Source organism: Lactuca serriola, chromosome 3 (assembly GCF_051521515.1).
Source record: "Lactuca serriola cultivar US96UC23 chromosome 3, Lser_US96UC23_V15, whole genome shotgun sequence".
NCBI lineage: Eukaryota > Viridiplantae > Streptophyta > Magnoliopsida > Asterales > Asteraceae > Lactuca > Lactuca serriola.
The window spans coordinates 5171866-5243023 of record NC_136410.1 but is presented as its reverse complement, the minus strand read 5'-3'; the positions used below and the strand labels follow the sequence as shown (position 1 = coordinate 5243023).

General features: G+C 37.8%; 6 protein-coding genes and 1 pseudogene across 28 annotated transcripts in view; 4 read left to right on the top strand and 3 right to left on the bottom strand.

Annotated features, from left to right (window-relative positions):
* Nucleotides 1–3668, top strand: part of LOC145094976 (telomerase reverse transcriptase-like) — a 4204-nt pseudogene extending 536 nt beyond the window's left edge. The window contains exons 2-9 of the transcript XR_013703674.1: nucleotides 179–262; nucleotides 423–488; nucleotides 641–1038; nucleotides 1087–1205; nucleotides 1293–1425; nucleotides 1529–2582; nucleotides 2648–3159; nucleotides 3246–3668. The product of XR_013703674.1 is annotated as a telomerase reverse transcriptase-like (transcript). The remainder of the gene's footprint in view (nucleotides 1–178; nucleotides 263–422; nucleotides 489–640; nucleotides 1039–1086; nucleotides 1206–1292; nucleotides 1426–1528; nucleotides 2583–2647; nucleotides 3160–3245) is intronic.
* An 8503-nt stretch (nucleotides 3669–12171) lies between these two features.
* LOC145094975 (uncharacterized) lies at nucleotides 12172–13817 on the bottom strand. The gene is made up of 2 exons (XM_079032927.1): nucleotides 13221–13817; nucleotides 12172–12534 (listed from the first exon to the last, which is right to left on the bottom strand). Exons 1-2 carry the CDS (start codon nucleotides 13815–13817, stop codon nucleotides 12172–12174), a joined length of 960 nt encoding a protein of 319 aa, XP_078889053.1.
* Nucleotides 13818–18781: 4964 nt separating this feature from the next.
* On the bottom strand, nucleotides 18782–21527 carry LOC145094973 (uncharacterized). The gene is made up of 4 exons (XM_079032925.1): nucleotides 21410–21527; nucleotides 20263–21138; nucleotides 19193–20025; nucleotides 18782–18916 (listed from the first exon to the last, which is right to left on the bottom strand). The coding sequence occupies exons 1-4, from the start codon at nucleotides 21525–21527 to the stop codon at nucleotides 18782–18784; spliced, it is 1962 nt and encodes a 653-aa protein (XP_078889051.1).
* An 800-nt stretch (nucleotides 21528–22327) lies between these two features.
* On the top strand, nucleotides 22328–35585 carry LOC145091353 (uncharacterized). 22 transcript variants are annotated; one of them, XM_079029051.1, is made up of 10 exons: nucleotides 22344–22918; nucleotides 23660–23778; nucleotides 23881–23940; nucleotides 24440–24603; nucleotides 24784–24871; nucleotides 25007–25156; nucleotides 25250–25370; nucleotides 34184–34252; nucleotides 35102–35224; nucleotides 35323–35585. In XM_079029051.1, the coding sequence occupies exons 1-4, from the start codon at nucleotides 22767–22769 to the stop codon at nucleotides 24493–24495; spliced, it is 387 nt and encodes a 128-aa protein (XP_078885177.1). In that variant the 5' UTR covers nucleotides 22344–22766; the 3' UTR covers nucleotides 24496–24603; nucleotides 24784–24871; nucleotides 25007–25156; nucleotides 25250–25370; nucleotides 34184–34252; nucleotides 35102–35224; nucleotides 35323–35585. The 22 variants fall into 22 exon arrangements, 5 of the variants coding, with proteins under 5 accessions (XP_078885179.1, XP_078885177.1, XP_078885176.1 ...); XR_013702130.1 differs by lacking the exons at nucleotides 34184–34252; nucleotides 35102–35224; nucleotides 35323–35585 and adding exons at nucleotides 23071–23180; nucleotides 23252–23308; nucleotides 33389–33566 and having other exon boundaries at nucleotides 22331–22918; nucleotides 23881–24603; nucleotides 25250–32796; XR_013702132.1 differs by lacking the exons at nucleotides 23881–23940; nucleotides 34184–34252; nucleotides 35102–35224; nucleotides 35323–35585 and adding exons at nucleotides 23071–23180; nucleotides 23252–23368; nucleotides 33389–33566 and having other exon boundaries at nucleotides 22331–22918; nucleotides 25250–32796.
* Nucleotides 35586–40855: 5270 nt separating this feature from the next.
* On the top strand, nucleotides 40856–41815 carry LOC145094971 (uncharacterized). Its single transcript, XM_079032924.1, has one exon. It carries the CDS (start codon nucleotides 40856–40858, stop codon nucleotides 41813–41815), a length of 960 nt encoding a protein of 319 aa, XP_078889050.1.
* Nucleotides 41816–46432: 4617 nt separating this feature from the next.
* On the top strand, nucleotides 46433–47020 carry LOC145094970 (uncharacterized). Its single transcript, XM_079032923.1, has one exon. The coding sequence runs from the start codon at nucleotides 46433–46435 to the stop codon at nucleotides 47018–47020; it is 588 nt and encodes a 195-aa protein (XP_078889049.1).
* A 1044-nt stretch (nucleotides 47021–48064) lies between these two features.
* Nucleotides 48065–49947, bottom strand: LOC145091352 (flavonoid 3'-monooxygenase CYP75B137-like). The gene is made up of 2 exons (XM_079029048.1): nucleotides 48895–49947; nucleotides 48065–48820 (listed from the first exon to the last, which is right to left on the bottom strand). The coding sequence occupies exons 1-2, from the start codon at nucleotides 49840–49842 to the stop codon at nucleotides 48200–48202; spliced, it is 1569 nt and encodes a 522-aa protein (XP_078885174.1). The 5' UTR covers nucleotides 49843–49947; the 3' UTR covers nucleotides 48065–48199.
* Nucleotides 49948–71158: the final 21211 nt, after the last annotated feature.

Here is a 71158-nt window from a genome sequence, read left to right as displayed (position 1 = left end):
GAGATTATTGTCGATTTATGAAATGAAATATGTATTCGATTACTTGAAAAAGAAAACTCAGAGTTGTACATGAAGTGGTCACTACTCCATCTACTTGAATCAACGAATTCCATTACCATTGAATGCAATCTTCTTCTAACTCATAGTCTCATATAATCGCATTGATGGCTATGTGTAGATTGTTACAAGGACCATTGAAATGATGTTATGTGAGAAAACATCCACATCCACAGAGAATATGATATGGGCAGGTTATAACAATGTAAGCTACTTTTTTTTGTGGTTAGCTGAACTTGTAAGCTGTACCCTTTTGTTGTCTTCATGACCTTTACTTTCTTTTTCTCTTCCAACAAAAATGCTACTTCTGTATCCACAACAAAACCTATATATTTATTAGTGCCAATCACTTGATATATTGACAGCTTAATCGTTCAAGCATCATTGTAGAAGCTCTTACATCAGCTTCATGGTGTCTGCTTTTAAAGAGGGTAATCCGTATTTCAAGATAGAAGAATCTTTGTGAAACAAGTAAACAGGAAATCAATTAAAGCATACGTTGAAAAGATGAAATTGAAATATTTTAATTAGGGATTGTGTTGTTGTAATGTGGTTATTAGGGTTATAAAATCTCCATACACAGGTAGGAGATGGGCTAATGGTGTATCTACTGAAGAATTTTTCAATATTCATTCAAGTGGATCAAAACAAGCACCATCAGGTAGCAGGAACTCCCATTAATGACATGTGCTGGAAACTCTTGAAATATACATCCAATTCCATAAGTTGTATCACTTGTTATGGATGCAATGTGAAGGCTTCTGTAACCCAATGTGGACTTCACATGAAACACTGCTCCAACTGCAACACCACTTCTACTTCTAATGAGGATTCCATAGTACTTTCTGAAAATGGAGCTGGGAGGAAGCGAGCAAGAGCACATGCATGGTTACACAGACATAAACGAAGGAAGTTGTTATCCCAAAATCACAAGATGTGTGATCATGCAAACCCTACTTCACCTCACAAGGTAATTAATTAGTTTTCAAGTGTATATGATATGGTAGATGTGTTGTTCACAAGGTAAGTCCCATGCTCTTGCTGTTATATTTGGCAAACACTTGAGAAAGTTCCCAGACGTGTTGAGATTAGTAAGCAATCCGTGTTGTATAAACTGGAGCGCACATCATCCATTCTTCCAGGAAAGCGTATCCTGTTTATATTATTCAATATTATTTTTTATATTTATGAGGATTAATGAAGTTTTGATTGATGACCTTAATTATGAATGTTAGACATTATAAATTCTTTAAAGCCAAATGTTGCTGGTGGAAATGCTCTCTTCAAAGAAATATTTGGATCAAGTGATGATCAGTTAACCTTATGCTCACACAGCAAAGACATTTGTGGAATTGGAACAACATGCTTGTGAGTGTCATGATCACATAATTCACATTTAATATATACATATATATTTTTTTTAAATACATTTAATTTAATTTTTTCACTCCCTTTGTTAATCTTGCTACAGATATCATTCCCTCCATAAGCATCTCAAGCTTCTTATTGGAAGAGCCAAACGCTGCCCACGTTCAAAGATATTGAAAAAACATATACTGGATAAAAAAGATTTATATTGCTCAAAAGGGCAAGTGGTGTCATTTATATGGGCAGCTTCTAGAAGCATTGTTCCGGAAGAGCTACTAGGAAATTTGAGACCCCTCAGAAAGAACATTTCCAAGTTTATCAAATTAAGGTTATACGAGAAGTTTTCCTTACATGAATGTATGCATAAACTCAAAATATCAGATTTCTCCTTCCTATCAAATAAACACTCTCTTTGTGACTTCAAGTTTGGGGAAATCAGAGGAATAGTTTTGGAAAGATGGATGTATTGGTTCTTCACACACCTGATAGTGCCATTAATTCAAGCCAACTTTTATGTCACTGAGAGTGAACATGGAAAACCGGATGTTTTCTATTATGAGAAATCAGTTTGGGAGAATCTTATGAAAAGTTCAGTGTCAATCTTGAAAGACAAGTGCTACACTTTATTAGATGTGAATGATGTCAAAAAGATTATAAGTAAGAGAAGATTTGGTTTCTCAAGGGTAAGATTTCGTCCAAAACAAAATGGGATGATGAGACCATTAGCCAATCTTAAATCATCATCAACACTTCCCAACACCAATAGGACCTGGACAGCTGTAAATGTTGTTCTTAGAGATCTGCATGCTGCCCTAAAAGACCTTCAACTTGAAAAAGCAGAAAAGTTAGGTTCATCAGTTTTCAGCTACAATGATGTCCACAGAAAGCTGCGTGATTTCTTGACAGGTGTCAAGAGTGGATTGGGTGGTGGTGTATATATGGTTGTTGCTGATGTCCAGAAAGCTTATGATTCCATTGATCAGGATAAACTTGTTGATGTGATGAAAGATGTTATCACTGATGATCATCTTTTACATCATACACAAACGATCAGCATTTCATCAAAGAGAAAACTTCAAATCTCTCTATACATCAATTCATCTACACAATTCCGGTCTTACCCTTCATCTCACACCCACAGCATTCTTGTTGATACGGTATATATCTGTTTTTATTTATAATATGTGAATTGGAAATTATTGTATGATATTTTTGATTTTAGGGAAGAAAAAGAAAAGCAAGGAAAGACGAATTGCTTTTTAATCTGCAACAGCATGTGAAGTACAATGTGTTAAAAATAGACAAAAACTTTTACCTCCAAAATTGTGGTATACCTCAAGGAAGTATTTTGTCTGCATTGTTGTGTTCATTCTATTATGGGCACATGGAAAATAGTAAAATTGTTCCGTTTTAAGATAAGGTTGGTATGTCGGATGGAGGGCATTATTGTCAGAAATTGTTGATGAGGTTTATTGATGATTTTCTTTTCATCTCAACATCAAAGAAACATGTTGTTGCGTTCTTGTCAAGGTTAGGAAGAGGATTCATGGAGTATAATTGTGAAATGAACAAAGAGAAATTTGGTGTAAGCTTTGATTGTGACATGATTATGGAAGAATCAAACTCAAAATCAAATAGGGTTTGCTTTGATGAAGATGGTAATAAAAAGTTTCTCAAGTGGAGTGGTTTGTTAATTAACTGCAATACTCTCGAAGTTCAAGCAGACTACACCAGGTTTTTTATTTAATTTATTTTTTACTTCAAATCATCTTATGCTATGTTTTTTTATCTTAATAGTTTTTATGATGGGTTTTGATAAGGTACTTGGATGGGGATATAAGTTCCAAGTCTTACAGTGAGTTGGAAAGGGAGTCCAGTTGTTAATTTGAGGGAAAAATTATACAACTATTTGCAACCAAAATGTCATGCCATTTTCTATGATTCAAAGATAAATTCAGAAGGTGTTGTGAGATTAAATATCTATCAAGCGTTTCTGATATGCGGGATGAAGTTCCATGCTTATGTCTCTCATGTATCTCACATGTGTAAGCTTGATGCGGGATCCTATATGAACATCATCCGCAACTCTGATACCAGTTTTGGTGTGTGGTGTGTGTACGGAATATTTATAACAAAGAAGGGATTAAATATAAAAATTATAAAAAGAAGACTCTAGTATCAATAAATGTAATGTTGTAATGTAGTGGGTGTTATACTTACATAGATAGAAACTATTCAAGCCAGCCTGTGTCCTTCTTTGGTCTGTGTGGTTGCTTTCCCTGTTGGCATCGTGCCTGCAGTACTGTTAATCATCGTCGACCTGACACTCTATCACTTATAAGTTTCATGACACTAATTTGCATAAACACTCAAAAATAACAAAACAAAGATTTATTGATAAAAGAGTTCCCAAAAAGGGAAAACTCTTACAATATTTTACATTTTTTCCGTTCTAAGGGAGGAATTACTCACTAGACATTGAACTGAAAATTTACTAGATAGAGAGTGTTTTTTCATGCACTCGTTATTGTGATGCCCCTAAACAAAACATAACTCTCAATTTATAGATACATTGAGAGGGTCTGATCCCCTCCTATTATGCCAGACATGACGTTTTTATCCACTAAAGATTACATTATTGTGGACAACTGGAAAGCTTTTAATAATGAAGAAAGACATTATTATTTTGAGTGGCGGGGGCCATTTAACACGTGAAGCATCTTTCTTTAAGATGATGAGGATTTGTCATCTTCAGAGGAGGGCCCTTCCTTTGTCTCCGAATCTTTGCTTTCGCAAAAGTGACAAAGATGTTCTTTGAAAAATTGTTTTGCATCTCGGCAGAAGTGTTGGCATGTAGCATTGGATACTTCCATGCTATTGTTCATGAATTTTTCGCCAAACTTGGAGGCTTGACGAAGATCTTCTTGGCTGGTGTTGTAACTCCAGCTTGTAATTATACAATGCGAGTCGGTATAATTAATCTTCTTTTTTGAACCAGAGATAATCTCAATGATTTTGTCTGAGATTCTTCTTAAACCATTGATGTGATTGGGATGAAGAATTTCTGTGAAAGGTAGATCTTTATCTTCCATTAGTTGAGATTGCTCAATTTCTCTATTGGCTTTAGAAAGACCAATTTCCAGAAAGTGATATGGAGAAAGAGTTGATTCTTGAATCCATTCTAGGAGTGAAGAGATGCATCTGATGTAGATCGGATTATCTTTTGCTTTAAGTACTTTCTTTCGAAAGTTCTTAATGGATTCTACTATGCTGCCTGGGAAGAATTTGAGTTCTTGAAGGTTGCAACTTGGGTAGATATTGTCGATTAGTCCAACTTGAAAGGCTTGGTAGACTAATTTTGCATCTGCTCCTTCGAGGAAGTTGAAAAAACTTTTTGTCTGGAAGATGTCCGATCACCGTGTCTTGATCGAGGTCGTTGATGAAGGTTTTGGTGACGACAACATGCATGTATGGCATTTCCAGTGGAGCTTCGTTTATCATGTTTTGCCTTGTTTGGTTGATGCGGGTGAATGTGTTTTGGACCATGGCGAGTGCTTCCTACATTGTGTGAAGTTGGTTTTGCAGTTTCTCCATGATGGTCTCCATCTTCTATGTTTCGTGTTTGGTAGAAGGGTGATCTATCTGGGGTGGTATTTTATAGGGGAGGATTATGGTTGTTGGACTACATTTATTGGAAGTAATTAATTCATGTTCTGATTTGTTATAGATGTAGGGTGGCGGCTACCATTTTTTTCTTTTATTAAATGGATGTGATTGTTTGGCACCGGTATGGTATTAAATTTGTGATATCTGGGGAGATCTTTGACTGCACAGGATATTCTTGTTTTGGAAAACGGGAAAATATGGTATTTGGAATTACTATATATGCTTTCTTCAAGAAGGTTTTTATTATGTTTATGTTTTTCAATATAGAATCATTCCGAGTAAGTTATTCATGTATATAGATTCATGCAATTTTTGTCTGTTCTGATATGATATTAAATTTGCATATGTCATTGTATCCATAGTATTAGATATTGTCGGGTGCATGTTTGGAAGCCTATTATATATTTAAATAAGTATATATGGTTATTTGTTTTGTGAAATTCAGGTAGAGTGCAAGCATGCAAATGGTGTTTGTTTATTATTGCTTATATTACATAGGATAGTTGTTAATGTTGTTTGCTACAAAGGGAAAATTAGTATCCGAATCAAAAGTTGGACCTGACGGTCCTGTTCGCTGTTACTCGTTACTTTGTGGTTCGCTTCAGAAATGTTGTTGTTGGTGGGCCTGTGATAGAAGAATTTAGAAAGTATTAGTATTGGTTTTCGTAATTTGGTGTTTACTTTTGACATTATTACATTTTCTTTTACCTGGTGGAGTAAAGGTCAGGGTGCGTACGACAGGGCGTGTAGATTCGCTTGCCTCAGGTGTTTCGTTATCCGATCGGATTCTTTTCGTCCGGGTGTTGTTGGGACGGGTGTCTCTGGTGGTGTGGTTGATTGTTGGATGTCAATTATTATGAAACGGATATTGTCAGGAGTTGATGCCCTTAGCATTTATATACACATGGTTTTGGTTTGTTCTTTTTGATCCGTCATGATTGAAGGCAAGGTGTTCCTGTTTGTCACCGGGTTGTCGGATATGAATTTTTCAAGTGATGATTTTAACAGCTTACGACATGATGTTTTGGACACTATTGCAGGTATGGTGTCCGTTGTGTCGGCAATGGTAACAGTAAGTTTGTATCTATACATATGAAGAATCTGTAAATAGTATGATGACCGAATAGTGGTTTATTTGTGTGCTTTGGAGAATGCTTACATGGAGTCTGGCTTTTCAATTAGTCCATGTGCACTGCAATGCCACTGGGGGCCTCTTCTGAAAATCGGATCTTTGCAGATTGGACATGTTGTTTGGTACCAAGTGTTTTGGAAGTGAAATTCCTTGATTGAGGCTTCTACTATGAAAGTTTTATCCTATACATAGAAAGCAAACGAATGTGAGAATGTCAAACGGACTGTATTAGTAAATACTAATAGCATTGTTGTCTTCTTACCGGTAGATCATATCTGGTTTTCAGTTTCATTTCGTATAAGGTTGTGGGCGTTCCCGATAACGCAGGTATTGGCCTTGAGGGTCCTGTGAATCTATAACGTCGTTGCTGTTGGTATACAATTTCATTGATATATATCGTAAAAAAGTTCGGTAATTTATGTGACTTACAGATCTATGAGTGTTGTTGTCTCCGGTATATCAGGGTTGACATAGATATGTGTGACACGCGACGATCTGTGTCGTAATTCTCCTACACCGATGATATTTCGTGGTTAAGGGTATCAGGAGATGTGATGTGATAGCGATGATGCACACACACACACACACACATATATATATATATATATATATATATATAGGTTTGTAGAAGACGGTACTGTTAATTGGTAATTTTCCCGTATCATTCCAATGATTTACAATTCATATTTATACAATATCCTATCGCTATCTATAATGAAGAGTTTATCAACTATAACAATACTTCCTCAATATGAGGAAAGATATCTTCGGCTAATAGACCCCCGCAGTCGAATCGGGAGGATGACGAACGTTGAGACTGTGCTTGAAATCGTCAAAGAGAAGGAAAGGTAGACCCTTTGTGAAGATATCCGCAATCTGATAGCGAGAGGGAATGTGGAATACACGGACTTGACCCTGAGCGACCTTTTCCCGAACGAAATGAATGTCCAGCTCGATGTGTTTGGTACGTTGGTGTTGAACCGGGTTGCATGATAAGTAAACGGCGCTGACATTGTCACAATAGACTAGTGTGGCTGTAGTTGGAGGGACATGAAGCTCCAACAACAAATTTCGGATCCAACATGTTTCGGAAACGACATTTGCAACTCCCCGGTATTCTGCTTCTGCACTAGATCGGGAGAGTGTTAGTTGACGCTTGGAGGACTAGGATATTAGGTTATCGCCCAAGTAGACACAGTAACCAGAAGTTGAGCGTCTCGTGTCCGGGCAACCTGCCCAATCGGCATCGGTATAGGCAATAAGTTTCCTAGAAGGTGATTTGTGAAGATGCAACCCGTGAGCAAGAGTACCTTTAATATACCTCAAAATTCGTTTAAGAGCATTAAAATATGATGTTCGGGGTGCATGCATGTGCATGCAAACTTGTTGAACTGCGTAGCTTATGTCTGGCCGTGTGAAGGTCAAATATTGGAGAGCCCCTGCCAGCTGGCGATATTGTATTCCCCCGTCAGGCAAAAGAGTTCCATCGGTGCTGCTTAATTTGGCCTTACTGTCAACTGGTGTGGAAGTTGGGTGACATGAGGTCATGCCTGCTTGTTCCAAAATTTCAGTGGCGTACTTTTGTTGTGACAAAAAAATTGAATCTTTATAACGAGACACCGAAATTCCAAGAAAGTAGCTTAGGGGTCCAAGATCTTTCATGGCAAACTCTTTTGCTAATAAAACCATAAACTTATGATGTAATCCGGGTGAGGAGGTGATGAGTAAGATGTCGTCTACATATAGAAGGAGGAAGGCCGTATGGGTTCCCTTTTTGTATACGAATAGTGAATGGTCACATTTGCTATGTTTGAACCCCATAGTGAATACGTAGTCAGCAAATCTTTGGTACCAAGCTCGTGGTGCTTGTTTAAGTCCGTAGAGAGACTTTTTAAGCAGGCATACATGATTTGGATACAAATGATTACGAAAGCCGGGGGGTTGATGCATGTAAACCGTTTCATGTAGATGTCCGTGTAGAAACGCGTTTTTCACGTCGAGTTGGTGAATTTGCCACTCATTAGAAAGAGCTAGGGACAAAACAGTCCGAATTGTCGCCGGCTTTACCACGGGGCTGAAAGTGTCACCACAGTCGATACCTGCTTTTTGAGACCTGCCATCACAAACCAAACGAGCTTTGTATCGCTCTAAAGAACCATCAGACTTAGTTTTATGACGATAAATCCACATACTACGCACTATATTCATATTGTTATGTTTCGGGACTAACACCCACGTTTTATTATCAATAAGGGCCTGAAACTCGTCTGTCATCGCTTTATTCCAATCCGGGTTTTTAAGTGCTTCTATTGGGTTTCGAGGGATAGGGGAGATAGAGGTAGAAGTATGGAGGTTGTAGTGTTGTTTGGGTTTCGAAATGCCAGACATACTTCTGGTGTGGATGGTACGAGTAGGAGGAACAAAAGGTGTTTGTGAGGTGATTGGTAGGGGGTTCGAACCAGAAGGGGTTGTTGTTGTGGAAGGCGGTTGTTGAAGGGTAGGCCTTGTACGGCGTGAATAAGTGATTAGGGGAGGTGATGGGGTGGTTGCCGGAGCATTGTTGACAACCAATGGGGGAGGCGTAGCTGCGTTGGGGGTTGGTTGAATGGAGTCGGACCACATTAATGGGTGTGGGTCTGATGGTAGTTGGGTTGTAGGGGTCGGTGATGATAGGTTAAGATAGGGAAAAATAGTTTCATCGAATATTACATGGCGGGATATAATAATGGTTTTATTTTGCATGTCAAAACATTTGTACCCTCGGTGATTGATGGGGTGGCCTAAGAAAATGCAGGGTCGGGAACGTTTTTGGAGTTTGTGGATGGTGGGAGATGGAGTAAGTGGGTAACATAGACAACCGAAGGTACGAAGGTGTGAATATGAGGGTTGAAGATTATATAGAAGATGTGTAGGGGTTAGATTGGCAATAAGTTTGCTGGGAAGAATGTTTAACAGGTACGTAGCATGTTGAAGTGCATGGTGCCAAAAATGCATGGGTACGTTTGAGTGGGTGAGAAGAGTGCGAAGGATATTATTAATGGATCGTATTTTACGTTCAGCTTTTCCATTTTGAGGAGATGTGTGTGGACAAGAAAAGCGGAATTGAAGGCCATTTTGAGAGCAAAAATTGTGAAATTGATGGTTATCAAACTCACGACCATTATCACATTGTATGGTTTTAATAGTGTAATGGAATTGTGTTTTGACCATAGCAAAGAATTGGATGAAGATGGAAAAAACTTGGGACTTATTGGCTAGAGGATAAGTCCATAAATAATTGGTTTTGTCATCCAAAAATAAAATATAGTAGCGGTGACCACTAGAGCTTAACACAGGGGAGGTCCATAGATCCGTATGAAGAATGTCAAAAGGTAAATGAGTTATTGACTGAGAAGTAATAAAAGGAAGTTTTATTTGTTTACCCAACACACAAGAACGACAAACAGAAGAAAAAGGTTTTGATCTAGGAAAATTTAAAGTAGAACGTAAAGAAGATAAAACATCCGCGCCCGGGTGGCCAAGGCGATGATGCCATAGGTCTCTTGTAATTGCAGCAAAAGTAGAAGGTTGTGTAACTTGGGAATTTGACTGGAGCTTGAAAGGGTAGAGAGCACCGGTACTATTGCAACGGAGGATTGGAGTCCGCGTCTGGAAGTCCTTCACATCAAAACCAAACTGGTCAAATTCTACGGAAACATTGTTGTCAATAGTAAAGCGACGAATGGATAAAAGATTTTTAATGACATTTGGAGTGTGAAGAACATTTTTTAGAATAAAAGGAGGAAGAGGGTAAGGAAGTGTTTGATTACCGATGCCTTGAATTGGAATAGTGGAACCATTACCGACAATAACATTCTGAGAAAGACCATTATTGATATAAGACGTGAAGTTACCTGTGTTGGGAGTCATGTGTGACGTTGCTCCGGTATCAGCATACCAAGTCTGATCAGGTGGGTGTAATGCCATTGTGTGAAAAGCTTGCTCAAGATCGGTTGGTGTGTGGCTGATTTCTGATACCGGATAGGCCTGCTGAGGTCGATTGCCTAGAATCCCGGTGGAAACTGATGGAGGTCTGGAGGATCCATATTGCTGAGTCGGATATGGGCAAGGGGGTAAGCCCATGGTGTATAGTTGGGAAAAGCCCATGGTGGCGGTGTAGTCCATGGCTGATAGGGACGGGACCCCCGATTGTATGTCTGTTGGGTTTGGTTATTGTTGGTACCGCGTCCACGCCCGTTGGAAGATCGTCCACGACCGCGTCCTCCTCGACCCCGTCCGCGTTCACGAGAGGTAAAGGGATCTGCCTGTTGTTGGTTAAGGCGGCTGCTATCTCCAAAATTTGGATGAGTCATTGGTGCTGAAGCAGTCAAGGCAGTAGCGGAGGTGCCTCCGGTTAGGGATACAGCAGTGGCAGCAGCCTGATGAGCTTTTCGTGCTTCTTCCATGATGAGTTTGGAGCGAACTTCATAGAAATCAGGTAAGGGTGTTGTTTGCTGGATGATCATCGCGACCCTTTCATAGCTTTCATTGAGACCAGCAATTAGTTGAAGAACAAGACGTTGGTTGGAAACCCGGTTTCCCACATTTGCTAGTTGATCAACAAGCATCTTCATGGCTTGGCAATAGGAGGAGATGTTAGGGTGTTGGTCAAGTCTTGTAGAGACGAATTTGCTGTCAAGATAGACAGCTTTAGTGCTCTGGTTATCTTGAAAAATGTTTTCAAGGGCAGTCCATGCCTGACACGCAGTGGTGTTTGCTTTCAAAATTGTGTGCATTAGATCATTAGAAATTGTGCTGTAGATCCATTGGAGAACAATAGCATCGAGTCGTGACCATGCTACAAACTCCGATGCTTTAGTTTTGTCGGCTTCAGTGGAGGTTTTATCAACTTCTGTTGAGGTTGAGGAAGAAGAAGAAGAAGAAGGTGGTTTTGAAGGAGGGATGATGGTAGAATCAATGTGATCTGCAACCTGAAAAGCCCTGCAATGGATGCGAAATAATTCTGCCCATGAGGTGTACTGTCCGCTCTCCATCTCCAGTATAAACGGAATGAAGTTCCGTATGTTTGTGACTGTGATGGCTGGGTGAGATTTTGGGTCCATTGAAGAAGAAGAAATAAAAATGGCGTACAGGGAAGAACAAGAGGCGAAGTAGGGTTAATGATATTTGTGCTCTGATACCATGTTAATTGGTAATTTTCCCGTATCATTCCAATGATTTACAATTCATATTTATACAATATCCTATCGCTATCTATAATGAAGAGTTTATCAACTATAACAATACTTCCTCAATATGAGGAAAGATATCTTCGGCTAATAGGTACCATAGGATTTTGATGGTTTTAGGTTCGTTACTGCAACAACAGTTGTTGCATATGGGTCATTTAAGGAGGCACGGTTGAATTTGTGCGTATTTGTTATACATTCCTTCCATAGATTTATTGCAAGTTCACTGCCACTAATGGAATATGATTTTGTATGTGGTTAGTTAGGGATGATGAGATTTATGTGTGTGTTTTGGTGGTTAGTATATATACCTTTCGTCGCTTAGTATAAGCAACACAAATGGTTCTCGATTTGCTTTTGTGCAATTCCTTATCTTCGAAAGAACGCCAATGAAGTCTGTTTGTAACTAAGTGCATAAGCTGTTGTCAGGGTTAACAACTATGACAATCTAAGAAATCAAAGGAAGAAAGGCTACTAAGTAATTTTTTTAAAGATGGAAGTGGTTTTTTATGGGGTAATTTTTTTTTTCAGTTTTTCATTTGGTTTTTTAATTTAAAAATGTGACTAATGTACCCCTGTACATGTTTTGGGCTTAACAGAAAATAAAACGATAAGCAAAACTGGGAACGATGAGTAATAACTGTCGGAAAGTTATAATGTATTATTTTTAAAAGCAGTAGCCGAGATATTCAGCCAAATAACAAAAAATGACAGAAGTTGTTAATTTAGTAGTAAAAAGAAGTTCAATATTCTATACAAACGATGTGTAATGCATATTTCTATTTTGGTTATATGGATAACACAGTGAATACCTGGATAGTATGGTGGTGCTTCTCCGAGTTCAGTCAGCTTTGACTTTGATACGAATCGAAACCAGGTTTTTGGAATTGTGATTGTGTCTGGAATTCGTTGTATGGTGGACTTCAGACCAACATCAATATAGAAATCGTTTTCTAGAACCTTTTGATACTTGTCTAATTCAGGACGGCTATAATCCGATATAATGTAACATTCTGAAACGTTGAAAACAGATTCAATGTAGCTCTGGTTTGTTCGTTGTCCAAGAATTTGGATTGCATCTGCCTGTAGAAAGATATTATCTTCACATTAGATTCAATGGTATTACTTGTATTTTTGTTCTTGTATAATTGCATGATCCATTGATAACACATGTTTATTTGGGCAAGAAAGCAATTGGTTTTTGTAAATACTGATAAGTGATTATTAAGGGTCCGCTTTCTACAAATTTAAATTTCTTGTAAATGGTAAACTGGAAAGCTAGTTTAGTTGAACGTTCATAAATTAGTATGGTATTTTTTTTGTAAAAATTTATGTTTAATTAAAGAACATATTGGTTGTTTATGTGAATATAATATACTAATAACTAAAAATGTAGTTGGTACATGTTTCATCTGACGGATAATTAAAATTTGATACCTGTTTTTGTGATGATGTATTCTCGTGTGAACTTACGTATTTGTCGACAGCCAGGTACCAGGTTTCGTATTGTCGGATATCGTGTTTCCATTTGCGTAGTATTCTAACCTGTAAGGGGCCTCCAATACCCTCAGCTTTGAGCTCGCAAAATTGTCGTCATTTGTTGTTTGCGTTCTCTAATATAAATAAATGTATACAGGTAAGCTCTATATTTGAATGTGAATATAAAATTATAAAAATAAGTAGGAATTCTGTAAATAATAAATTGTATATGAATAAAATGAAAAATAGTAGTGATGTTCAAAAGCTGGACAGGGAGTGATACTGTAGACCTTAGTTGAAGTAACTTTCTGTAGTAAATCTTTGTAAACGACATTTTTTGTTTCGTTGTTTTTACATGTATCAGTGTTGTTTAGCAGTATTCTTATCGAATCCGGTGATGTTGCTCGGGAGAGGGCTACGTAAAGTTGTCCATGCGCAAAAACGGGCTGTGACAAATAGATTCCAATCTTACGTAGCGATTGACCTTGACTCTTATTGATAGTCATTGCGTAACAAACTTTAACTGGAAACTGTTTACGTGAGAATACGAATGGTAAATCTGATGACTTGTGTATGAACTTTATGCGTGGTATATACACACGTTTTCCGATCGAGGTGCCCATTATGATCGTTGCTTCAATAACGGTTGGTAACAATTGTGAAACAATCAACCTGGTACCGTTGCATAAACCTTCCTTCTGATTTATGTTTCTTAAAAGCATTATTGGGCAGTCCACCTTAAGTAGAAGCTCATGGGGTGGTATTCCTGGAAAAGTTAGTTGGTTTAGATATTCGATTGGATAGAGGTCTACCAAATCTGATGTGTGTTTTCCATTTGGCTGCATGGTGTCAGTACTATTGTATACCCTGGCAGCTGTTGCGACCATTTTGAGAACTTGACGGTTTATCTCGTCCGCTGACTCGTTTGTAGAACAAACTATTGCTCTTACTGAAAGTTGTGACGCAGTTGATGGAATAATTCAGAAATAGTTTTTTTTTAATTGTTTTATGTCATGTTTTTATGTGCTGAATAATTCAAGCCATGTTGGCTGTTGAAAGTCCGAGTCTTAAGCTAGTAGGGGTAGTTGCAGAAATTTTAGCACTATTTCATGTTTAAATAGATAGCTACTGGTAACGTTGTATTTATCACTTTTCCTTTTTGAGCTTAGTAAAAAGAAAGGCTCCAGAAAGCTGCAAGCTTTAAGCACCTGTGTGCTCTGTCTTTTTTTTCCTTTTTTGCCCCTATACCTGTTCCATTGATTGCAGGCTTGTAAAAAGGCCAACAAGTGGTATCAGAGCATACCTGGTACATGCCCAAGTATCAACCTAGAGAAGAAGAGATGGCAGGAAGTGGCAGCAATGGGAATGGTGACAAAGACGGGCAAATCACCCTGCACTACCCGATGTTGACAAGGAGCAATTACAGTGCATGGGCAATCAAAATGAGGGTCTTTATGTTGGCCCAGGGTGTTTGGGATGCAGTAGAACCCAGAACTGCTAACACCCTCGTTGAAGCAAAGAAGGACAATATGGCTTTGGCTGCCATTTATCAGGGGATACCTGAGGATTTACTGATGACTTTGGTGGAGAAGAAGACTGCTAAAGAAGCCTGGGAAGCCTTAAAAATCATGTTTGTAGGGGCAGATAGAGTGAAGGTTGCAAGGATCCAAACACTCAAAGCTGAGTTTGAAGCCATGAGCATGAAAGAAACGGAGAGTGTTGATGATTTCACCGGAAAAATCATCAACACAGTCAGTACATTAAGAACCTTGGGGGACAAGGTAGAAGAATCTCAAGTTGTGAAGAAACTATTGAGGGCAGTTTCGTCCAAATTTCTTCAGATTGCCTCGACACTCGAGCAATTTGGAGACTTGGAATCGATGTCCGTTGAGGAAGTAATCGGGAGGCTTAAGGCGTATGAAGAACGTATGAAGAGCTCATGTGAAAGCGATGATCGGAAACTCTTGTTAACTCACAAAGAGTGGTCCGATAGAAAAAAAAGAAACAAGTGGGTGATCCAAAGCAAAAGTCAAGCCGGGGTGGATTCGGAGGTTCTCGTGGAGGTAGTGGTAGAGGCAGAGGAAGAAACGGCGGTGGCCGTGGTGTTCGTGGAAGGGGAAATTCACACCATCAGAAAGAGGGAAGCCAAAATATGTCGAGTAATCGAGACAAAAGCGAGATTCAGTGCTATAATTGCCAGGAATTTGGGCATTATGCCGCCGAATGTAAAAATCCAAAGAAAGAACGAAATTACGAAAGTAATCTAATTCGGGAAGATGAAGATGACGAACCTGCTCTGTTACTCGCAACATATGAAGATGGAAACAAGGTATTTCTGAATGAAGAAAACATCAGTCCTCGGCTACGAACTCATGGTAATTCTCAGAACTCGTCTCGTATTTGGTATCTTGATACGGGGGCAAGCAATCATATGACAGGAGACGAGTCCAAGTTTACAGACCTGAACAAGACCATACAAGGTTTTGTAAAGTTTGGCAATGAATCCAAAGTACAGATTGAAGGGAAAGGCTCAATCGTATTTAGATGCAAAGATGGTGGGAGACGAAAACTGAATGAAGTTTACTATATTCCTGATTTGTGTAGTAATATCATTAGTTTGGGACAGTTAGCAGAAGGAGGTGATGAAATAAGGATTAAAGATCCTTTTCTATGGGTTCGCAACCCATCTGGAAGATTGTTGATGAAGGTCCGTAGATCAAATAACCGACTCTACAAAATAGAATTAGAGGAATTCGGGGCGGTATGTCTCAAAGTCGAAGTTGATGATTCAATGTGGTTGTGGCACAAACGAATGGGGCACATCAATTTCAATTCCATGAAACAAATGGTGGAAAAAGGAATGATCAATGGAATACCAAAATTCTCAGTACCATCGACACCTTGTGAAGGCTGCCTGGTGGGTAAGCAAACGAGAAACCCATTCCCAGCACATACAAAGTTTAGAGCAAAGAAAAGACTCGAACTGGTCCATGGTGATCTGTGTGGGCCAGTCACACCTCCTACACCCTCCGGGAATCGATACTTTATGCTGATTGTTGATGATTTCAGCAGAGTAATGTGGATACATCTGATGAAAACAAAGGATGAGGCACTACAAGTGTTCAAGAACTTTAGAAACAAAGTTGAGACTGAAACAGGGGAGAAGCTGAAGGTATTACGAACCGATAGGGGAGGTGAGTTCTTGTCAAATGAATTCACAAGGTACTGTGATGAAACAGGGATGCAGAGACACTATACGTCTCCTTACTCTCCACAGCAAAACGGAGTAGTAGAGAGACGGAATAGAACAGTACTTGAAATGGCGAGATGCAACCTTAAGACAATGGAAATGCCTGATGTATTATGGGGGGAGGCTGTAACCCACTCTGTTTATATCTTAAACAGGGCACATACAAAGGCTTTGAAGAATGCAACTCCATATGAGATATGGACCGGGAGAAAGCCACAGGTGAATCATTTGCGCGTATTTGGTTGTGTAGCTCATATGAAGGTTATGAAAGGTCACCTAAAGAAGCTGGAAGATAGAAGCATTAAGCTAGTTCATCTTGGAGTTGAAAAAGGCTCAAAAGCCTATAGGCTATTGGACCCAGATACCGGAAGAATGTACGTGAGCCGTGATGTGGTATTTGAAGAAAAACGAGCCTGGAATTGGGAAGATAGCATGAAGATCAAAGCTATGCCAGGAATGAGCTTCACTGTTGAAGGCTTTGATCTTGAAAGTGAATTCTTTGATGATGAAGAAGAATGGGGAGAATGGGTGCAGGACACACCAGATCAAATCGCGTCGCAGCAGTCAAACAATTTTGACCAGACAAATGAATCGGGTCACCCGAACCCGGTAACCCCAAATACCCCGGTAAATTCCCCAATCACACCCAATTCCCCCATTTCTCAGTTCCCCCAAAACTCTTCGATAAATTCTACCACCACTTCGAGCTCCACCGGCGGTGGTGCTCCCAAACGCTATCGAACGCTCACAGAGCTGTATGATAACACTGACGAGATTTTTCTACCCCCTGAAGAACTACTCTTGACTCACAGCGATGAGGAACCGGCATCGTATCTCGAAGCAAGCAAAAAGAAAGAATGGCGAGAGGCGATGGAGGCTGAAATAGCCTCGATCGAAAAGAATAACACCTGGTGCTTGGTGAATCTTCCAAATAATCGAAAGGCCATCGGGTTAAAATGGGTGTTTAAGCTGAAAAAAGATCCAGAAGGAAAGATTGTCAAGCACAAAGCTCGGCTTGTGGCGAAAGGGTATGTACAGAAGCATGGAGTCGATTTTGAAGAGGTGTTCGCACCTGTGGCAAGGATAGAGACAATTCGTCTCATTCTTGCTTTGGCTGGGTCAAGCGGATGGAAGGTACACCATTTAGATGTCAAATCAGCATTTCTAAATGGCAATTTGGAGGAGGAAGTTTTCGTCTCGCAACCTGAAGGATTTCAGAAGAAAGGAGAAGCTCAAAAGGTTTTAAAATTGTCGAAAGCCCTGTACGGCCTCAAACAGGCTCCTAGAGCTTGGAATGCTTGTCTGGATCAACATCTGAAGGCTCTCGGATTCAAGAGATGTGCCTATGAGTACTCAGTCTACACAAAGAAGGAAAAGGGGAATGTTCTAATTGTAGGTGTGTATGTAGACGACCTAATAGTGACAGGAAACTGCTCAAGGAATGTAGAGATGTTCAAACACGACATGAATATCAAGTTTGAGATGAGTGATCTCGGACTGTTGACATACTATCTTGGCATAGAGGTGAAACAATATAAAGGGGGGATTACACTCAAGCAAGAAGCTTATGCCAAAAACCTGTTATCAAAGACAAAGATGAAGGATTGCAATCCCACAAGAGCCCCAATGGAGCACAAGCTCAAGCTGAGAAAGAATGGAGAAGGAGATTGGGTCAACCCCACTGAGTATCGCAACATTGTTGGAGCATTAAGGTACCTAACTCACACTAGACCAGATATCACCTTTGCAGTGGGAATTGTGAGCCGTTATATGGAGAAGCCAACAAGTCAACATTTACAAGCTGTAAAACATATACTCAGGTATATAAAAGGTACGTTGGACTTTGGCTTAAGGTACACAAAAGGGGAAGAAAATGTAAGTCTCACTGGTTACACAGACAGTGATCTTGCTAATGATCTAGATAATAGACGAAGTACAGGAGGCATGACATATTATGTGAACAATAGCCTGATCACATGGGCATCTCAGAAGCAAAGGTGTGTAGCCCTTTCATCTTGTGAAGCTGAGTTCATGGCTGCTACTCTAGCAGCTTGTCAGGGGATATGGCTAAGAAGACTTCTGAGAGAGATAACAGGTCAAAATGTTCCCCCAGTTGAAATAAACGTGGATAACAGGTCCTCCCTTGACCTGATGAAAAATCCTGTTTTCCATGGAAGGAGTAAGCACATAGATATTCGGTTTCATTTCATCCGAGAATGTGTAGAAAATGGGGAAATTTCTGTGAAATTTGTGCCAAGTGAAGAATAGAAAGCAGACATTTTGACAAAGCCACTTGGAAGACTGAAATTCGAAGTGATGCGTGATCTACTTGGGGTAATGAAGGTATGACTTCTGAATTAGGGAGGAGAATGATGGAATAATTCAGAAATAGTTTTTTTTAATTGTTTTATGTCATGTTTTTATGTGCTGAATAATTCAAGCCATGTTGGCTGTTGAAAGTCCGAGTCTTAAGCTAGTAGGGGTAGTTGCAGAAATTTTAGCACTATTTCATGTTTAAATAGATAGCTACTGGTAACGTTGTATTTATCACTTTTCCTTTTTGAGCTTAGTAAAAAGAAAGGCTCCAGAAAGCTGCAAGCTTTAAGCACCTGTGTGCTCTGTCTTTTTTTCCTTTTTTTGCCCCTGTACCTGTTCCATTGATTGCAGGCTTGTAAAAAGGCCAACAGCAGTCGACTGATTAAGTGTATCATCCCCATACACGAAATCTATTAAGGCCTGTAATGAATTAGGGGAAGGTGATATTAGGAGTGAAGATGGGATTTCTATCCAGCTTGAGTCTCATGGGTCATCTTTGTCAGGCACACCTATATGCCCATCACCAATAGCTAAGAGCCATGTGGCAAAGTCAGATAAAGTCATTAAGGAGTGGGGTATTGTATTAGAGGGTTCAAGTCTCATGTTCGTATGCAGAAAGTGAATTTTAAAATATGGCTATAAATACGAACTCAGTAGACTTAGCCCTATAATTTCTGAACGTATGCTCCTTGGTACAACAGGTAGAGTCTGACGGAAATCACCACCAAGAAGGACCGATATTCCTCCAAATGGTTTTTTGTCACAGTCTAACACATCTCTACACGAGCAGTCCAAATATTCGAAGCATCTTCTATCACTCATTGGTGCTTCGCCCCATAGTATGAGTGTTGTTCGTTGTAAAAGATCGCCAAGGAAGGTACGCTTTTTTATATCACATGATTTTTTGTTGTTTAAATCGATAGGTAATTTGAACCTTGAGTGTGCGGTTGTCCCGAACGGTAACAAAAGCGATGCGATTCCGAATGCAGCAACAGCCAAAGCGATTTTCCCCATGGATCTCAAATAGGAAAGAATGGTTGTCCATAAGAATGTTTTACCAGTGCCACCGTGGCCATAAACAAATATTAGTACTTGTTTGTTGTTCTCAATGGAAGAGATGACATTGTTGTACACTAATCGTTGGTGGCGATTTAGCTTTGGTAGAAGGTCACTGTGCTGTTTCCGTAGCCGTTCTTTATCATAACTCATTTCTTCCAATAGCAGGCGATTTCGTAGAACACCAGTGACATCGACTGATGGAACAGGAAGTCCAAAGTCTCTCATTGATTTAGATGGCACAGCGGACCGGAGCATGTCATCTAAATCATGAAGTAGTTGCTGTTCAACAATCCCAGCCATAGAGGTTACTGCCTTATCTGGTACTTCAGCGCTTAGGCTATGTAAGTAGTCATCTTTCATCCTATCGCAGGCAGTGTTCCACAGCAGAAACGGATTGCTAACTTCACAGAGAAGGAGTAGGTGACAGAAAAGTGATCGTAGTTGTGATGCGGTTGCCCACGTTGCAGCTTCTGTAAAACACGTCAACCACTCAACATTATCAACTATTAATCAAAGTGCATTACAGGCAGCTCTGAAAGTTAGATAGACAGTTCCAGCTACAGTATGCAAATCCTTAAACGACGTACATCCTTTTTGGTGACACAGTAGCATCCGTAAATAAAACAGCTCTCCAGAGGTCGGGTGTACAAATACAAGGCGGCCTACCATTTTTGATGATTCATAAACTCTCCGATCCCAGGATTTACTCGACTTATCCCATTTGTAATTTTTTGGATAATCCAGGTATGTCAAATCATGACCCTGAGGGTCCCTTGAACTGCTTTCAAACCAGCCAAGGAGAGTAGTAGTGCTGGCATACGAATTAGATAACACCTCAGGTATGGAACTGTCCCCATTGAACACCAGTTGTTGCATATTTTCCTCATGAACAGTTAGAACCTGAACAGGTGGATATCGATGATGTATGTGAAAGTCCAATATTCGCCATGCTGCCTCATGTGGACAGATATACCGCCCATCCAAATAATTATGCACCTCATTTATTGGACGACAATCATGATTCGTCGCTCTCTCATGAGCGGCAGTAGACACTGAGCTGGATGCCACATCGGCATTTCCCTGTTTTTGGATAGTACATTTTACACAATCTGCACCTTTGGAAATATACTTAAATAGATACTTAATCAACATGCTCCATCCACAATACTCCACATTTATGTGTGTACGGAACCGTGAACAAAGTCTTTTGTTATATGGTACAACGTATCCATTATCAACAATCTGTCCAAATTGAGTAGTGTGGTGTGCAGTAGAACTATGTTTGTAACGTACATATCCATCTGTGTCAAAAAATGTAGCATCAAGAAACGGTTTGGGAAAGTGTTTTTTGCATTTTCCTTCCTTCATACATGCCGCCTTTTGGTTAAGTGGTCCGCATGGACCATGGATCATGCAGGTCGTTATAGTGTTGTACAAATCTGGCTCATTAACTGGATCCGGCAGCTCGGCTGTTATATAGTTATCAACGTCACTCGCAATTTTTATACGGTCCTTTGCTGATACCCACAGTAACATATGACAATGGGGAAGGCCTCTTTTCTGGAATTCAATAGTGTAAAGATCTGCAATAATGTACATTTAAAACAGATAATGAATGTTCAATATATATCACTTCACCAACAAGTTGATTTAGAATGTTGTATGAGTTGTCATGGGTGTAAACATAGGAAGTTGTGTGATCATGCAAACTCTTCTTTACCTGACAACGTAATTAATTAGTTTTCCAGAATTAATGTTATATATATTATGTTTTTTTTGGGGGGAAAAGCAAGTATTGAATCTTTGAAAGATGGTGCTACTTCTTTCGCTTAATTCACTCGATGTGTAAAAAACCTAATGGGTACTTTTTGGTTTTATCATCTTTTAAAGCTGAATATATGTGCAGAGGGTGTAGTATTCTTGCGAAACATGCATGATTGTTTCTCTTGTAGGATTCTTTTAACGCTTCCATTTTAACGATTCTTTTCAAACTTATTTTGTATATAAATGCTTTTGATTGTTTGATTGTCCTTGTTTATAGGAAATAAGACATTTTTTCTCAGGTTCTTACTTCTTAAAGCATCTCCAATGCTTTAGATGTTAAGAAAAAGGACATATCATAATTTAGCATAGCACATTAGTAACATATAAATCTACAAGTTCTATAAACATATTTCTACTATCCATAAATGGATAGCAACATTTTATTTATTTATTAAACCTATATTTTGTATGTTAAATCACGAACCAAAACATATTTTTATATTATAAAAGTCTATAACAGCTAAAAAAACATTTTAATAAATGTATTAAACGTTTAGTAGTCTTTTATAGCGGTATATTCATTATTGCTCTTTAGTAATTTTTATATGTTCATCATTGCTCTTTGTTTTGGCATATTGACGAGATGTTTTAATGGTGTAGTTTGTTTTATATTTTGTTATGTATTTTAAATAAGTTAAGTTATTACTAGATTAGGGTAAAAAAATGAAAAAAATGAGAATGGAAGGATGTATAATGGAGTTTTAGAATTAAAACAAAGAATGTAAATGTAATCGAATATAAGAAGACCACAAACATTTTTGAAATTTTGGATCGTATATGTCACTTGGCTTACTTCATGAAATTTCTTGAACCTAAATTCATAAATTGTATCCCATTAAAGTAAAGATCATGTGATGAAACGGATTTATCTTGTTAGATCATGTGATGAAATGGATTTATGTTGTTTGGTAGGCTCAAATTATTGAGCCTAGACTTATTATATATAAATATTAAACTTGGACAATCCTTAGGAATAGTACCTGCACAGGGTACTGTTCTTGGGTTGGTTAGTTGACGTGAGTTTGGTTAGTCTCGATATCCACCGCCTCAAATTGGAATCTACTCTCGATACTTCCCGAACCTTTCATTACCACCGCCACTATCCTCCACCGCCTTAAGCGGCTGTCATTCGTTAGTTCCTTTCTTGCGTCTTCTTCAACCTCCTCAACCCAACCGTACATGTTCCTCGGGTTTAATCCTCAACCATCCACCGTCTCATCTTGATTCTTCCAGATTATCCTTCTCTCACCTCGCTCTGCAGTCTCCAGAAACCCTAAATTCATCTCTACTAGAACCGGCGTCCACCACCCCTACGCTTCCTTATTTCCCGTTGGTGTACAGGTTTGTTTCGTAGTAACCCAAATACTTGTGTGTATGTGATCTATAGATGACACTCCTGGTTTCTTCCTCACTTTACCACCGCTCAAAGGCCAGAAGATTCGTCAGCAACAACCGTCGGCCCAAAGGCCAGAACATTCGTCAGCAACAACCGTCGACTTCTAGCATAGCCTTCCCAGTTCCCACCGCCTCTCTAATCAGGTTCGCCTCCTTCCACCTTTCCTTCCCCCTTTCTCTGCAATCGACCGAGACCCTAGGAACGACAATTGTGAGGTAGCGTCACATGTTCTCATTCCGATTCTCCACTCACATTTGAGCCCTAATTTTTTCGTTTTTTTTTAATATGGAATTAGATATAACTGATTTTCGCTACCACAACCCACCCATCGTTTTCTGGCACAGAACGACATCCAACATCTCTCATCGTTTTGAAATCAAGCAGATTTACCACAACCGACCGATGGTGAGTTCTCTTCGAGGACGATCTATACCCTAGTCATGTCTCTTAATTCCTTTGTGTTGCTGTGTGGACAGGACAACAAAAAAGGTCGACTACAGCTATCGATGGAGATGGTGCTGACCATTGTTTAGGTGGGGTTTGGATGGATTGTAATTGAATTCCATTCCAATCCATTGTTTCGTTGCCAATGGGTATCTAAACTGTGTATCTATCTCTTTCTAGGTTTGATTATTCTTAAAGATTCGTTTCTCTTCATAATCAAAGCCCTAACCTTTTGAATTCACATCGACAACGAGCATTATGTTCAAATTGTTTGTTATTTGTTGGTATAATGGTGTTACTCATCACAAATGACTAAACTTCAAACATTATATCTCCTAATAAATCTTTCTTTTTTAGTTTCTACAATCTTCTATTCTTATACAATATACACGTTCTTGATAATCGATTCTGATTCTAACTTAATGAATTTCTTGTAACAGGAACAACATCAAGATTCATAAGTTGTTAAACATTCATTTCAAACTTGCATGGGATTATCAATTTCGTGCCCCTTTGCCACCTGTACAGATTTGTAAAACAAGATTACTGATGTTAGGGTGTAAGTTAGATTAGGGTGCTATAGATGGTTCGCATAGATTTAACATTATATGTATATTATAAAATCGAGTTTTCACTTATTTTTATGTTGTTTGTATTGCAGTAGTAAGCCAACTAAATGACCTAATGACCTGTGGTGGAGACGTGGGTCTGCTTCACCAAGGTCAATGCATATAAGCCATAGAAATGATAAAGTTGAAATCTTAATAGTACAATTCATTAATTTCTTATTTGTATTGTACACTTTTTCTTGAAATCGGAGGGACTTAGTTCGAAATTATTTCATTTTTGGGGTTTAAAAAACTTTCACTTTTGAGTTTTTGATGATAACTTTAGGTTTCATTGGCAGGTTGAATCTGAATAGCTGTTGAACATGCTCAGTTAGAATGGATATCTTTTCATTATTGTTGCTTATCTTTTTTTGGTAGAGGTTTACAAATTTACACATTTTCTTATTCCAGACACCTACATTCAAGGCTTCTGATTTTACCAACACTGGTATTTTATTTCAATAACCTTTTTTTTCAGATGTCCACCGACCATATTCTCAAACTAATCAATTGTCTTTCTTACAATAGGAATGTTTTTTGTTCTCTAAACTTTACTTTCTATCTCGGTTTGGATGATTTATACCCGTAATTTTCAATCCCTAAATTTTGCAGATGCTTCTCCGAAAAACCCAAAAGCAACAAGAAAACTGACGAACCTGTGTTTTTAAGCATTTACACATCAACTAACCGATCTTTTAAAAAAATCAGAGAAGAGATTAGGAAAACGGTTTGCTGATGGACGTGATGAGGAGTCTACTGCCAGGATAAATGTCCAGGTATAATAATTTCTCGCCTAACATTGAGTCCTTTTGAAAACTATGATTTTAAATCGCACCATAGAAGGTAAGTTCTATGGTTTGGTCACACCTTACTCCGTTTTTAAGCATCTACATCGGCATATCATACAATCGATTTTGTTTCCATAAATTGATACCTTGCTTGTGCTCGACAATTAGGGATCAAAGGCGTCTGAAAAAATATATCTCAAAGAGATGAATGTCTTCCTAACACAAGGGGGAGTAATACCAAACGAAGAATAAAAAGGTATGTTACATTATAATGATTTTTGTTATCAATATTTGTGGTACCTTATGGAGTCAGTAATTATAATTTCAAGTCTAACTATATATGTTAATATTTAATATCTATAAATTAAATTTTATTATTTTATTTTTTCAGAGTGTATATATCACCGAATGAAAGGTTTTTAAAGAAGGGATAGTTCCCTGTGCTTACAGTTATGTCAGCAGGGTATGCTTTGCATATAATGATTTTACAAATTTGTGTTTCAGCCTTCCTTACAGGGATTACCAAAGCAACCATAATTAGGTAACATCTACAATTTGAATTCACACCAAAGTTATGATTTTAGAAATTTGTGTCTGTCTTTGCATATAATGATTTCACTAATTTGTGTTTCAGATTTTCCGTAATGGAATTAACAAGAGAAAGGATCTATGTTGCATCTTACCAAACACCTATCTATAGAAGTCTTTAATTGTCTTCCATCTCCTTCTCAAAAGTGGGTGACTTCATCTGAATTGTAAGTCCCTAATTTGCCCGTGTATCAGTCAGATCCGTTTGATGGTGCGAAATCCCAATCAAACGGATGATGTAAGATCAAAAATAGAAGAGAAGGAGAAGAAGAATTAATATGAATCTTGTATGTATTGATATGAATTATAATCCAGATACAAAAGATTCACACACACGATTTCTCTCTCTTGCCGTAAACTACTTCGTGTTCATCAATCTCTACTCCTCACCCTAACACCTCTATTTATACATGTTGGATATGGGCCGGAAACAAATGGGCCGTAAATGAGTTTACGGCCGTAAGGTGTTTACGGCCGTAAACTCAGCCGTAAACTAGACCGAAAATTCATAAATATTACACAAAAATATAATTGCCCAGAAAAGTAAAGTATAAACCATATTTTGACCTAACAATCTCCCCCTTGGTTTATAGCTTTCTTTTCTTAATTGACCCAACAAGCTCCCCCTAAAAATTAGCTGGCTTTCTTGATAATCTTCATTGAGAACTTGGCTTCAGCATTAATCTTCAAATTCTTCACGACTTCAAGATGAACTTGATGAATCTTCAATGAATGACTTCATCTTGAGTAGTTGGGCTTTTCTTCAGAATTTGGCATTGAATGCACGTTGGGTGAGGAGGCTTCTTGTACTGATTCTTGAAAGATGGCGCATTCAGCTTGAGACTCTTCAGAGAGAACAAATCTTCTCGATCGCTTCAGCAGGTACAACGATAGCGGCAGACTGATTGAGGAGGCTTCAATGCAATCCGTCATATAATCTTCAATTGCAACTTCACCTTGCTTCTGGGGTTGAAAGATTGAATGTCGAAAGAATAATCTTCATTTCTTGCTCCTTCGAATGAGAATTCTTCGATGCTCACGGACGAGGCTTTGGCTCAGAAATCTTCAACACAAACTCCATGAGTCTTATCTATACTTGAAATCACTTTTCAAGACAAAAACAAAACTAAAAGAAAACTTAGCACACAAATTAAAACAGAAACAAAAATATTTTTGGATTTTTAATTTTTGATTTTTTTTGTTTTTGTTTTTTTTTTTAATTTTTAATTTTTAATTCTCCTCTAATATTTAAATTAGAAGAAACTATGACAAATTTAACAAAAATAAAATGATATCTAACTTTAAGAGAGATTTGAGATCAAAGTTTTTAGACAACCTTTATCCACTTGTCGGTACCTTCCATATTCACATCTTTGTCTGGTCGATCGTCGGTATTGTTGTCCACTTAAACACGAAAAATTGTGACAAATTTAGGACATACTATTTGTTACAAGACAAGGTGAACTTAAGTTCCTAAAAATTATATCTGATCCTAATTTCTTAGATATTATATCTAAGGACCATTTATCTGACGACGACCAGGGATATTGTTGTCCACCTAAATTGAACAGCGAGATCTATAGACAATCTTTGAGTGTTCAATTTTAATTGTACTGGAACGTGTTTCCCACTTCCTGATATGCCCTAGCCATCAAGAACTTCCAGAATACTCCTTACACCGGGTGAGCAGACAACCATTCAGAGAGAGAAGAGATTCAGAATTCTATTGCTAACTACTTCAGAGGGGTTGAGAAGAAGAAGGTTGCATATGCTGTGTACCAGGTCGGATTAGAAGTCGCGCAAAGGAGACAACATATGAATAACTGATAAGAAATATTTCACATATATATAACCTGCAGAGAAATAGAGTTGCATATGTTTTGTACCAGGTCGGATTAGAAGTCGCACAAAGGAGACAACATATGACTAGCAAACGGAAAGAAAGAAAATGATATTCTACATACCTAATTTATCGGAATTTACCAGTCGTCCCATCCAACCGGAATTAAAGACAGAATCCGCACATCGATGAAAAGTTAAACCACGGTTCCAAGTACGGGTTCATTTAATGTGACGAGTAGATTCCCATATATATCTCCCTGCTCAACCTATCCGAGCGTCGTGTTGTCAGGCTGAACGTATCTAACTAGGTCAAGATTTGTCAAGTCTATAAATTTCCTAAGTTCAACTCTGCCTAGTCATGTCCATTTAAAATTTTTTATGCCTACCGACGCATCAAACCAGAGCATAGACCCTTCAACTTCGGGTACGTTACGCAGACTCAGGTTGCCTGTTATCACTAGATAACATCACTTCCCAAAACATCTCCTGCAAGCACATTCCATTAACACCATATTTTTTATTTTCTGATTTTCTAATGTTTTTGGATTTTTTATTTAAATTAAAATTTTCTAATTTTTGTTTTGTTTTTATTTCTCCCCCTAAATTTGTGCATAGGAGAGAAACGAAAGTAAATGCGCAAATTTAAATTATCCTAAAACAAAAATTTATTTTTGAAACGAATCAGAGTAAGAAAAACTCAAGAGTATAGAGAAGAAAACGCAAATCGTAATTCACCGATTGAATCTGCATTCAGAAGGTCTGAGAACAGCAAGCATAACCTCATAACAGATCCAAAAATTCTTCATGTCTTTAAGCACAAACCCCATGTGATCCATTCCTTTCTTCCTTTCCCGCAAAAGGACACATACTCTCAAACAAAGGTCTGAATGTTGTACAGTTGAGAGATGTCCCCTATCATGTGCCTGGAACAGCCACTACCAACAAACCGAAGTTTGATGATACGCCTCCATAGCTGCTCCGACACAGAGCGGGATTAGTTGGTCTTTGGAACCCAATCCATTTTAAAACTGGGTCGACCTTTGTCATCAACGCACGATACTCTCTCCCATGACATATCCTGTTTATCACAAACAGAAGATGTAGAAACGTTAGAAGCATTAGGAATTTTGGGAGTTTGAGCCTTCGGAACCCATTTGTAGTTGGGTTTAACCCATTTCTTTTTCGATCCGATGGGTGGCTCGGCACTTGATTTGGAACTTGAAGCCGGCTGCCGAGATAACTTTGACCTAACCGGTCTTGGCTTCACAGGAGCATCTCTTGGATTGGGCTTCTTGGCCGGCATTCCCTTCTTGCCCTTGGGATTCAAATTCTTTGCCTTGTGGGTTGGATGCTTGGCCTTGGGAGTTGAATTCTTGGCCTTCTTGGCATTCCAGTCGTCAATGTCTGATCATGATCTCGAGGGGTATCTTTTGGAGTGTCTCCCTCTTGACGCGTTCTGCCAGCCTTGTGCGTAGTAGGGAACATACGCGCGATTAGGACAATTTCTGGCAATGTGTCCAGGTGTTCCACAGTGAATACATGTCCTTTTCTTCACTGGGGAGTTGTCTCTTCCTGCCCCTGGTGGCGTAACCTTGTCTCGTTTCTTGTTGTTCCCACATGCACACTTGCCACAAGAACTCTGTTGCGTTGAAATTGGTGGCCTGTATTTTTCAACTGCAGGTTGATCAGAAGCAGTTGAGTTCGAAGCAACAGATTCAGAGTTCAAGGAGTCATCGGTTTGTTCAATAGTGTTCTCCTTGTTCTCATCTTCTGCTACTTTACCTGCACATAAAGTAGCAACATTAGTATCTTCAAAATTAATAACTCCTCCTGACACAAATCCAGCTCGTTTTCCATATTGAAGATGTGCCTCCTTGTCAATTTCTTTCTTTGTCATGGGGATGGATGTGTAGTTATGATTGAAAGGAGGAGGTACACTATCATATCCTAGACCCTTGTTTTGATTCCTTTTAAACTGCATGCTTTGGTCTATCATATTTGCAACCACCTCACTTGAGAAATCATATTTTCTAACATCAAGTTTGACGGTTTCAAACTTTCCTTTCAAAGATTCAACTTCAGCCACTAGCTCAACATTTTTTTTGACTACATAATCATAGTTTTCACATTTGTTACTGTAGTCTTCCTGAAGTTTCCTAAAGTCCTTGGTTTTAGCTTCTAACTCAGCCTTCAGGGGTTTCTGTCCTTTCCTGAGTTGATATCCTTCATATCTTAGGTCCTCAACTTCTCTTTTAAATAAATCAATTTGATCCCGAAGAAATTTAATCGTATCTTCACATGATTGAGAACATGAAACTTCACATGAATGATAACATGACACTTCATTGACCGGAAGGTTTACAAAACTCTTTAAAGCGTCAAGCTCTTCAATTACTTCAGCAATACTAAGACGATTGAGATCTTTTGTCTTCTTGATGATGGCTACATTCATATCCCACGATTTTGGAAGTGAATTCAATAGCTTTTTGTTTATCTCGGACTTAGTCAAGAAGATCCCGACTATATTCATCTCAGTAGTGAGTGTAGTAAATCGCTGCAACTGAGTTTCGAGGGTTTCTCCAGGGATAAAATCGAAAAAGTTGAAATTTTGTCTTAACGTCTCCTGACGACTCTCTTTCATGTTTTCAAATTCCCTCGTAGACCTTAAAATCAATTAAAAAAAAACACAACTAGAAGCTAAAATAAAACTTAAAAATCAAAAATAAAAAAAATCAAACTCAAAAGTCAACCATGAAAAAGTCAACCTTGAAAAAGTCAAACTTGAAAAAAAAATCAAACTTGAAAGTCAAACCGAAAAGTTAAATTTGAAAATTTTAAAAAAAATTAAACGAAAAAGTCAAAGTTTAAAGTCAAAGGTCAAACTTGGAAGTCAAAATCAAAATCTGAAATAAAAAGTCAAAAATAAAATAAAAACAATTTATTATTATTATTATTATTATTATTTTTTAAATTTTTTTTTAAAATTTTGGATGAAAAAGGAGTTTAAAATTAAAAGAAAATCAAATTTGGGCTGAAAATGACAAAGATGCGAAAGATTGGTGCGACTGGGAATGGTTAAGTTTAAAGTATCGGAATGAAATCAACAAGTGTTCTGTTGGAGGAGTTGGCAAGGCGCGCTGACTTATAATATGGATGTCGCGGGTTCGATTCTCCGCAACCCCAATCGCGCTTCAATTTTAATGCGAGGCGCAAATCAAGAGACCCTGAGTCGAGCCGTTCTTCATGCCACGCTCCACCGGTTCGATCCGCAAGCCGCCTAGCCGCAAGTCGCTGCCGTAAGCTATTTCCGGCCGAGAACTCCGATTGGCCGTAAAATCTGGTGAACCCTAGCCGTAAACGAAAACGCCGCCGCCGGCTGTGAACAATTTCCGGCCGTGAATTGTTTCCGGCAGTAAGCTTCGACCGAAAACCCTTCAAGATTACGTGAAAAACAGCGATTTTTCGACTTTGAAGCTCCCAAAACTCGATCAAAAACCCGTTTTTATGAAAAACACGAAGAACAAACCCCCCTTATTTTTGCGAGATCTATCCAAAAACGCAAAAATATTTCGAAAATAAGATCAAATATTGCTCCAAATAGAGTTTACGGACCAAGAACTCGGAGTTTACGGCCGTAAGCTTGGACCGTAAACACCAATTATTCAGATTCCAGACGAAACAATAATCCTTTTGACTGATACAACTAGGCTCTGATACCAATTGTAAGTCCCTAAATTGTCCGTGTATCAGTCAGATCCGTTTGATGGTGCGAAATCCCAATCAAACGGATGATGTAAGATCAAAAATAGAAGAGAAGGAGAAGAAGAATTAATATGAATCTTGTATGTATTGATATGAATTATAATCCGGATACAAAAGATTCACACACACAATTTCTCTCTCTGGCCGTAAACTACTTCGTGTTCATCAATCTCTACTACTCACCCTAACACCTCTATTTATACATGTTGGATATGGGCCGGAAACAAATGGGCCGTAAATGAGTTTACGGCCGTAAGGTGTTTACGGCCGTAAACTAGACCGAAAATTCATAAATATTACACAAAAATATAATTGCTCAGAAAAGTAAAGTATAAACCATATTTTGACCTAACATGAATGCATTGCTGCAGTGGATGGATATATCGTGCTTCACTTAGATGACATTAGCATATATGTCTTGAGCTATTTTTAGAATTTTACTCCTGATAATTATATGAAAACTTCAGGGGCAAGTGCCAAGGTCAGACTCCTATATGTAATTATAGTATTAATTAGTTGTTGTTGAAATACATCTGTATATATCAATAAAATAAATGAAGTTTGTTATTTATCTGCTTCATTTTGATTATTGAAACTTTATTTTTTTTTTTTGAAAAACTTTACATTGGTGTTGAACAGAATCAAAGTACCTGTTGGATCAAAGCAATGAATTAATGCAACAAAACAAACAGTAACTTTAGCACTACCTGTAACACCCAAAGTTTGGAAAGCCAAGAAAAGAAAGAAAACCCCAATTTTAAGGGGAGACTCGGCAAGTCCAAGGAGGGACTCGGCGAGTCCGAGCGGGATCCGGGTTGAGGTGTAAGCGACCGACTCGGCGAGTCGGCCAAGGTGACTCGGTGAGTCTGGTCTGAGCAAGGAAAACCCTAAATCCGGGACTTGGAGCTTATTTAAACGTCTCATTCTCTCCCCTAGGGTTCCTTTACTGCCTCTCTAACACAGAACACTAAACCCTAGCCGCCATAATCGTTTTGGAGCAAGATCTACCTTTAGTGAAGCTTTTGGAGCTTGAGAGAGAAGTTAGTCTTTGTGGAGCAAGAAGGGGGCCTTGGATCCAGAGTTGGTGGAACATTTCTGAGCATTTAAGGGTAATAAATCGTTACCTTCCCTCTTTTGTGTAATAGATCAACCTTGGCTATGTGATTTGGGGATTTTATGCCATGCTTAAGAACTATTTCGAGTTAGAAGCCTAGATCTGAAGTTGTTACTTCAGATCTGAGTGTATCTTGGCCTAGAAAGTCATAAAGCATCTGTTCTTGGGTTGATAGTGAAGCCTCTTTGTCTTAAACCCTAGTTTGGATTGTTTTAAGCCTAGATCTCTTAATCTACACGTAAAGTTTGCCACTTTACGTGGGGGATAGGCCTTAAAAGTATGGATCTATGAGTTGGAAGCCCTGTTTGGCTCGAAAAGCCACTGCATGGATTAAGGACTGAATAGACTCGGCGAGTAGCTTGAAGATGAGGAGAAACTTGACGAGTGGGATGAACAGCTCGTCGAGTCGGATGAAGTTAGGCATGAACTCGACGAGTTGGAAGAACAACTCGACGAGTTGGTTGAAGATTGCCTTGGGCTCGGCGAGTCTATTCTTGGACTCGGCGAGTCAGGTCGCGAAACCCCAAACCCTTCGAGTTGAAACTCGAATCAGTGAGTCGGGTGGAGACTCAGCGAGTTGGACAGGTCAGGACTCGGGAATAGCTGACTCGGCGAGTCGAGTCGCGAATAGAAAGACCCTGAGCATATGAACTCGGCGAGTTATTAGGTGGACTCGGCGAGTAGGGTTGACCTGAAAGTTTGACCTTGACCAGGAGTTTGACCTTGACTAGAGTTGACCTAGTTGACCTTTGGAGGTCAGTTGGACCAAGTGTTATAATGACATTGGTAGCTCGAAGAGCTAGTGAAGCAGCAGTTCGGAGTCAGAGGTCGGGTAGTAGTCAAAAGGATTAGCGGCATCAGTTCAGCAGTCTCAGGTGAGTTTTCTTCCAGTAGGAACGGGTCTAAGGCCACAATGCCGGCCCGTTTAGCTAGTAGTAGTTTCCAGATTTGATCCGATGCAGTAGTTAGCATGTTTGATGCCTTCGTGGCTCAGACAGGATTTATGTGTTATGTGTTCCGGGCTACGGCCCGATGTAGTATGCAGTATACGTGTGTTCATGCTAGTTGATATGTTTATGCTATGTTCTGTTCAGTTAGCACGGACTTCGGTCCGATGCAGGGGACAAGGTCCCAGTTAGTCCGGACTTCGGTCCGATGCAAGGGGCAAGGCTCCAGTTAGCCCGGACTTCGGTCCGATGCAGGGGACAAGGTCCCAGTTAGCCCGGACTTCGGTCCGATGCAGGGGACAAGGTCCCAGTTAGTCCGGACTTCGGTCCGATGCAGGGGACAAGGTCCAGTTAGTCCGGACTTCGGTCCGATGCAGGGGGCAAGGCCCCAGTTAGCCCGGACTTCGGTCCGATGCAGTGGACAAGGCCCAGTATGTGCTTTATATGTTATTGTATGGTATGTGGTAGATTGGGGGAGCTCACTAAGCTTCGTGCTTATGGTTTTCAGTTTTGGTTTCAGGTACTCAGTTTTCAAAGGAGGAGCTCGGGAAGATTGCAGTGCACACACCATAGTCAGTTAGCCTGGGAATGTTTGAATCTGATAATGATATTATGTTTTGAATTAATACTCGAGAAATTATGTTATAACTTATGATACAGTTTTTATAAATATGATTTTAGTAATGTTTTTAAAGAAATTTTTAGTATGTGATTTTTGGGTCGTTACAAATGGTATCAGAGCCAGGGCACGGGTCGATGTGTTCGACGGGGACGTCGAACCCTATAATGAGGGGTGAAAGTGGGTTAGATCTGATCCCACATCGGCTGGGAAGGAGAACTAAGCATTCCTTATAAGGGGTGTGGATATCTTCCCTATCACAACGCGTTTTAAAGCCGTGAGGGCAGCAGATCCCATAAGAACTCTGCAGTTAAGCGTGCTCGGGCGGGAGTAGTACCAGGATGGGTGACCCCCTGGAAAGTCCTCGTGCCGAGTGGCCCAAAGCAGACAATATTGTGATACGTGCCAGAGGGGGATGTTACACTACCTCTTTTGAAAAGAAGAGTAAAATGGTCATATGCTCTCATTCAAACAATCCATTTGCTGCAGAAAAACAAATTTTTTTTAACTCCTTATTGACTTGTACAAGCAATAAAAGGTGAGGTTTAAGGTTTGTTTAAATGATTTCACAGATTGATTATTACGATAAATGTAGGCAACTGCCATTTTTGACTTGAATTTTGCTATGCTTAAGTTACAAATGTATAATAGTGAATTTTTTGTGACCATAACAATTTTTTTTATCAATGTTTAAAGAGTGAAAATGAAAATCTTCCATTACTGAACGACATCATTGAAGGACGCGAAACTGCCCTACAATATCAAGTAAGTTGCTTTTTTTTGCACTAATTTTTTTATACTATACTCTCGATCTATATCTTCCTTATAAGTCCAAGAAAATATATAAGAAAAAAAAATTATATGGATTCATGGTTATACTCTTATATAAGAAATAAAAAAACTCATTATGTGGTTTAATTTGTTGTCTAACATATCTGTGTACACCTCATGTTAATAGCTTCAATGTCAATGCAGAGAAACCAATGTCCTGCTAGATAATTAGCTAAAATAGATGGTAATGAAATACATAAATAATTGAATATACTTATACTTAAATTTTAAAATTATAACAATTAAAAGAGTAGTCGCTTCAATATTTAATAATTTTGAATTATTTGAATAACTAATGAAATAAATAGTTGTTTTTAAGGAAAACATTTGATTTTCATATGTTGTTTTGATAAGACCATTTTTCTATAACTTCAATAAGAAATTTGTTTTTTTTTACGTGATAGATTTTCATACAGTATGTTTTTTTAAAATGATTAAAATATTGTCTTCTTTCAAATAACATTTTATGTTTATCGTATATAAGATAATCATATACCAATTTTATTAACATTAGGGATATTTACCTAATTTTATGACTTCCTGCAGCAACTCATTGTCTGCTTCACCAAAGCTGATTGTTTTCAGCCTAAAAAACATCTTAGTTAAGGGGTTGCATTGTCATTTTGACACTTTTGCCCTCCACACTGTTTTAATATTAAGAAAATAAATATTTGCATTTTTAGGACCATACTTTTTATATTAATAAGATTAATTTCTTTACAGTTTTAGGACCATATTGACCCTGCACACTATTATTATATTAATAAAATTCAATTTTTTCAGAAATACACATCAATAGATGAACACTTAGAGCCTAATGCATTCATCACTCCTCGATCCAATTCATATGATGCGACCACCTACACCATTCTTCATTCAATGAACAATCGGATTAATGACCTTCAGGTTAATATCAGTTATTTTTTATCTTATCAATTTAATATTATATTTATCATATAAACAATACTACTTCTTACATTTAATCATTTCATAACTTTTCTTAGCAAGATGGTTATTCTAGAGCTTCTGAAATGGAAATGGAAATACCAAAACTAGACTACAAAAGATCCATGCAAATGGTCCAGGAATAGAAGAAAATGTATCAAATTTTGAATCAATTTGGTGTTGGTTAGCTGTTATATGGAGAAGTGGTGAAATGAACTTGATGCTCTAAAAAATTTCAGCCTCTTCTTCTACTTATGATTTAATACCTTCTTATCCGAACCATATTTATCATGTTATTCAAAATTTTGTTGTGTTGAAGTTACGACCCAAGTTCCAAATTTAGTAGCATTTTTTCCCCGTAAACTTAGACTATTTTAATTCATAATAGCAACATACTTACATTTTTCACGTCTAATAGTAATATGTAAACCCATAATAACAACATAGTTATATTTTTTTTCTAGATAATAGCAATATGTAAGCCCATATTAATATTTTGTACAGAATTCATAGTGAAGCCATCACGTTCCACAAAGAAATTATACATGCAAGAATATCTAAATAAGACAACGAAATTATTATGTCATCCTTTCTATCGATAACAAGCACAAAGTGACCAAAATGATCGGAGCTGTCTAGGTCTATCCCCCGCAACGCGGGGCTCCCCATCTAGTTAGTATAAAATTCTATCATATAATTTATGGATAATTAGAATTTTGCAAATCAACAGTTATAGTCTATTATATACCAAACAATTTAGATAGGCAGTTATATGGATCGCTTTACTAGTTTATTTCTTTGGGTTGTATTGTCAGCCAGTTAATTAATGGATTAAATTTTGAATTGGAATTAGGCCATTCTAATAAAATAAATTAAATGGCCATAATTGTCGGAATAGATATATTTAAGACGACTACATTTTATCAATGTTTATTTACGAGATAAATACTATACGGTATCAATTTTTTTAAACACGGCAAATATATACTAAACTATTCCTAAATTATTCTACCTATGGCCAAAGCTAAAACCTGATTTAAACCTCGACCTTGTAGGACGCTTAAACGAGCAAAGATGATGCTTAGGATTTTGATATTTTCAAATACAAAAATGAGATGATTTAATGCCGATTGCTTAATTCACATCCATATAAGTTATTCTCAAACATACATGTCGTTAAACTTATTTTTGGCGTTAATTGATTTCTTATAATTGTATCTCTATGTGAATTATATGTATGAAGTATTGTATGCATTAAGTATTTATGTACGAAAATACATTTTTAAATAGTGAGGAATGTTTAAGGTTTTTTTTTTTTTTTTTTAATTTTTTAATTTTTTTATTATTTTAATTTTTTTTAAAGACTTTTGAGCATAATCATTTGATTCATGTATGTTGATTGCTGAGTTATGTCTTGAGTGAAGTATCAGGGACTAAAGAGACAATGAACTTTGCAAGCTCATTATGTGGTCTCATGTTTCTAAAATCAGAGTAAAAACGGGGGTATAGTGAGAAATGCTAGTACAAGAGTAGAAACTTAAGAAATGCGAAGTAGATGGATATGGAAGAACAAGATAATGGCAGGGAGGTCTCTTCCCTTTCCATCTCTAAGCACGATCGCATTATTGAAGTTGGAAATCAATTGGGTTTTCAAATTGCAGAAGGAAATAATGCCTTTGAGCGGGCCTATTACGGTGATGGAGGTAAAAAGTCTGTCCAATGAATTTGATGTCTCTTAACATTAGGGGTGTGGGTAATCCCCACAAGCTTGATTGGGTCAATCGGCTGAGACGAGAGCACAAGTTAACCTTTTGTGGTATTCAGGAAACTAGGGTCTCAATTGTTTCCAGTACTGTAATCGAGCAATGTTGGGGGTCGAGTGATTTTGATTTTGAATGGGTGGAGTCCTATGGTTTTTCGGGGGGATTGGTGAGTTTTTGGGATATCAATTTTTTTCAAAAAATTGCAAGCATAAAGAACCGTCATTTTCTTGCTGTTGTGGGGTACTGTAATGGTATTATAGGTGAAACTATTGTTGTTAATGTTTACGCCCCTCAAGATTTAGGAGAAAAAAAGATGATGTGGGATAACTTACTTAATTTGATTAGTTCTAGGCCTGGAACTTGGGGTGATCTTCGGTGATTTTAATGCGGTCCGTAAACCTGATGAAAGATTCAATTCAATTTTCTACCCGTATACTGTCGTTGCATTTAATAAGTTCATCCATGAGGCAGGTCTTCTTGATCTGAATATGGGGGGGGGGGGGGGTAGAAGATTTACCTACTTCTGCGACGACGGATTCAAGCTGAGTAAATTAGATCGGGTGCTTGTGTGCCCCAACTTCATGAGTGCTTTTCCTTCTGCCTCTACACTGGCGCTCCCTAGGGAATTTTCGGATCACTCTCATGTCATTCTTCAAACCAACTACATTGACTTTGGGCCTCCCCCATTTCGCTTCTACAACTCCTGGCTTCTCCGCGCTGGTTTTGATGATGTGGTTGTCAAGGCATGGTCTGAATTCAGGGGAGGTGGGCGGCCTGACAAACTCCTCCTTAGGAAGCTGAAGGCAGTCAAAATTGCCATCAAAGAATGGAGAAGGGTGGAATTCGAAAAGGAAAATAAGACTCACCATGATCTCAAATCTAAGGTTAACAACCTTGATTTGGCTGTCGAGTCTAGGCTACTTTCAGACCAGGAGATTAATTCTCTAAAGGATAGTCGACAGAAGATTTTAGAATTAGAAAAGCTTACAAAACTTGATTTACAGCAAAAGGCTAAAGTTAAATGGCTCGTCGATGGAGATGAGAACTCAAAATTTGTTCACAGCTCGTTGAAGATAAAATACAGGAGATGTAGTATTCATGGTTTGATGGTGAGCGGTTCTTGGGTTACGGATGCTAATACCATCAAGGAAGAAACGTGTAGATTTTTTAGTGAGAAGTTTCATGAGAAACATACTGTTCGGCCTCTTCTTCTGAATGATAAGTTTAAAAAACTTAACCCAGTTGATTCACATTTTGTGGAACAAGACTTCACTTTGGAGGAGGTTAAAGATGCTATTTGGAGTTGTGGAGGGGAAAAGGCGCCAGGGCCGGACGGTTATTCCTTTAAATTCTTCAAACAATATTGGGGGCTAATGAAAGATGACATAATGAACTTTGTTAAGTACTTTGAAGCCGGTGGCAGAATAGCTAGAGGTTGCAGCGCCTATTTTATCACTCTTGTTCCTAAGGTGAAGGATCCACTTACCCTCAATGACTATCGCCCCATTAGCTTGATTTGCAGCCTTCATAAGATTATCTCCAAGATCCTTGCTGCCCGGATAAAGCGCGTGATAGGCAACGTGATTGATGAAGTGCAATCGGGATTCATTGAAGGTCGTAACATTTTGGATGGGCCCATGATTATAAACAAATATGTAGTTGGGCGAAACATTCTAAAAGAGGAACCTTTCTTTTTAAAGTAGATTTTGATAAAGCATTTGATTCCATAAATTGGAATTATTTGGATTCGGTGATGTATCAAATGGGCTTTGGAAATAGATGGAGGTTTTGGATTCGAGGTTCCCTTGCTTCTTCTAGGGCGTCTGTTCTAATCAACGGTGTTCCTACAAAAGAATTCCCCATCACTAAAGGAGTTCGTCAAGGTGATCTGCTATCACCTTTTCTCTTCATCATTGCTATGGAAGGCCTTAATGTTGCTATGAGATCGGCGATCCAAAATTCCTTTTATTCAGGTATTTCTCTCCCAAACAATGGTCCCTCCATCTCTTATTTGTTTTACGCGGATTATGTTTTATTTGTCGGTGACTGGTCCCTTTCAAACTTCAAGAACCTTTCCAGAACCCTTAAATGTTTTCATGTGGTGTCTGGTTTAAATGTTAACTTTCACAAGTCAAAGGTTTATGGGATAGGTATTGACAATTATGATGTTGTAAGTTGCGCAAATATTATGGGGTGCGAAGCTGCCAACCTCCCATTCGTTTATCTGGGTGTTCCCATTGGGGCTAACATGAATCTTAAAAGAAATTGGAAACCAGTTATTGATAAGGTGCAAGGTAAGCTTTCGAGTTGGAAATCCAAGACCCTCTCTTTTGGAGGCAAATTGACTTTGGTTAAGTCGCTTCTTGGAAGCATGCCCTTGTTTTATTTTTCGATCTTTAAGGCCCCTAATTCCGTTATTGATTTGTTGGAGAAGATTCACAGAAGATTCCTATGGGGTGGGACGGACGAGAAAAACAAAATCTGTTGGGTTGCATGGAAGCATGTTCTTGCGGATAAGGAGTTGGGTGGTCTAGGTGTTGGCTCCCTTAAGAGCCTTAATATTGCTTTATTATGTAAATAGATATGGAGGTTAAAATCGGAGAACTCTTCTCTATGGAAGCAAGTTATTTGCGGGATTCATAATCTTTCTCGCAAACCAATTTATAATCTGTCCAAGAGATCTATCCCTGGTGTTTGGAATAATCTGGTATCTATTTCGAGAATTTTGGGAGAGATGGGCCTCGACTTTTATCATTTCATATCTACCAAAATTGGGTCGGGGCGGAATACCCTGTTTTGGCTTGACAATTGGATTGGTGACAGAAATTTGGCTTTAAGGTTTCCTAACTTATATGCCTTAGATATGTTGGAATTTTATATATAAAGGAATTGCAAGTTGGCAATTTCCTTTGTATCCCACATTGGTGGAGAGAAGAAACTTTTGAGGGTTTATAAGCCTATTCCCTTGGTAAGCCTTCAAAGGCTTTAGTGGATCAAAGGATTGGGCCAAGCCCACGCGCGCGCCTAGCCTAGCCTAGCCTAGCACTAGCCGACGCCGCGAGTGCGCGAAATGGCACGATTTAGGCGCACTTTGGAGCTGAGGAGCTTTTATTTTTGACGAGTTCGGGTCAAGTCGGTTTGACCGATCCAGGTCAAATGGTTGACTGTCGTTGACTTCGTGGAGGCCAAGTCAGGGTATTCTAGAAGGATCAGGAAACGGCTTGCTTGGAGAGCAAGCTGTCGCCCTAGGTTTTCTGGGGCCGGCCTATGGGGGCCCGTTTGATGCCTTCTAGGGTTACAATACCTATAAATACAGATCCCTAGGAGCCACATGAATACTCACGAAAATCTGAAAGCTCTCCCTCTCTCTGCGGTTTTTCTTCTAGTTTCCGAGTAGTCGCTTTGTGTTTGTCGATTTCTAGTGCTGTTGGAATATCGATCCAGCTGCATTAAATCCTGGGGTTTTACTCTGTTGCTTACAGCCTATACAAGCGAAGTAAAAACCTTTAAGGACAGGAATCTGATCCGTGCAGTTGCTTCAAGATCAAGTCAGCAATCAACAGGTCGGTTTTACTTTTCTGTCTTGTGTTTAATTCGTCCAATAACAGGACAGTCTTCTTCTACCTTTCTTATAATCAAATCTAGTCGAGAAGGATAGATCTAGTTTCTGGACGAAACTTGGTAAATTTAATAATAATAATTGAATTTATTATTCGCAACTAATCGACATATAATTCACAATATTATTTGTCGGTTTCCTTGCGTGTCTTTTAGTTTGATTTACAACAATCTTAAAGGTTTTTATACTTTGTGATCAATCAACAGACTAATGGACACTACTGCTAGCCTCCACTTCATGAACCAAGAGTTTGCCAAACTTGACCAATTTGATGGTCAAAACTACACTCGTTGGGCCGAAAAGGTCAAGTTCATGCTTCATGTCTTGAAGCTCTCCTTTGTGTTGGACCCAAAACTGCCACCAATTCCAGATAATCCAATTCCCAAGGAAGGGGAATCTGTGGACCCAGCGGTCATTGCAGAACTGGAAAAGCAAAGGATTCTGCGTAGAGAATCCGAGGAATTGTGTGTGGGTCACATCAAGAATTCCCTATCTGATCGGCTCTATGATCTTTACTCGCCAGTCAAAGATCCAAAAGAGCTATGGAATGCATTGGAACTTAAGTACAAGGCACATGAGGAAGGTACTAACAAGTACCTTGTGTCCAAGTACCTTGAGTTTCAAATGGTTGATGACAAATCGATTATGGAGCAAGTGCATGAACTCCAAGTCATGGTCAACAAGTTGAACGCACTCACCATCTCTCTTCCAGAACTCTTTCAGGTTGGTGCGATCATCGCAAAACTGCCACCCTCGTGGAAAGATTTCTCTAAGAGAATGATGCACAAGTCTGAGGACTACTCCTTGGATGATCTGATGAAACACCTCCGCATTGAGGAGGAAACTCGCATCAGGGACAAGAAAGGTAAAGTTGGACAAAGTGTGCATCAAGTGTCAGCTGGGAGTTCTAGCCACAAAGGCAAATCTGGGGGACAGAACAAGAAGAACTTTGGACCCAAGAAAGAAAGCTTCAAGAAACCGGGTCATCAGAATCCCAACTCAAAGCCAAAAAGGGCCGGTCCTTGCCACGTCTGCGGAGAGATTGGGCACTATGCAAGAGAATGCAAAGATCGCAAATCAGTATCGGTTGCACACGCAGTCAAGAAGGTGACTGACATGGTGGCCAGTGTGAACCTTGGAGAGATTTTCATGATCTCCTCTTTTACTTGAGCAATCTGTGCTCGAGGTTGGTTCGTGGACACTGGAGCCACTGTGCATGTTTGTGGGCATCGAGAAAGCTTTAGCACCTACCACCCCATGCCACAAGGGACGGTTGTCGTCTGTGCTGACGGCCACAGAGCTGAAGTTCTAGGAAAGGGTGATGTTCGGTTGAAGTTCACACATGGTGAATGGGTGACTCTTCGAGATGTTCTTCATGTTCCTACCATCTCGAAGGGTTTGGTTTCTGCGGACAAGTTTGACAAGGGTGGGTTCAAGATGGTGCTTGAGAGAGGCAAAATTGTGATCACTAAAGGCAGAAGACATGTTGGGAGGGCGAACAATACTTCAGGAATGTATCGCTTGTGTCTTAGTGATGAGGGTAATGTGAGTGTTCCTAGTGTTGAGTGTGGTGTTGCTAGTGTGTCGGGTGTTGGTAATGATGTAATTGATGGATTGGTTGCTAATGTGAATGAAGTGAACTTTTCTGGTTATATTGTTTGTTCAATTTCTTTATGGCATAAACATTTAGCTCACACTAATGTTAAAAACATTGAAAAAATGCAATCTAAAGGTATGTTAAAATATGACACAAAAGATTTTGAAAAATGTGAAACATGTGTAAAATCAAAGTTCACTAAGAAACCATTTCCATCAGTTAAGAGAAACACATCTTTACTTGAGTTGATTCATTCTGATATATGTGAGTTAAATGGAATCCTTACTCGAGGAGGAAAAAGGTATTTCATCACATTTTGTGATGACTTCAGTAGATATCTACATGTTTATTTGCTGAGATCAAAAGATGAAGCTTTTGATGCATTTAAACGATATAAGGCTGAGGTCGAAAATCAACTTGAAAGACACATCAAAATTCTTCGCTCGGACAGAGGCGGAGAATATTTCAACCAAGAGTTTGACACATTCTGCGAAGAGAATGGAATCAAACATGAGAGAACATCACCATACACCCCTCAACATAATGGTTTAGCTGAAAGAAAGAACCGAACTCTTTTTGAGATGGTCAACTGTATGTTGAACCAATCGGGTCAACCAAACAATCTGTGGGGGGAAGCATTATTAACTGCTTGTTATGTTCATAACAGGATCACTAGTCGTGTGATTCCTACAAGCCCTTATGAGTTGTGGAAAGGTAGAAAGCCTAACCTAGACTATTTGAAAGTGTGGGGGTGTGTTGCTTATTATCGGACTCCCGATCCTAAGCGAACCAAATTGGGAGCACGAGCTAATAAGAGTATATTTATTGGATATGCTCAAAATAGCAAGGCTTACCTATTACTAGATATTGATTCTGGTGTTGTTGTGGAATCCAGAGATGTGGAATTCTTTGAGGACAAGTTTTCTAAGGATGAAGAAAACTCTAGTCATACAACACCTACAAGTACCTCTCGAGAAATACTCCCACCTCCTCCCATTGTGGAGGAACCAAGGAGAAGTACTAGGGCTAGAATTGAGAAAACCTTTGGAGATGATTTCTATTCTTATTTGGTCGAAGGAACACAAAAGAAAGTGACGAGAGAGGTCATCCTTTCAATTAATTTGGATGATGATCCTAAGACCTTTACTGAAGCCATGATGTCTCGGGATGCTCCTCTGTGGAAGGAAGCAATCAATGACGAAATGGATTCAATTATGGGTAATGGAACTTGGGAGTTAGCTGATCTACCCAAAGGGAGAAGACCCATAGGATCCAAATGGATATTCAAGAAGAAATATCATCCTAATGGATCCATATCTGCTTATAAAGCAAGGTTGGTTGCAAAGGGCTATAGGCAGCGAGAAGGGATCGATTATTTTGATACCTATGCCCCAGTTGCTAGAATTAGTTCAATTAGAACTCTCATAGCAATATCAGCTTTGAAGGGATTGTACATTCATCAAATGGATGTGAAGACAACCTTTCTGAATGGTTATCTCAAAGAGGAGATTTACCTGGAGCAACCTGAAGGTTTCGTAATACCTGGACAAGAAAACAAAGTATGTAGACTTGTTAAGTCTTTGTACGGGTTGAAACAAGCTCCTAAACAGTGGCATGAGAGATTTGACACCACTGTGACTGCCTTTGGTTTTCAGCACAATAGTGCTGACAGATGTATTTACTCTAAACATACATCTGATTACATAGTAGTTATATGTCTTTATGTTGATGATATGTTGATCATTGGCACTCACCTAGAAGGTATTCTTGAGACGAAGAAATACCTATCCTCGAACTTTAAGATGAAAGATCTTGGAGAAGTAGATACTATTCTTGGTATCAAGGTGAAGAGGACAGGTGCTCAGATTTCTCTGAGTCAATCTCATTACATAGAGAAAATTCTGACAAAGTTTCAACATTTGAACATTAAGGAATTTAACACTCCTTTTGATTCAAGTGTGAAACTTAAGGTGAATTCTGGTCGAGCTGTGGCCCAACTAGAATATGCTAGTGCAGTTGGGAGCATGATGTATGCTACTCACTGCACTCGACTTGACATCGCATTCGCTATAAGCAAGTTGAGTCAGTATACAGTTAATCCAGGGACGGAGCACTGGAAAGCAGTGGGTAGAGTACTAGGATACCTGAAAAGGACAAGTACTTTTGAATTGACATATTCGTCATCTGATGGAATACTTGAAGGTTATTCTGATTCCAACTGGATTGATCACACCAGTGATTCAAAATCCACAAGTGGTTGGATTTATACTCTAGCTGGTGGTGCTATTTCTTGGGCGAGCAAGAAACAGACATGCATAGCTCATTCAACGATGGAAGCTGAGCTAATTGCCTTAGCAGCAGCAGGCAAAGAGGCAGAGTGGATTCGAGATCTACTTATGGATATACGTTTGTGGGATATTCCGATGCCTTCAATACCCATGTACCGTGACAGTGAGGCCACACTGTCTAAAGTATATAATGCGGTATATAATGGGAAGTCAAGACATGTAGGTCTGCGTCACAATTTTGTGAGACAACTAATTGAAAGTGGTACCATCAAGGTTGTCTATGTCAAGACAAGTAGGAACTTGGCAGATCCGTTTACCAAACCTCTGACGAGAGATTTGGTTACATCTACCACGAGAGTCATGGGTCTAAAACCACAATAGAATCGTTTAGTGATGGAAACCCAACTTGACATTAGTGCTCCTAATTTTCAAGTTTAAAGGGTAACAACAAAATCACTAACGATAGAAGGTACTATCATTCATGATAGATCCATGTGAGGTAGGATAGTGCGTCATTGCCGAGAATGAGGTTGAGTTACGACTCTTAACGTAGTTTTGGAGACATCTAAGCAACGAAGATGTTGTAAAACTATGCCTATATGATCTAGAGGTGGTGCCGCCTCAAGTGAAGATTAGTGGTTTATCTTCTAAAGGGTCATGAAAAGGATTTATAGCGCACGACCATAATAGCGCTCAGGGAGAACACAAATATGACTTGTGGTGTGTGGGGGTAAACCGGAGAGGTCATTGAGGTTCATGGTTTAAACCTATAAGGATACCATTGAATCGGTCTTTTCTTGTTTGTTCTCATTAAACTAGGGTTTAATCTTCGTGACACCCGAGTGACATCATCTGTCTGAGTGAAAGGAAACTTACCAACTTGGTGGGGGATTGTTGGAATTTTATATATAAAGGAATTGCAAGTTGGCAATTTCCTTTGTATCCCACATTGGTGGAGAGAAGAAACTTTTGAGGGTTTATAAGCCTATTCCCTTGGTAAGCCTTCAAAGGCTTTAGTGGATCAAAGGATTGGGCCAAGCCCACGCGCGCGCCTAGCCTAGCCTAGCACTAGCCGACGCCGCGAGTGCGCGAAATGGCGCGATTTAGGCGCACTTTGGAGCTGAGGAGCTTTTATTTGTGACAAGTTCGGGTCAAGTCGGTTTGACCGATCCAGGTCAAATGGTTGACTGTCGTTGACTTCGTGGAGGCCAAGTCAGGGTATTCTAGAAGGATCAGGAAACGGCTTGCTTGGAGAGCAAGCTGTCGCCCTAGGTTTTCTGGGGCCGGCCTATGGGGGCCCGTTTGATGCCTTCTAGGGTTACAATACCTATAAGTATAGCTCCCTAGGAGCCACATGAATACTCATGAAAATCAGAAAGCTCTCCCTCTCTCTGCGGTTTTTCTTCTAGTTTCCGAGTAGTCGCTTTGTGTTTGTCGATTTCCAGTGCTGTTGGAATATCGATCCAGCTGCATTAAATCCTGGGGTTTTACTCTGTTGCTTACAGCCTATACAAGCGAAGTAAAAACCTTTAAGGACAGGAATCTGATCCGTGCAGTTGCTTCAAGATCAAGTCAGCAATCAACAGGTCGGTTTTACTTTTCTGTCTTGTGTTTAATTCGTCCAATAACAGGACAGTCTTCTTCTACCTTTCTTATAATCAGATCTAGTCGAGAAGGATAGATCTGGTTTCTAGACGAAACTTGGTAAATTTAATAATAATAATTGAATTTATTATTCGCAACTAATCGACATATAATTCACAATATTATTTGTCGGTTTCCTTACGTGTCTTTTAGTATGATTTACAACAAGATAAACGTAAGTCTTGTTTTCTGGCAGAAAGATTTTCTTCGAATGGTTTTTTATGGGCTTGGAGGAAAATTCCCAGCCTTCCCGTGGAGATGGCAGAACTGGCCCAACTCTATCGGCTCCTCGATGGGGTTACCTTGTCCTCGGATCCTGACTCTTGGAAATCCAAGCTTTCTAGTGATGGGCAGTTCTATGTTAGAGACATTCGTCAGCTCATCGACTCCAAAGTCACCGTTGGGACTAATAGTACAACCGTTTGGGTGAATCTTGTCCCCTTAAAAATAATCTGCTTTGTTTGGAGGGCTAGTTTGGATGGTATCCCTTCCTCCATGGCTCTTTCAAGGAGGGGTGTGGGTGTTGCTTCTACCAGGTGTCTCTTTTGCATTAATGGTGTGGATGATACGGATCACTTGCTTATTGCTTGCAATCTTGCTAAGGAAGTGTTCAAGTGGATTTTTAAGTGGTGTGATGTCCCTTTCGTCTCTTTCTCTTCGATTTCTGAAGCTTTGAATTTTGCTGCTAAGTGGGGAAACTGCCCAAAAAAAAGGAAGGTCTTTCTTGCCATATTGTACGGAGGTCTGTGGTGTATTTGGAAGGGCCGGAATGATAGGCTTTTTAATCAGGTGCCTACAACCATTTCTAAAGTTGTGGACAACATTATAACTATGGTCTTTGGATGAGTTAAGCATAGGGGTAATTTTGGCAATTGTAATTGGGCGAATTGGTGTTGTTCCCCGTTTAGTGTCTTGTAGCTTTGCCATGGGCGGGGGGTGTGAGGGTTTGTGTTGCTTTGGGGTTGTGATTTAGCTTAGTTGTTTGCCAAGTCTTTTCCTTGTAAGGCTTCGGCCCTTGTTTCTTTTTTATAAAATTTCGCCGTTTCAAAAAAAAAAAAAAAAAAAAAAATTAGTTGGCATAAGATAAATTTTGCACATAACAACTACAAAGTAATAAAACAACAAATAAACGCATCATCCTATGGCAACGTTGAAGGAATAGTATATTTACAAAACTATCAACTATACAACCAAATAAATCACAATTTAGCACCTAATAAACTTCGAAATTGAAATACTTTGGAACTAGCAAAATTTATTGTCAACTTTTACGGAGGAGGAATTTCGAAATTCAATGGTGATTACCTACTAAGGATGTTCCAAAGCTAATAATTTTTATTTGTCAACAATTATTCCTGAAAAAGATATTTTCTAGGTCAAAGGTAGTTGTATCTTTCCAAACGTAACACAATGTATTAAATTTGACAAAATTTCAAAATTGATGTCCGTTTTCGCTTCTCTAAGATAAGATAGGATCAAAAGTCAAAACGATTGATATAATTAAGAAAAATAGTTATTTTTGTGAATGTCCTTCTTTTTTTTTTTTTTTTTATTTTTTTTATTTTTTATTTTTTATCAAACGCCTCTCCTTTAGCTTTCATATATTCGTTTTATGTTTATTTTTGTTTCTCGCGTGCATTTCAAATCTTAAATAATACTTTTCCAGTCAACAATGGCAGCAAGAAGTTCGAATTTGTTTTTGCTGCTCTTGCGTTTTGTTTTATCTTTTATGGGTGCTACCTTTTATATATATGAGTTTCGTATCATATGTAAGATGGCCCCACCAGTTGTGTTTCTTCCTTTTACAAAAATTACGTTTCTAATTATATCGATTTTTATATTATTGTATAAGATATCTATTATCGAGTTCTTAATATTTATTAACAATCATTGAAATCTTTAACATCTTTATTGAGTAAAAAAAAAAAACTATATTCATCTAGACATATTGTATAAAGTACTTGCAATGGTTTCGATTGAAAAATCATATATCACTTACAAGTATAACCCCATTTGAAGCTTTCTTCAGTCGTACATTGTGGGGCTTGAGAATCTTGGTGTTGGAATTGCAATGAGAGCAACTTTCTTCTTCAACACAATGCCAAACTTTTCAGAAAGATCATGTTTCTCTCCGGGACCCAATTCCCAATCAAAAGAATGAACAAGCGATGCAAGCAAAAACATAAACATTCTCTCCGCCATTGCTAGCCCTGCACATATCCTCCTTCCAGAACCAAATGGAAGATAATTGAAGTCGTTGCCATTGTAATCCCACTTGCTATCCAAAAACCTTTCAGGTCGAAACTCCAATGGGTTTTCCCAAATCGTAGGGTCTCTATGTATTGCCCATGCATTGATGAACATTCGAGCACCTTTTGGAACCATGTAGCCACCAATCACACATGATTCGCTAGGGCAACGTGGGATCAACAGTGGAAGTGTTGGGTGTAAACGAAGAACTTCTTTCATGATGGCGTATAGATATGGCAGTTTGTTGATGTGGGATTCTTCCACTATGTTGTCTTTTCCGACCACCGTTTCTAATTCTTGCTGTGCCTTTTTCAGGATTTCCGGTTTGTTCATCATCTCAGCCAGTGCAAACTCGACAGTATTTGAAGTCGTTTCTGTCCCTCCAACCACCATATCCTGAAATTAAGAGTTTTAAATTTAGATGAAAATGAAGGTGTCAATTAGTTTAATAAGTTGTAATTAATCTCTACCATGAGCAAAGCTTTGAGATGTGCCATTGTGAATGGTGTTTTGGAATCTGTGTCGTCTTTAAGCTGCAACAAAAACTGTAAAAAATCCGAGTTTTCATCGCCACCCATCTTCCTCCTTTGATCAATCATCGTCTCAAAGATTACATCGAATTTCTTCGCCAACAATTTCATGTTTTTTTTAACTCCTTGAAGATCAAACCTGGCCAATCCCGGATAAAAGTCGGACAAGTTCGGCATCCCCAAGTATCCGGTCATCTCGGTGACCACTTGCCGGAACTCCGCTCCTAGGCTCGCCCTATCCTCCTCCTTCACGGTGCCACCCCACATCATCCCGGTAATCACATTCAACACAGTCAAAAACATCTGTTCGCCTAAGTTCACCGGAGACCCGACACGGCGGTAAAAGTAGTTAACTGTGTTCCGGATCTCTTTCCGCCGGAGAGAGTAAACGGAATCCAAAGTTTTGTTGCTAAGCATTTCATGAACACAAATCTTTCTCAACATCCGCCACTGATCACCATAAGGGGACCAGACGATGTCGTTTCCACCATACGTCAACTCCATGCCGGCAACAGGAACGTCACGGTTGGAGAAGGTGGTGTCGTTGAGTTTAAGAACTTCACGGGCTAGGGCCGGGGAGGTGATCACGATTCCCACTCTTTTACCGAGCCAGATCCTGGAAATGGGACCGTAGGTTTTTGCAAGGGTGGCGAAGTAGGAGTGGAGCTCTGGATCAAGAGACAGGAGGTTTCCGACGAGTGGCAGAGATCGTGGGCCGGGTGGCAGAGGCGGGTGGGTGTCCTTTGATAAAAAGATCCATACAAGCCAGAATATAGAAAACATAGCGGCGATGATGAGAATGGTACTAGCGACTAGTTCATCGCCATAGCCAAATCCCCACCACCGTGACCAGGCGTCAGATACAGGGGCGGCAATTAGTTTCAACATTACAGGGATAAGCAAATTAATAGAGAAGTAGAAATGAAATTGATAAAGAATGATGATGGTATTTGGGTTATATATCGGTCACAAATGGCGGATTCAACCTATTGACTCAAAAACACCTCCCTAATAGTAGCTCAAGTGTACAAGCCAATAATGAATTATAAATATATAAAAAATACCAACCTGAGTTTGTGAGTTTGTGAGGTGAATTAAGGTAAATACACACTGTAGCTAACAAGGCGGAAGAATCACACGTGATTTCTTTACTCACAATTTTTTTTTATTTGTTTTCTTATAAATTACAGAAATGATCCTTACATATTCTACTCATAATAATTTATATTTTTCTATTTGTTTTCTTATAAATTACAGAAATGCTCCTTACATATTCTACTCATAATAATTTATAATCTTTTTTTCTTTCTTTTGTTTCACTTTTTATCCTTAGAATATAATTAACCTGTCATCTACAACCTATCTTTTTTTTGTTTTTTTTTTTTGCTTTTTACCCTTATAATCCAAGTGTTCAGTGTTATTACACCTTCTTCACAATAGATACCCTTTATGTTTTTATTTGCCATTTGCAGTCATTTAACTTTTTTTTTTTCGTTTTTTATCATAAAAAACTACGTTTTAGTAAATATATGTTGCAAGATCAATATATACAATGTTACCGACTTTATATATTTTTTTACGAACAACTACAATGTTACCATTTGCAACATTTTTTATTTTTCTTTTTGCTTTTTACCCGTATAATCCACATGTTCATATACCTTCTTTACAATAGATTATCTTTTTATTTTTACTTGCCATTTGCGGCCCTTTAACCTTTTCTTTTTATTTTTATCCTAAAAACTACGTTTTTGTAAATACACGTTGCAAGATCAATATATACAATACTACCGACCTTATATATTTTTCTACCAACAACTATAATTATACCTGTCTTTTATCAATATAATTTTTATATTCAATTAAAAAATAGATTGGACCTGTCGCATCGTGTGATTGGCAAAAAAACTCTACTTCTTTCTATAGTTATGGCCCCTACATTCTTATGAATTATTCAGAAACATCCACCTTACAAAAACAATCCCTAAACTCTTCTGAACTTTTGATAAATCACCAAATGCACATTTCTTTTAAACTTTTACTGTTTTTTGGAAACAGTGATATACATAGGAAAAACACACGTAAGAACCCGCGACAAAGCGCTGGCTCAAATACTAGTATCTAACTATTCTTTGTCTTTTTACAACTTTTGAGGGAATGGCTAGGCAAGTGGATGACACACTCGGCACACACCGCCCTCAGAGGGCAGCATGTTGAGATCTTTGAGGTAAACGTTGAAAGAGTATTCAATTGCCAATGAAAGAGGTGAGAAAATATAGAGGCTAACTCAAGCCTAATATCATAATAGCGTTATTATTTTTCTAAACATTTTGTTCACTAGTATTAGTGTTGTTCTTTCTATCCGCCACCATATACCCATCACCACCACCACCCATCACTCACCACCACCAACCACCATCCACCCACCACTACTATCAACCACCCATCACCACAACCTACAACCGCCAACCACCACCCACCTCCACCGCCAACCACCACCCACCTCCACCACCACCCGTTACCACCACTCACCACCACCACCCCACCCATCACCCACCAAAATCACCACCAACCCCGACAACCTCCCACCACCACCATACACAATCACTCACCACCACCACCCATCATAACTACCTGCCTCTACCACCATCACCATCACCATCGCCACCCGACCCACCACCAACCACTACCCATCACCAACACCCACCGTCACCACCCATCACAAATACCTACCTATATCACCTATTACCATCACCCCACCATCATTCACCACTATCACCACCACCCGTAACCACAACCAACCATCACCCATAACCACCACCCACCATCATCACCCCTACCATCACCACCACCCGTCACCACAACCAACCACCACCCACCACTACCACCAATCACCACCTATCACCACCACCACCCCACAAATCACCCATCGAAACCACCCGTCACCACCCATCACCTATTACCACCACTCCACCCACAACCCACCACCCGCCACCATCATCCTCACCACCATCCTAACCGCCAACCACCACCACTATTCACCGACATTATCACCACCTTCCACCATCACCTACCACCACCACCACCCAACACCACCATCCACCAACAAACATCATCACACGTTGCCACCAAACATCACCATAATGGTTATTCTCGTATATATAATCACATGTGATTATATGTATTTAATCACATGTGATTTATATCGACAAGATTTCTTTTTCTTAATAAAATCATATGTGATTAGATACATATAATCACATGTGATTAAATGAATTCAATCACATATGATTAAAATGGACAAAGAACAATTATTGAATCGAGAACGAGAAAATGAATATTGTCCAAATAAAAATCATATTTGATTGGTTGTCATATATGATTTATATACACAAGATTCATATGTAATTAGATACATATAATCACATATGATTATATGAATCTAATCACATATGAATTTTGTCTACATAAATCATATGTGATTAGAGACATATAATCATATGTGATTATAAGTATCTAATTACATTAGAATAATTACTGAATCAAATGCGAATATGAATATTATCCACATAAATTATATGTGGATAATATTCATTGTTGCATTTTTGATTCAATAGTTAGTTTCTTGTATTTAATCACACGTGATGATAATCACATATGATTTATGTGGAAATTATTTGCTTTCAAGTTCTTGAGTTAATATATGTTCCGGTGTATATAATCACATGTGATTATATATATATATATATATATATATATATATATATATATATATATATATATATGATTTATACGGACAATATTTGTTTTTGCGTTTTTTATTCTAAAATATAAATCATGGATTTAATCACACGCGATTATATATATTTAATCACATATGATTAATGTAGATAAAGATTTCTTATTGTGTTCTTAATTCAATATTTGTTATCATGTATATAATCAAATGTGATTATATACATTTAATCACACACACACACACATATATATATATATATATATATATATATATATATATATATATATATATATATATATATATATATATGCATAAGATTCAACTTTTTTTTATAAAATTATATGTGATTAGATACATATAATCACATGTGATTACATGTATTTAGTCACATATGATTTAGGTGGACAATATTGACTTTCTGGTTTTCAATTCAATAGTTGGTCTCGTGTTTTCAATGATATATGATTATATGTATTTAATAAAATATGATTTATGTGGACAAAATTAATTTTTTTTATGTATAATCACATATGATTAAATACATGTGAAAAATTATTGAATCGAAAACGTGAAAATTAATTTCGTCCATATCAATCATATGTTATACGAATCTTGTCCATTGAAATCACATGTGAATAAATACACATGAGCAACAATTGAATCGAAAATGAGAAAATGAATCGTGTCCACATAAATTATATGTGATTAGATACATATAATTAAATGTGATTATATGTATTTAATCACGTATGATTTATGTCAACAATGTTTATTTTTACGTTTTTAATTCAATAGTTAGTCATGTGTATTTAATCACATGATTTATGTGGAAAAATATTTGTTTTCGCGTTTTTGATTGAATAGTTGTTCTCATGTATATAATCATATGTGATTATATTTATTTAATCACATATGATTTATATGCATAAGATTTATTTTCTTGTTTTCGATTTAGTAGTTGTACTTGTGTATTTAATCACATGTATTAAATCACATATGATTTATATGGATAGTATAGTTGTTCTTGTATATTTTATCATATGCGATCATATATATTAATCAAATATGCTTAATGTGCACAAAGAAAATTTATTGAATCGAGAACGAAAAAATGAATCTTATTAGTTAAATAAACACACCCTCAACCCCACCCCTCTCACCTTACCTTACTTACCCCACCAGTTTTCCCTATTTAAATAATAGTCTTTTTAGGTAAGACAGAGACCAAGCGCATAACAAAAACAAATAGTAGGGACCAAGCGCATAAAAAAAAACAAACAGTACGGACTTTCTGAGTTAAAAAATAAATTAGGGACCAAGCGTGCAAATTACCCCAAACCGTAGGGACTATTCGTGTAATTTACTCTAAGAAATAAAGAAGATAATGATGATGGGTAATTGGGTTAATTGTTTGATGATGAAACATAATAACTTTATTATTGTGGGTTGAAAACCCTATGTACTCACCAAGTTTCCCAACCTGACCCACTCAGTTTATTTGTATCACAGGTGTCGATATGAATCTATATTACACTAAGATATTAAAAGAGACATATATCACTAGTGTAAATGACTGTAAGGTCTGTTTATGCTTATGTTTCTATATTGACGATGATATCCCAATGTTTTAAAATGAGTAAAATACATTTTTTCGGAAATGCTTTGATAATGTATTTATCATGTTTTTCTGGGAACAAATTCCGCAACATTTTTTTTAAAAGGATACTCTGATTTTCAAATAAGCATAAATAAAATTTTTAAAATGACCGTGAATTTGGGGATGTCACAGACCATAACCAAACAAGGAACATGAAATAAGGCCAAATCAATCATTCTATGGCTATATGATCCTAATCGTATACAACTTTTAAAGCATACACTTAGCAATTACTGATACCAATAGATATTCCCAATCTAGTATTCCATGCTTCCTAGGCTACAAAGCATCACATATCAGGCCAATCTATCACGCAATTACTGAAAGTATCCCTAGCCTCATCCTAGCATACAATTCTCATAACATATAATCATAAAACAGATGTATCGGTATTCTGGGAATCACTTACTTGAGCTCGGCCGATTGCACGCATCACACCCCCTGCGTCTTTACAAAAATCCCTTTAGAAATTTCTTCCCTTTTTACAAAAACCTTTTTAGAAACTCGTTTTCTTTTTAAGAAAAATTACCAATTCCTCAGTTTGAGTTCAGTCACACTTGAGAGTGTGCCCGAATCCCTCAAACCAAGGCTCTGATACCAACTTGTAATGACCCAAAATTATGAGGTAAAAAATTCACTTTTGATTCAACCAAAACATTAATTATATTTAAATCTACATTCAATATCTGCTTATCCAAATATTCAAAAGTACTTTTATAAGAAAACAGTTATCAGAGTACAATCCAAAATCCTCATGATGCAGAAACATGGGTGGATACGCTGCAATCAAACTGGGCCCTTCCCTTTCAAACCGGAAGTACTAGAAACCATAACCATAAAAAACGTAATCATAAATCTTAGTGAGTTCCCCAAAATACCACATACCCAAACATACAAGTGTCATGGACTACCCCTATGGTCTTTCCTTGCAATGCCGAGGGACAAATCCCGTTCTTACATACAAGTGCCAGGGGCCATATCTTGGTCTTTATACAATTGCCAGGGCCTAGATCCCGGTCTTTCATACAATTGCCAGAGGTAGATCTTAGTTTTTCATATAATTGCCAGGGGCCAAATCCTGGTCTTTCGTATAATTTCCAGGGGCAAAATTCTGGTCTTTCATGCAAGCATGACAGAGACAACTAGCATTCCACATAAAAAGTAATGGGTTGGCATTGGTTCCTTCAACCCATGGATACAGTGAGAAAACTCACCTCAATCCACTGATAATCAAATAACTGCTCGAAACGTAGAACCGGATACCCTTGCGCTAACTATCAATAAATACAAACTTAATCAATAATTAACCCGATAACCCAAAATCTGAGGCCCATGCCATAAACCAACTTGCTAAAGGGTAAAAGACCATTTTACCCTTTTCTTACTTGTTCCATAACCAAGGCCCAACCCAAAATGCATAAAAAACCCAAATGGTAACCATAAGACCAAATCAAAAACAACAAAAGCCCATTATCGCCCAATAACCAGATTGGGCCCCAAAACCATCATAGACCCACTTCCAAGAAAACCGTAAGTCCATATATGGCCCAAAGTCAGAAGTCCAATGGCCCAACAAGGTCCAAAACTTATAAGGCCCAAAATGACATACTAGGGAGTACAACCTACATACTAGAATGGTATGCCCCATGTACTCGCCATCGAAGCACAAAGTACAAGTCCCTGATGCATAAAATCAACATTACACTGAGCGTACACTTACGTATGCCTAACATACTCCTCCAGGTTCCAAAAATCCAAAATATGCTCTTAATGGTTAAAACAATGACTTCTGAACTTCGATATGAGCCTAATGAGATGTCTTAACACGTAAAGTTGACAACTTTACTCCTTTGCAAGATTTAATGGGACCAAAACCTTAATACAATCTATAATAATCACCCAAACTCATGCATGCACCACAATAATTCATCAAGATGACATTTTTATGAACAGTAGACCTCCCAAAGGCCAAGATATATCATTCTAAGCTCTTGGAGTAGCTCATACTCACAAGGATGACTCTAAGGACCAAAAAGAACCCAGATTACTCCTTAAACTATATCTAACACCTAAAGTCATCAAGATAGAAACTTTATACCTCCAAAATGTTGATCAAGATGCAACAAACCTGGATCCAAAAGCTTCAAGCAATCCCACACTTCTCCAAGAAGTTCCTTCTTCCTTTATGATCACCAAAAAGCATGAAATACCACCAAAAGCTCAAAAAGCACTCAAATGGGGGCTAGGTTTTCATTTCTAGGGTTTAGAGGGATGAAGGATGAAGATAATAGGGTTTGGTGGTGAGTTAAGGAGCTTAAATAAGGTCCAAGACCCTAAATTAGGGTTTGGGTCTGATTGGAGTACGCCCAACGTACTTCTGATGCGCCTATCGCATCCCCTAAAGAACCAACATTACTTTTTTCAGTACATCCAACGTACTTCAATGTACACCTCACGTACTGGATTTCTTACTAGTACGCCATGCGTACACTTGTGTACGCTCTGCGTACCTAGTTAAACCCTAAAATCACCAAATTTACGAAGGCCATAACTTCTTCGTTATAAGTCTGTTTCTGAAGATCCTTATATCCACGAAAAGGCAATGAGAAGATCTATACTTCTATCAACTCATAATTACCTTAAAAATTCCTGAACTAAAATCTAATTTCAATAAAAGCCTGAACTGACACTTGACCGAAATACCCCTTGGCTCAAAAACATAAACCGAACACCCGAATCATCCAAATTACATTACCTCCATCCAAATGGGTGTAAATCTATTTTCCTCAAAGGCGTTAAGCATGTTGATACTCGGTCTTTGGGTCGCCATCCAGCATAGGAAACGATTCCGAACATGGCGTTACATCATCTATTTTGTTCCTGAAAACCCAGTGAGTGTCAATGATTGTCTTCCCTTGAGGTTTTAGAACAACAGTTCACACACAATGACATTCTAATTCATTCAAATCATCCTGCATTTGATCAAGTCAACTTCTTTTAATGTATCGACGACATTCTTTGGTTTAATCATTAAAACGAAGTTAACAAACATGCATAAGTTGTTGTTGACTCTGTTGCGGGTGAGAATCCCTAAATTTACATCTCCAATGATTTGAGATTCAGGATGATCTCAAAGAATTCTTGGATTAGAACTTTCATTTGTCTTACTTTGAGCAGAGTCTTCCTGATTTGATGGTTTAACTTCTTCAATGGTTTAACTTCTTCAAGGATGGCAACCTGATCTTACAGATAGGTTGTGAGATGATTAATTGATCAACATTTGGTACAACAGGCTCAGTGACACTTGGCAAGAACTCAGGAACAGGGTCTGAAGGAATGTAAGTAAGTTCCTTCAGAATTGATGAGGGACTCGATCATGAATGAACGAGTCTTCATCAAAGGTGACTAGAGCTGTTTCCTCAATAGTTTTCCTTGAAAGATTGAATACCCTGAAGGCCTTGGATACGTTAGAGTAACCTAGAAATACTCATTCATCAGCTTTAGCTTCAAACTTCAAACGGTGATATCTTTGATTCAAGATGTAACAAACACATCCTAACACATGAAAATTTGGAGATGTCCGTTTTCCTTCCTTTTAGTAGCTCATAAGCATTTTCCTATGGCGCTTAACAATGATGGATCAGTTTTGGGTATAACACGCCATATTGATAGCTTCATCCCGAAAAAATAAAGAAAGACCAACTTAAACGACCATAGTAGTTCCAACTTCAGTGAGAGTTGTGTTTCTTCTCTTTGCAATACCATTTTGTTAGGCAGTTTTAACAACAGAGAAGTTCTGAGAAATCCCTAAGTTTGAGAAAAAGTCTTCCAAATATGAGTTTCTGAATTCATTCCCATGATCACTAAGTGATTGACTTACTTTGTGATTATAGAGAACTTCCCACTGCTTGATGAGAGCAATGATTTCATCAACGCCATGACTATTCTTTTTTTAAAAAGACTATCCACATAAAGCTTGAAAATTCATCCACAATGAAGAGAGTGTATTTCTTCCAAACTCTTGACATAACCGGAACCGGTCCAAAAAGATCCATGTGAAGAAACTGAAGAGGTTTGATTATGGTAGAGCACGACTTTGTGAAACATCCCAAAAATCACAACCAAAATTTTCATTTTTAAATCATTAAATAACCATAGTTATTAAAATCATCTTATCAAATAAGAAACCATAGTATCTCAAAATATCATAATCGGTATATCCATATCAAAACACATGTCAAATATATCAGAGTTACATCCCAGGCTAAACAACATGGTGTGTGCAATGCAGTCATCCCGAGCTCTTCCCTTTGCTATCGGAAGTACCAGAAACCAAAACTAAAAGCTGTAAGCACGAAGCTTAGTGAGTCTCCCCAAACTACCACATACCATACATATAACATGCAACTAGGAGATACAGGCCCTGCCCACACTCAAAGAGATATAGGCCTCACCCACACTTAATGAGATATGGGCCTCGCCCACACTCAGTGTAACGCCCGTAGATCCGGGCTAGTCAATTTAAAGACGATACGCGTCAAAAATGACTTTCTGATAGAAGAGTGTTTAGAATAAATAACCTTAACCAAGTTGTAGTATATGTCACAAGGTTTCCATGCATACAAAGAACGCCTAAATCCGAGTTGTAACGAAGAAGTTATGACCTGTGAAGTTTCGCGACAGAATCGGCACGACACAACTCGACATAAATAGTGAATTTACGTTAGAGCGATATTTGGACTTAGCGATCTAAATAAAAGTCGTAGAACACGTTAAACTGAGAGCGTGCATAAAAAGAACGTCCAAATCTGACTTCGTATGAGGAAGTTATGATTTTTGTAAGTTTCGACTTAGCGGTATACAACCTAAATCTCGAAATTGAGATTGAGTGATATTTGGCCGAAACAATCTAAACGAGAATCAAAGATCTCGTTGATAGTAGTCCAATGGTGAAAGATAGACGAAAACGGACGTCAGATGAAGAAGTTATGAAATTCTAACGGAGTTTTCCCATCGAGTATAATAAAAATAAATTCAAAATTAGCCGACGGAGTCTAAACAAAAGTTGTAGAACATAGTCTCACCTACGCGTGGATATAAATAACGTCAAAAACGGAGCTCATATGAGGAAGATATGAATTTATAAAGTTTTTAAATAATTAAAATATATTTATAAAAATTATAAATTCGGATAATATCCGAAGCCATGACACGTCGGATCCTATCCACCCGATACGCCCAGCGTACCCCGGTCTCGTGTGGTCCGAGAGACGGCCACGTAGCCCCACCGAGACTTTGCCACCTAGCAGCCCCATCCGAACTACGCCCCTCGTAGATCTTCGTATGCCCAGCGTACGCATGAAAATGGCGTTATGCCCCGCATACATGGAAGTTACACCCAGCGTAACCCGATGACCAGCACCCTATAAATAGAAGACGAGGGCTGCCGATCTTGTTTGCAAATTTTCACTTCTCTCCCCTTTTTCTTTCTTCTTCTAGGCAATTTATACCCCTGAAGCCCCGGTATCAATCCCGACACTTGAAGCAAGTCCCGAAGCCCCGAAGATCCCGAGAAATATAGTTTTCGAGCCGAAACTATGCCCGCGTGAAGCCCGGTTTTGGAGAAAACATCCCGGTTTCAGCGAAGAATATTATTTTAATAGATGAGGTGTTGTCCGATCATCGTGTTATCAAGTGAGTGTACAGTCTCTTTCATAAACACGATTTTAATACAAATATTGGTTGAATGTATTATATCTATGTTATGAGTGAATGTGTAGTCACTTTCTTCTAACACATAAATATGAAGTATTTGCTATGAAAAACGTGCTATGTGTTTATATATTGTTGTTTATTCGAGATGAGTGTGGAATGGATGTTTTATATAGTTTTTAAATGAGTTAAACTGTATATGTATTTTACATCTACAAATATGTTCGGTAGAACAGGGGTAGATGAGATAGTTGGTGTGTGATAAAAGATGAGTTGGATAATGAGATAAAAGGTGATATAGATCTTGAGATGAGGGTGACAGGTGAAAAGTGAGTGAAACCTTTACCCAAACGATGGCCCCCGTCATTCAGCAGAGTAGGGATGACAACCACGGACTATTCTAGAGAGTCCAGTGGAACACTAGCAGGCTCGCAACTTGTAGGTGTTGTGAACTTGATGTTCACCGGTGTACTCTAAAAACCCATTGACACGTATTGCGAGAGGGGTATTGAAAATGATACTGTCAATAAACAAGATAAACTTGTTATTAATCCGGGAGTATGGATTAAGACATAGTTAATTGTCCCTTGTCTGGGAGTATGGATTGGGCACAGTTTTAGATCTGGGGGTATGGATTAGATCAGGAGATCAATTTTAGATCCGGGAATATGGATCAGATCAAGAGGTTAGTTTTAGATCCGTGAGTAGGCATCAGGTAAAGAGGTAAATTTTGATACGTGAGATTAGATCGTGTCATTGTGAGGATCGACGGGGTGGGATAAGAGTTGTTTTGTATGGTGAAATTGTATAAGTTTGTGAGTTCATATATATATATATATATATATATATATATATATATATATATATATATATATATACTTATATGATATAACATTGTGGGTTGAAAACCATATATGCTCACCAGGCTCCCAAGACTGACCCACTCAGTTTTCTTTGAATTAGAGGTTATGGAACGAGAGCATAAGTTGGCTGGAATAACGAGAGATTTTGGATTATAGGCCAATAGTTATAAATAACTGTTGTAAGGTCTATTTTATACTGTTTATGCTTTTGGTCTATATCGGAACATGACATCCCGAGATTTTGTTATTTAATGAAAATACATTTCTCTTTGAGAAATGTTTTGATAAATTTTATCATATTTTGTTTTGGGAACAAATTCTGCAACTCTTTTAAATCAAAGGATTACTCTGATTTTATAAAACAAAGCATAAACAAATTGGTCTTTTCTGGCCATGAAAATGGGGATGTCACACTCAGCTATCTAGAAGATACGGGCCCCGCCCACACTCGACTAACTAAGAGATACAAACCCCGCCCAAACTCAACTACTAGTGAAATTCGGGCCCCGCCCACACTCAGCTAACTAAAAGCATATACAAGTATCAAACAGACGACAAGTATAACCAATCTACCAATATATTCCATATCTATACTCAAATATTGCTAAGATACAGGCCCTGCCCACACTTAGCTACTAATCTGCACACATAACATACATGGGCCGACATTGGTGCCATTGACCTATTCAAACCTGGAGGAAACTCACCTCAAATGTCGGATGATAACTGAAATGTCTCTGTCAGGAATCAGCTCTAATCACTCCCTGAACCAAAGCAACCCCTTAGATACCATTTTATGCTCATAACCCTTTAGGGTCGACTATGGTCAAAGTCAAGTCTTGGTCAAAGTCAAAGTCAACGCTCCGAGTTGACTCAACTCGTCGAGTTAACTCCCTAACTTGCCGAGTTCCCATAAATCACATAATCATGAAATCGCGATCCAACTCGTCAAGTTTTCCTCTAACTCGCGGAGTTCCTCCTTCAGAATCGAGACTTTCCGGTACAACTCGTCGAGTTCCCTTGTGGACTCGTTGAGTTCCTTCCTTTTCAACAGAAACGGGAACTTTCTAAACCATCTTGCCGAGTTCCCTTATGGAATCGTCGAATTCATCAGTCTATCAACCCTTCTTATTGCATTAATTCCTTATTCTTCAAATCCAAGTCTCATATTCCAGATCTAGATTGGAAATACCTTTAGAAGGGTAAAGTTTCCAACTTTACCCATCAATACCATTCCTAATGAGATTAAGCTCAAACCCTAACCCAAAAGGCCAAAGTCTTCATCCAAAGACCACCAAAACTACAAGATAGACCATGAGGTTATAGATCTAGACTCTAGGGACTAAATGATCACGTAAAGTCTTAAAATTTATCCACATGCATGGTCATAGAAGCTTCAAAAGACCAAAATTATGGTCTAAAGGTTACATGGGACTTCCATGGCCATAAAGTTGGCACCTTTATGCCATGAAAACCCCTTGAGGCCCTACATATGAAGTGTTCTCCACTTGGGACGTCCAAGTCCCAAGAATCATATCATTTGGACCAAAATAAGCAAGGAACTTCAAAAATGGAGATCTAAATGACCACAAAGCAAGGTTCAAGCTTTATACCAGCAAAATGTCGTGGATGAAGCTAGGGTTCTGGATCTACAAACTCCTTCTTGTGCCCTCAAGCTTCTCCTTCTTCCAATGGATTCAAAACACACACTAAAACACTTGAAATAACTCACAAACACTCACAATATCATTAGGGTTTCAAGATTTAGGGTTTGGGACTTGGAGGCTGGAAATGAGGCCAACATGAAAGGTTTAAGGTGCTTAAATAGGATGAAAACCCCAGAAATTAGGGTTTCATCCATGCCGACCTACTCGCCGACTTGAGGCCTCCCAACTCGTTGAGTAAGTTACTTAAATTACGCGACCCTTATGATCTCTACTTAACGAGTTTGGGGCTCCCAACTCATTGAGTTGCTCTATAAAATGGAATAAATTTAAGTTAAATACGTACCAGGAACCAAACGTTATACTTTGGTTTGAAGGAAGACTTGGTTTTCTTTCCCTTATCACATGCCGAGCATAGCTTATCTTTGACAAACTGCATCTTGGGAATTCCTCTTACAAGTTGATTCCCTGATATCTTCGATATGTTCTTGAAATTCAAATGCGATAATCTCTTATGCCACAACCAATTTAGATGAGACTGAGCATGATAGAAGAAGCAACGACAAAGAGAGTTGTTAACAGAAAACATATCCAGAACATAGATGTCATTATGTTGATTTACAGAGAGAACAATTCCATTCCTTTGATCAACAACCTTTCCTTCTCTCTTGTTAAAGAGAACTTCATACCCAGTGTCACACAGCTGGCTGATTCAAATGAGATTATGAAGACCTTTTACACAAGAGACATTCTTGGAAACAACATAATTGCACTTGATGGATCCATATCCCTTTGTAACTCCCTTGTTATTATCTCCATACGCAACAGTTAGGCCATCCTTCTTTATGAAGTCTTCTAGAAGTGACTTGAATCCGGTCATATGTCTTGAGCAGCCGCTTATATATACCCAAATTTCTCTTTACCCTGAAACTTGTCATGTGCCTCATGATGCATTGAAGAGTCATCTGAAATAGAAGACTTTGATTCATCTTCAGGTTTAGAATTGCTAACTGAGCACTGAGGAAACATGCTAAGGATTCCGTTTACATAATGAACTTCACCATTGCATATAGGAAACTTTAGCAATGTCTTAGTGGAGGGAAGAACATACTCACGTTGAGACGGTTGGTGAGAAGGATCAACATCAGATACTTTAGAAACACATTTGGTAATGTCGTTAGAATCAGTAGAGCAATGAGTATTAATTAAAGTTTGATTTATAAAATAAGAACTCACAAATCTATTCTTAAACTCTTCTTTTAAACAGTCAGCTTTATAGAAGGTTTGTTTAGTTTCAACAATTTTAGTTAAAGAAACTGCACCTTCTATATCACCTCCAAGAATTTTATCACACTGATCTAGGATTTAAACATTTATAATGCTTGTGACATTGAAGTGAGAAGAGGCATAGTTTTTCAAAATAAGTTGAATGCTTTTAGCATAACCAACAACTTTTTCTTTTTCAGTGTGAAGAAAATTATTGGTCAGAGATATACATGTGTTTCCTTTTTTAACACAGAAAGAGATTTTTCGAGAAAAGAGAGTTTCTTTAACTCATGACTGAGAGCAAATATTTATTTATTTGAGGCCGGTAAATAAAAACGTAGGTGATCGATTATGTCATCTTTTCTATTATTTTCAACAAAGGAGAAATTAACAAGATTCTTTGCCTGATACTCTGAGGTATTGTCCTATTTTGGCTTCAAGTCCTTATCAGCGTGAGGAAAATTAGCATCAAGGGTACCAACGCTGTCATGTGAAACATTATCGCAAGATTCAACAATCTTAGCCATGAGACACTTACCTTCATTATCTGAGGAGTTTTCCATTTCAAAAGTATATGATAAAGTGATCATCATCTCTTGAGAAGTTGAGTAGTTTTGAACAAAACGATAGACAGAAAAGGGAGTGAATTTCCAATAACAGTTCTCTCCTTTACATCAATATTCAGCATCGTTTTCTCTTCCTTATTATATCTGGGAACATATTTCCCTTTTATCTTACTACCAGATGCACCATCATTGGATGATTTATGCATAACGGCGATAGGACCTTTATTGATGACATCAAGCATATCAAAGTCCATGAATTCGAGAGCTTCTATGGCCTTTGATTTTCTGGTAGAGAAGTTTTGTTTATCAAACGAAGGGATCTTATCGCAGATAATTGATTTTTGGAGTGAAGGAGGTCGACATAATTACTTGAGTGTATCAAAAACCCGCTCTGATACCAATTGAAGGTTTGTATCGATCAGATACACTTCAAGTATAAAGATGAAAGAAAAACTTAGTCTAAGAAAATAAAGAACGAAAAGTAAATGATACAGAGAATTCTCCAAATTTTTCTTTCACCAAGAAAGAGTTTTGTCTTCACCAAGAAGACGGGTTGTCACAAAGACGATTGACATAAAGCTGAACACTCTCTACATTAGTGTTTACCCTAATGTAGATTATATACTAGTCTACACATATCAATCGCATGGTTTAAGGGATTGTATCTTATCTATACTAAGAACCGATCTTAATAAAAAAGATACCGAATCTTCTATATATTCTATAGTTATCTATATCATTAGCTAATATACAAAAGATTACATAGAATAACTATACTATGCGTTGACGTTGAAAAGCTTGATACGATGTCGTTGGTAGTTGACAAAAAGCTGATGCGGACAGATAGTGTAGAGTTTTTGACTCACCAGATCATAAGGTGCGACCTTACACTACCTATTCAGAGCAATGCCAAATTGATTAAGACTCAAAGCCCCAGTACAAATGAAGAGATAGCTGATATGAGTCGAGTCCCTTATGCTACAGATGTAGGAACGATCATATACGCTATGACATGTACTCGACCTGATGTGTTATTTGCTTTAAGCATGGTCAATCACTATCAGGGAAATCTTGGCAGATCTCACTAGATAATAGTTAAGAACATTCTCAAGTATCTACGAAGGTGATGCTAGTACTTGGTGGCAGTGATACATTAAGAGTGATTTGGTATAGTGACGCCAAATTTCAAACAGATAGAGATAACTTTCGTTCTCAATCTGTCTGGGTGTTTACACTAAATGGAGGAGCAGTTACTAGGAAAATTTCCAAGAAAGATACAATGGCTGATTCTACTTGTAAATCAGAGTACATAGCGGAAAGTGAAGCATCAAAAGGAAGCAGCTTGGTTGAAGAACTTCATCAGAGATCTTGGATTAGTCCCAACCATTCAGGAGCCAATGGAACTTTTATACGATAATGAATGTGTGGTTGCTTTGACTAAAGAACTGAGATATCATGGTAAATCAAGACTTATTGACAAAAAGTACCATTATATCAGACATAGAGTAGAAGAAGGTCACCTCATTGTAAAGATGGTATCATCAGAAGAGAATCCGACAGATCATTTGACTAAGTCTCTGAGTGGGTTAAGCACAATCAGGATGTTAGGAGCATTGGATTAAGAGATGATATTAGTTTTAGCAGTTAGATGTTTAGTTTGAAACTTGTAACAAAATAAATGTAACTGAATTTTGGTGATTAAATAATAGAGATTATTTATGAGTTTGTTTACTGCCTTTGTTAATTATTTATTCTTGTGCTTAATTTTGCTTGTTTTAATTCTAGAATAATTTTATTATTCAAATTCCACAGTCGCTCATACTTTGGGAAGTAAGTAGCGAGTTAAGATTGTCATGAATTGGATTGTAGATTATCTAAGGGTGTTAGACATAACAATTGTATTAGATAAACCCACACTCAGAGAATTACTTCATGGATTATATCACGAGTATTCCTGAGATGATAATATCGTATATTCATGAAACAAAGATATATGAGTTGTAATTTACAGGTCGGTTGTGCATTGGTATTGTAAAAATGCATCAGTAACATGATGTTAGAAAACACGGTGTTATGTATGATTTGGTGAGTAAAGGATACAAACATATAAGTCAAAGTTCATTCGTTCCTTTTTCCCTAACGGAAAAGTGATATCTTTGGGCCCCCTCGGTGATTTGGTGTTGACTTATAGTGTCGGGCCCAACTAGGATTCAGTTGATGTCTTCAATTTGAAGTCTTATGTCATCATCACAAATCAGAAATTGGGAAACAAAACGTGGACAGTGAGATTGATTCTAATTCATGTATTATGTTTGTATAATATCTAGTAGACCAGAGGAATATTTGATCACTTATCTAAGGACCAATGTCTGTTTAGATCAAAGTTCGACAGTTGCTTCGAAAAGCACACTCTACTATTTAATTTAAAAGTTGTAATTTAGTTAAAGACTTATCCAAGTGGGAGAATGTTGGATTGGGTGTCTAAACCATTAACTAAATTATTAGCAAATTCCTTTTGAGTTGCCGTCAAACCTAGTAAGAGATTGGAATGCTATTTGGAGTGAGAGACTGATTTATTAATTTATTATATGATTAATAAATTAATTAGAAATCAAAATAAATAATTTATTAATATGTTCTGAGGAAAATATATTGATTAATTATAAATTAATAATAAATTAATTTGAATTAATTTTCGGATTCATTGGAATAATTAAAAATGGAAGGACTAAAGGTGATAACGTTCAAAAGATTGAGCATTGACAAATTCTAGAACCTCACTTAGAGTTAGATGAATTCTAGATTGGTTCTAGATAGTTTCTAGAGATTTTCTTGGGCTCTAAGGAAACCTAGGGGAAAGCAAAAGGAATAAGGTTTATCCAAGGAAAGCTGCCTTATCCAAGCCCCTCTAGTCACATATATAAACCCTCATTAAGTCTCATATTTTTGGCCATTATAACTCTCAAAGGAATTCCGAAAATTCCCTCCTCTTCCTTCTTTCTTCAATAGTCTCCAACTACTAGGGTTTAGGTGTGAGCCATCAGAGACACGAAATTTCTGGTGCTGGCTTTCTGAAGTTCTACCAAGAAGGAATTCAAGTTTATTTACAATAATAAACTAAAATGTATGTTTTCTATTATCCATTCTCCAATTTTGAAAATAGCAATATACTTTAGGGTTCTTGAATTCAATTTGTTGTTTACATATTATAGTGAGAACATAGATCATTTAGGGTGTATGCGAACTTAGGATTTTATGTTTTTCTTCAAAAGTATTATTTTTATTATCTATAAAACCCATCATTATATAATTCTTGGAATTCATTTATCAGCGCAAGTTTGTGTTTCTTTAGTGATTTGCAAATAAGGATTGAACGAGGAGTTTAATGGAAAAACCTTGATCATGTGGCTATATAATTAATTAAACTCATCATTGTAGCATACTTTTAATGAATATTAGCTTAACAGGGATTCAACGATGGTATGGATTATATATACACATTTAAAATATATTTATTTAATTTATTTTATATAACCAACATATCTATTATACTTTGATTTATTTTCTGTTTATAATTTGAGTTACTTATATTCAATAATATCGAGTCAATTAAAATGATATATTTTTATTTTGTAAGTAAATAAATTATGCTTTATAGTTTATATTTTAATTGTCTAAATAAGAAAAAGTAGAAAAATATAAACAATTTTTTGAAGGGTTATTGTCGTTTATAGCCCAACAATGTTTCATATATTTGTTTAAATGGTCCCTCGTGATTTTTTTTGCATTTACAGGGTACGAACTTTTGTTTTTATGTTTTAAAAGGTCATTATGAAAATTTTGAAGGGGTCACCCGGTGACCCCATCCTAATCATCATGTTTGTAAATGCCACCTACTTGCCACGGAGGATTTTGAGTGACAACTTGCAATTATGTTCATTAAATTGTCTAATGGCTTCCCACAAAGCTTTGAATTTCCAACGAAGGGTATTTTGTTTTGATTGAAGAAAACACTGGATTCCGGGATTTATCCAGTAATATTTATAAACGACAAATCAACGGTTGCATTTGTCAGAATTTTGTTCGTGAATTCCGGTGGAATCTTCCCGGAGATATTGTTGTGTGAAACGTTAAAGTAAACATGATCTAAACAAGATCACCACACCCAAAATCGTTAGGTAATGACCCATTGATGAAATTCGCAGACAGATCTAGAAATTTCAACGAATCAAATCCAGTCGTAATCTTCCCATGAAGATAATTATTCTTCAAAGAAACCACCGTTAAGTTCCAAAGACCACCAAGACTCTCCGGCAACTCCCCCGTCAACAAATTCACCAAACCATTAAGAAACTGTAACCCCACCCACCATCTAACAAGCTCCTGAAGTGTGCCGCAAATCAAATTATTCGAAAAATCAAGACACATAAGCTCTGAATCATTATACAACGACAAAATAAACCCATTGATGGAATTATTCGACAAATCAAGGTTCATTAAGTACTCAATCAATCCAAGATCGGCGGTGGAATCGCCGACATTCCCACAACAGACAAATTTCCATGAACATGGTGAGTCATCAGAGTAATTTTCAGGTGTCTAAAACACCTTAAGGATCATTCAAAACAGAGTAATTGAAAGAAAGCAAAAGAACCCCATCTGTAGTTAACCCAAATGATCGGTTAACAAGAAACAACACAAGAATCGCAAGGCATAAATGGAGTTTAACCTTGGAGATTATGGCGATTTACTGTAGATGTTGGGTAGTGTGGAAGCGGAGGAAGGGATTACAACTTCTACAGATCGTGGATCGGAGGTTACAAGGGATTACAACTTCTACAGATCGTGGATCGGAGGTTACAATATTGATGGCGCCGAAAATTGGTGCAGATGGTGGATCAGAGGAACACAACAACATGAAACCTTCTCCTCCAAGGGTTCTAGTGTTCTTGGGTGTTCTTGATTTTGTGCCGCTTTTCTCTCCGATGAAGAATACAAAGGAACCAAAGGTTTGGGTATTATTTCTTTTCTCTCTGATGAAGAACGATGAGTCGACTCACCGAGTCATTGTTGACTCACCTGCTTAGTTGGCAGTTGACAAGGCAGTGTAACCTTCAAAAATGGGTAAAGGTATGAAATTAACCGGTAAAACACAAGTTTAAACCCTTAAAATGCAAAAAAAATCACAAGGGACCATTTAAACCAATATACGAAACATTGTTGGGCTACAGTGACAATAACCCTATTTTGAAATAAATTTTATTACTTTTAATTTCTATTTAATTTAATATTCTAGTTTTATTTATTAGTAATAATTTAAAAATATACTATAATAAGATGGTGATGTGTCGATCAATTAAAGTTCAATAGAGTTGAATGAAATGTAGAGTTTAATGAATAAAATGATAAGACAATCCAATCATTTTAATTATTTTAAGAAAGTGATTAATACATATTATTAAATTAAAGATAATTAAAAATACCATCGAATTTCATTCTAAGGGTATTTTAGTCAATTAATATAAATTAAAAAAAAAGAAAATTGCAGATTTTAAGGAATAATTAATTCTCTAAACTTTAAAAATCGGAATTTTTTGGTTAATAAATATATTAATTCAAACATTCTAAAAGAATGTGTTTACGATTATCTTCAAAAAAACATTAAATTTTGACAGCATACTATAAACATAAAATATATTATCAAGATTAACAATTTTTAATGAATACAAATTTTATATGAAAATTTTTTTAATATCTTAAAATAAATAATTACATTCATTCTTAACAAATATAACTACAAACATACATAAATGATATTTATTTTGAAAGAATATAAGTACTAATCGTTAACAATTACATTTATTCATTAAGATTAAAACATTGAAATCTAAGTAAAACATTAATACATTCTGAAAGAATATATGTTACTAATCATTCTGACAGAAAAAAATGTTAATCTATTCTGAACGAATATTGTTGCCTTACTTTCCAATTTTCACCAGGCTTCAAACTGAGTTTCCATTCTACACCAAGATTCTTTTTCTTTACTTGATGTTATTTCTTTCATAATTTATAGCTTCATAAGAATTTATAACCTTGCTTCAACAATGTCTGTACAAAAATAAAAACAAATTGCATCAAATGCTTCTGTGTAATTGCCAATATTTCAGTTAATTGATCACTAAGTAATAACATTATAAGATTTCTTTGTGCTTCGACATGGCCTTTCATGAATCCCTTTATGTGTGTGATTCCATCAGGAAGCACATATGTACACCTAAAATAATTGTCATTTCCACGTTTCCTGTAACAAAAAAAACCCAAATCAACCAAAATAGAATTAAGCTAGATAAACCCCAATTCAATTTTGCAGAACATACCTAGTGATCTACAAATCATGAGCAACATCTGTTGAAACAAAGCATAGTTTCTCTTTGACATCATCCATTAAGAAAGTTCCATCCATAACGTTGATAGACCTATAGCTCACTAGTATTTTAAGTAATTCGGCAATGCCTTCCTGCCCAAATCAATCCTTTTCATGTCGTAATTCACAATGAATTTCTGGAAGTCCAAGGCTACGTGAGTGAAACTGAACCCTACGTCCACCATAATTCTACATTGTTCCTTTGACACGACGTCTTAAGGGTGTCTACTAGCCTCGTATAAGTGAGCTAGAGACGGTGAATCAAAGACAAACAATGATTAGAAATTGAACTCCTCGAAGATGATTTCGT

What these genes read in the sequence shown, in the direction of transcription:
- LOC145094975 (XM_079032927.1), bottom strand. Translation starts at nt 13,817, where the DNA reads ATGGTCGCAACAGCTGCCAGGGTATACAATAGTACTGACACCATGCAG. An exon ending in AGAAAGTTACTTCAACTAAG is followed by an intron (nt 12,535 to 13,220) that starts GTCTACAGTATC and finishes ATCTTTCTACAG; the next exon opens with GCAGATGCAATCCAAATTCT.
- LOC145094973 (XM_079032925.1), bottom strand. Translation starts at nt 21,527, where the DNA reads ATGGAAGCGTTAAAAGAATCCTACAAGAGAAACAATCATGCATGTTTC. An exon ending in TTACAAATGGGATAAGTCGA is followed by an intron (nt 20,026 to 20,262) that starts GTAAATCCTGGG and finishes CGTGTTTTACAG; the next exon opens with AAGCTGCAACGTGGGCAACC. An exon ending in TCCGTCAGACTCTACCTGTT is followed by an intron (nt 18,917 to 19,192) that starts GTACCAAGGAGC and finishes AATTCATTACAG; the next exon opens with GCCTTAATAGATTTCGTGTA.
- LOC145091353 (XM_079029051.1), top strand. Translation starts at nt 22,767, where the DNA reads ATGACACTCCTGGTTTCTTCCTCACTTTACCACCGCTCAAAGGCCAGA. An exon ending in CCCACCGCCTCTCTAATCAG is followed by an intron (nt 22,919 to 23,659) that starts GTTCGCCTCCTT and finishes TTCTTGTAACAG; the next exon opens with GAACAACATCAAGATTCATA. An exon ending in CGTGGGTCTGCTTCACCAAG is followed by an intron (nt 23,941 to 24,439) that starts GTCAATGCATAT and finishes TAAATTTTGCAG; the next exon opens with ATGCTTCTCCGAAAAACCCA.
- LOC145094971 (XM_079032924.1), top strand. Translation starts at nt 40,856, where the DNA reads ATGGACACTACTGCTAGCCTCCACTTCATGAACCAAGAGTTTGCCAAA.
- LOC145094970 (XM_079032923.1), top strand. Translation starts at nt 46,433, where the DNA reads ATGGCAGAACTGGCCCAACTCTATCGGCTCCTCGATGGGGTTACCTTG.
- LOC145091352 (XM_079029048.1), bottom strand. Translation starts at nt 49,842, where the DNA reads ATGTTGAAACTAATTGCCGCCCCTGTATCTGACGCCTGGTCACGGTGG. An exon ending in ATCTCAAAGCTTTGCTCATG is followed by an intron (nt 48,821 to 48,894) that starts GTAGAGATTAAT and finishes TCTTAATTTCAG; the next exon opens with GATATGGTGGTTGGAGGGAC.